The sequence below is a fragment of the Sinohyriopsis cumingii genome, chromosome 6 (genome assembly GCF_028554795.1).
Source record: "Sinohyriopsis cumingii isolate HCF-2022 chromosome 6, ASM2855479v2, whole genome shotgun sequence".
NCBI classification, from domain to species: domain Eukaryota; kingdom Metazoa; phylum Mollusca; class Bivalvia; order Unionida; family Unionidae; genus Sinohyriopsis; species Sinohyriopsis cumingii.
This window is the reverse complement of record NC_142966.1, coordinates 1,871,233-1,943,321: the sequence shown is the minus strand read 5'-3', so window position 1 is coordinate 1,943,321 and position 72,089 is coordinate 1,871,233. Positions and strand designations below refer to the sequence as shown.

The window sequence follows — 72,089 nt, the reverse complement described above, 5'->3', positions numbered from 1 at the left end:
AAAGAAGAAGAAAGTAAGAGGCAGAAACGTGATCTATCGCCTCGTACCAGGGCTGAAATCTTGGCACAAATTCATGCCAGTGATTTTGAAGAGGACATGAGTGAACCAGAATCAGAACCCTCTAAACCAAGTTCACCACCCTTAGTCAACCCTGAAAAGTACTATTCCATTCGAGAGACGGAAAAGCGCTCCTCTAGAAAATTTAGAACCACGGCTTACAAATACACGGTGAAGTTTAAAGATTTCAAGGCTGAAGTGCCGTTAGAGAAAGCAGAAGGGTTCATCATCGAGGTGTGGGATTCTTTGCTCACTTCACTCAAGCAGCAATGTCAACCCAAAGAAGACGATCGCTTGAGACTTTCCATACAACACGACGGTTTGAAATCCCCTGTTTGGATCGAGTTTAGCACCCCTGCAGAATTGACTGCTTCCAAAGTCATGGACAAGATTCAACACGTACAACAATCTAACGATCAGTTTGACATCACCGATGGTAAAGCCACACTGGACATGACCCACGTCTCTCCTCCTCAAGGGACAGGACGCAAAAAGATGTTATTGGTGGACGACCTTCGCAACACCAAAACGAGTCTCGTCCGAATTAACAACCCTCATGACCAGATGTGTTTAGCCCGTGCCATCGTGGTGGGACGAACCTATGCCAACAAGAACGACACGGTAGAATGGAAAAGAACCTGGGACACTATTCAACGTTCCGACCGAGCCAAACAACGAAACGAAGCAGAACTCCTGTTACAACAAGCCGGACTGCCCAAAGACACACCCTGTGGCATTCCTGAGATGCAAAAATTGCAAGATGCCCTAGCTCCACGCTACACCTTGAAAGTGCACCCTCAAGAAGTGCGCGGACCTCTGTTGTTTCGAGGCCAAGACTTTAAGGACGGAAAATACATTCACCTTTATCATCACGATGACCATTTCGATACCATTACCAGTATCACTGGATTCCTGAGATATGTTTATTATTGTGAGAAATGTGACCATGGTTATAATAATCGAGAGCAACACAAACATTGTGGATGGAAATGCTCAGGATGTTTGGCCTCTCCACCCTGTCTGAGCGAAGAACCAGTGCCTTGTTCCACTTGTCTGCGCACGTTTGTCAGCCCTACCTGTTACCAACAACATTTGAAGACGCAAGGTTCACAGCAGAAATGTGCTTGTCAACTGCTGAGATTGTGCTCTACGTGTGAACAAGTCATACGTACCAATAATACCAAGGCACACGTATGTTCAGGAAAGAAAAAATGTCACATTTGTCACCACATCGTGGACTTGGAACACCAATGTTACGTGCAAAAATACCAACCCCCACCAGAGAAAGAGGACGGTCACAAGAAGAAAGGCAATTTCATCTTTTTCGATTTCGAATGCATGCAAGAGACTGGCATTCACATTCCTAATTTCTGCGTGTCTCATCGAGCGTGCGAGAAGTGCATTCAAGAACCTATCTTCAGTCATTGCCCTCACTGCAGCAAGATTCCTGGAGGGCGTGAAAAAATCTTTCGGGGACCAAACACGTTAGCCGATTTTGCCCAATGGGTCTTAGACCCCGTCGACAAGACGTGGAGCCAAGAGGACATCGAACGTTACGGAGATTGTCATCGTCATGCCACGGTGATGGCTCACAATTTCTCCGGATACGATGGACAGTTTCTTTTGAGGTACTATACGGAACAAGGCACCGAACGTCCTAAAGTGACTTTGAACGGGGCCAAAATCATTTTCATGCAAGTGGGACAAGTACAGTTTAAAGATTCGATGAGCTATTTGGCCATGCCTTTGAGTCGAATGCCTAAAACGTTTGGAATGACAGAAATGGCTAAAGGGTACTTTCCACACTTTTTCAATACGGAAGCCAATCAACATGCCGTTCTACCCCATTTACCTGAGGCTCACTATTACGACCCCGACAACATGCGTACCGAACAACGAGAAGCTTTCTACGCTTGGTACCAGGCTCACGCCTCGGACCCTTTCGACTTTCAGGAAGAAATGCTGAAGTATTGTCGTTCCGACGTGGACATTTTACGGCGTTGCTGTGGAAAATTTCGAGAACTGTTCATGGAACACGGAGGGGTCGATCCTTTGAAAGAAGCTTGCACCATTGCCAAAGCGTGTTCCTTAGTGTATCGACAACGATTCATGCCTGAAAAGACCGTGGCTGTCATCAGTCCTCAAACGACCCACTTTGTCAAACGTCAATACTCGGTCAAAGCCCTACGTTGGTTACATTACTTGTGCGACAAGGAAGACAAGTGGATTCAGCATGCCCGCAACGGAGGGGGCGAAAAGACCATCGGAACGTATTCGGTCGATGGCTGGGACTTAGAAAACCCCAAGATCGTGTACGAGTTTAACGGTTGCTTATTTCACGGATGTCCCGTCTGTTACCCTGACCGTGGCACTAAAAATCAGTTTTTGCAACGGACCATGGAAGACTTGTACCAGGACACTTGTCAGCGACGCCTAAAGTTAGAACAGCAAGGATACCAAGTGGTGGAAATGTGGGAACACGAGTACGATCACCGTATGAAAACCGATCCCAAGTTTAAACGTGCCGTGGAAAGTTACCAGTTCGTGGACCCGCTGAATCCGAGGGATAGTTTGTACGGAGGAAGGACCAATGCCACCTGTTTGCTGTACCAAGCCGACGAAGAGAAAGGAGAAGAAATCAAATACTTGGACGTGTGTTCGCTGTATCCCTACGTGTGCAAATATTGTCGCTTTCCCGTAGGGCACCCGCAATTGCTGACGGAACACATCGACCTGAAAAACATTCGACAATACGAAGGCTTGATCAAGTGCAAAGTTTTGCCTCCCACGAACCTATACCATCCCGTCTTACCTCACCATTGTCAAGGCAAACTGATGTTTCCCTTGTGCCGTACTTGTGCCGAAACGTGCAACCAAGACCAGCCTTGTCAGCACAGCCAGGAAGAACGGGCCTTGACGGGAACCTGGGTCAGCGTGGAATTGTTCAAAGCTCTGGACATGGGATACCAACTGTTAGAAGTGTACGAAATTTGCCACTTTCCCAAGACACAACAGTATCGCAAGGGTGACCCCACGCAGAAAGGCATTTTCGCTGACTACGTGGATGCCTTTTTGAAACTGAAGCAAGAAGCTAGCGGCTATCCTTCCTGGTGTCACACTCCCGAAGACCAAATAAAATTCAAAGAGAAATATTACGAACAAGAAGGTATCACTTTAGACCACATCGAGAAAAACGAAGGCAGGCGATCGTTTGCCAAAGTGATGTTAAATTGCTTGTGGGGTAAAATGGCACAACGACCGTGTTTACCCAAGACGGAATATTTGACAGAACCTTCCCGCTACTTCCAGATGATTCACGACAAAACCAAATACATGAAACACGTGGACGTCGTTCGAGAGAATTTGATCTTGGTCAATTACGAAGAAGATCTGGACTTTGTACAAGACGACCCTTTTGGAAATGTCATCATTGCGGCTTACGTGACAGCCCATGCTCGCTTAAAATTGTACGAAGCTTTAGAACTGTTAGAAGAACGCGTCCTGTACTTTGACACGGACAGTTGCATCTACATCCATCACCCGATTCAACATCACCCTAGCATCGAAGGAGACCGTTTAGGAGCCTGGACAGACGAGCATCCCGACGACAAGATTCTAAGTTTTGTCAGTGGCGGTCCCAAAAATTACGGCTACCAATACCGGGACAAACAAGGAGAAGTGCACACGACGTGCAAAGTGAAAGGACTGACTCTGAATTATCGTACCAGTCGAGTGGTCAACTTTGGGGTAATGAAAGAAGCCTTGCAATCGGGAGAGGATGGAAACTTTAAAGTGACCACCTATCAACCTAACAAGATTGTACGTTTACCCACTCACCACATCGTCAGTCGACCCTTGGAAAAAGTCTATCAAATTGTATACCAGAAGCGAGTTCGACTTCCCAATCATTTCACCTTACCGTATGGACACGTTGGTATAAAACATTGGTTGTAAGAGGATAGCCACCCACCAGAAAGATGACTTCGCCACAGCAAGAATCGAGTGAGAAACCCGATGAGAACTCCAAGTTCAAACCCTACCATTTTCCAGTCTTCTTACCTGACTATTGTGATTGTGCCCGTCGATTGGACACGTTTCAGAAATGGCCTACGGATAGGGAAGGATTACCTTCTTCGCATGTTTTAGCTAGAACAGGATTTGTCTACTTGGGACCTGAGTCAGGATTGGGATACGAGGTACAGTGTTTCGCTTGCGGACTGAAGTTACGAATGGATCTATGTATCTATAAAGATTCAGCTATTCTGGAGCATACTCGATGGTCTCCGAATTGCCCTTACCTTTCTATGGCCTTTCCATCCATCACACTACGGTACAATGTTGACGGTACCTTAGAGACGGTACCTTCCAGAACAGGACATAAAAAACGTAAAAAAGGAAAGATGTACAAGTTGGAGACTGCATTGAGACTAGTATAAAAAAGGGCTATGGTCAAGATCGATAGTTCATTGTGACTACCAAGACCGAGCGAACAAGATGAATACTTTGAAAAAGACATCGTTCCAGTTTGGGGATTGTAAAAAAGTTGTATCTTCCTCTAGTGTGACTAATACTGGATGGATAAGACCCATGCATTGCGACGGAAAATGTCCGGAAGGAAACTGCGATTGTCCATGTGGTTACCATTGTAATTGCGTAACGGAGTTTGCAGACGAGTGCGATTGTGAGCCTTGCGATGGGACCGATGCTGCACGTTGTGACCTGAGTGATGCCGTAAAGCATCATGGGAACTTTGTTTTCACTGCCCCTGTCATGGAAAGTGATGCTGTGCGTGTCAAACCTGAGGGATGCGAAAGCGATGCCGCTCGTCCTCTTAGACATTTTACCGGGTTTAAAGGGGAATGTTCACCTTCACGTCTACCCCCCTACGGATGTCATCCAGCCCTGAGCAAACTCCTGTTCATGTCACCCAACCCTTATCGAAACGAACCTGTGAAAGACGAATATTCGTTTCCTGTGCGTTTGTCGGAATACTGCGACTTTGAAAATCGTCTTCAATCGTTCAAAGGAAAATGGCCAAAGTATCTGGGAGGACCGACCCCCGAAGAATTAGCCAGAGCCGGATTTTTCTACTTGGGCGAAGGAGATAAAGTCAAGTGCTTCAGTTGCGGTGTGTCACTTCACCACTGGGAACCGCAAGATTCGGCCTACGTTGAACATGCTCGATGGTCACCGAATTGTCATTACTTACCCTTAGTGGGACCGAGACATTGAAGAAACTTTTTACCATAATCATCTGTTCATGGATACTTTACAAGAGAACATTCGTGCTTTGCCTGTGGAGTTGAGAGAACGCATTTATCGAGAACTGGTCAAAATACAAGTGAAACGTAAAGAACAATTGCATCCGATACGTCACCGGTGTTTGAACCACTGGTACCTTCAGGCTATACAAGGACTGATTCAATTGAAAGTGTTCCATTGGACAGACATTGATCAACGACCTCCTGGTTATAAAAAGGAATGGTTTGGTATTGACGATTCTATCTACTACATTGTAAACGTACTGCATCGAATTCCAGAGGAAGAGTTAACGAATTACCAACATCTTTCACGCAATGTCAACTTGGTGAAAGAGGAAACTTCTGAACGAATTGTAATGTGTAGATTAGTGACTCAACGATTTAAATTCGACACTGAAGTGAAACCATGTTTGTGCAAAGAGTACATTTCTTGTGTCAGACCAAAGAGGATTTAGTATGACCTATTCATGGATACTTTACAAGAGAACATTCGTGCTTTGCCTGTGGAGTTGAGAGAAAGGATTTACCGAGAGCTGGTCAAAATACAAGTGAAACGTAAAGAACAATTGCATCCGATACGTCACCAGATCTTTAACCACTGGTACCTGAATGGTATAAGAGAACTGATTCGTCAGAAATTCTTTCAATGGTCAGACATTGTTCAAAACTTTGAGGTCGCTAATGATCGACATGTTCATGATTATGGTTACTTCGAGATTCACCTAGTGCAAGGCATTGAGGAAGACAAGTTAAAGGATTACCAACATATTTTACGTGGAATCTACTTAGAGGAAGAGGAAACACCGAAACGAACTCTGACGTTTCGGTTACAGTATGCAAGATTTAGATTCCCTACTGGAGAACGAAGATCTCTGGCTAGAAAGTACGTGTATTGCATCCGAAAAAAAGAGAATATAAAAAGAGGCTGTCATGCCAAGGTTTATGTCACATGTCATCCAACAGATTCCGTGGAAGGAACTCAATGACCATATTCAAACCGTGGATCATTACCATCAATTATTACAAGAACTGTATCCATTCAATTTTGGACGACAAGTGGTGTGTGTCTTAGTGACTTGTTTTCTGGGATTTCGTTTACCAGCCGATTCTTTGTGGACTCTTTACGATCAGTACTTACCACCTCCATGGCCTTAAATGGTCACGAAAAACTCCTTTTGTTCAAAGCCTTGCGTTTTCATCTGGATACTTCTCAACCTCAACAGGAAAAAAAGATTCGTCAACTTTTAGCGACCCAAGACGTGTATGACGATGTGTGTGTAGCTTGTGACTTACACCCTCATTGGACAGATGTTCGTGATTGGAAAAAGGGGGGTTTTGAGGCTTGGACCCAAGAAGTGGCCCAGTATGCACAAGAGTTGTTCAAGGAAAAAAGTTACTTTTCAACCCGTGTTAGTGACGGTGCCAGAAGAACCCGTCACCGAGAACAACCACTCGCTTCAGGACAGGACTGTCATGGACATGCCTGAAAGGTCATTCCGGGAGGACACTTGTGTGACAATACCTCATGTAGAGACTGTAAGAACATTACACACTGTCCCTAGGACATCTTGGTTACCCAAAACATGTTGTACAGACACTTGTTTATATTCCACTTTGATCGCTTTGCTGTGTTTTATATTCCTGTACATCACTATTTGGGTTGTATGTATTTTTGTCTTTCGTGTTCATATTTGAAACATTCAATAAACGTGTTCTGAAAAAAGTATATAAACTCTTGTCTTGTTTGTTTTTCGTGTCACAAGTGACATTTCTCATACCATGGCTACCTCTGCTGTCTCTGCTCCCTCTTCCTCTACTGTCAAAGTCATCGACGAACACTTAGATCGTGCCAGTTGGGAGGCTTTGTATCTTCGCCATCCCTTTAACATGCTCATTGCTGGACCTAGCGGTTCTGGCAAAACCGAATTCGTCAAACGTTTGATCGAACATAAACATCATTTGATCGATCGGCCCCCTCAACGGATCGTGTGGTGTTACAAAGAGTGGCAATCGGCGTACAACCTCTTGCGAGAAAGTCAAGGCGATTCCATCGTGTTTGTGGAAGGCATTCCTAAAGAAGACGATGGCATCGTCTCTGACTCCCGTCTAACCCATTTGGTCATTTTCGACGACATGTTAGGAGAAGACGAAGAAGAAATTAAATTGTGGTTCACGCGCAAAGGGCATCACCGTAATGCCAGTGTCGTTTACATCACCCAAAATTTGTTTCAACAAAGTAAAGCCCATCGCACCATCAGTCTCAATGCGCATTACGTGGTCTTGTTTAAAAGCCCTCGAGATAAATCGCAAGTGCAAGTCTTAGCCAAACAGTTAGGAACGCCTTGGCTGACTCAGGCGTACGACGATGCCACTCAAACTCCACACGCCTATTTACTCGTCGATTTGAAACCTACGACCCCCGAGGATTTGCGATTTCGTACCCACTTGTTTCACCACTGGTGCCAAGACGGAGGACCTGTCCTGTACACGTCTCCGTCCTCGACTTCATTTCACTCCCCATGAAAAAAATCTATAAAAACCTCAGACCCTTTTTCGTCTGTCTCACACAGTGTGAACATGACGTCCCTTCAGTCGCATCTTCCCGTCAAATTGATTCGTGCCTTGTATGGCATCAGTCGAGAAAAAGATCCACAAACACGAGCCCGTGTCTTAGAAGCTAGTCTCAAAGAAGTCTTACGATGGTTCACGGTGACGGCACGTCAATTACTCCAAGGAATCATTCAGATTCCTCATCAAACCCAACGCTTTTTCGATCGAAACAAAGTCGCTTTGGTCCAACTGGCCGATCCACGCATCGACACTCAAACCAAAAAACAAATCATTTTGAAACCTGGAGGGAGCGGTACTCTAGGAGGGGTCATCATTCGCTCACTCTTAAGATGGGATCCTAATGCCCCCAAAGTTATCCCTAAGACAAAAGTCCAACGAAGCCCCAAGAAGAAAAAGAAAAAGACCAAGTCCCCAAGAAGAACTTCTCCAGTGGCGGGACCCTCCTCTTACCAGACACCACCACCATCACCCCGGAAAAAGAAAAGAAGCCCCCAGAAAAAGAAACAGAGAAAAAGTCCTCAAAAAAAAAAGAAAAGTCCACAGAAGAAAACTAGTCGCAAGAGAGGCACTTCGGCCAGGACGCAACCTTACACTCGCAAGCCACGACCTGCCACAACGTCTCCGACAGCCTCACGTTTGTCCACTTCTCCGTTGATGTCACCAGGAACTGAAGAGTACTTGGAGACGTTGATCACACCAAGAACTTCTCCGTTGATGACCCCCAAAAGAACTTCCCCAGTGGCAGGACCTTCCAATTTAGCGGCAGTGGCTGCTGCTCACAAAGTACCTTCTCCCAAAATCAAAGTTCAAGAAAGATCGGGCATGTTACAAAGTTTACTGGATTTGTCCAAGCAAGAACTGGCTCGATTTAGTCCGTTACGTACCCCTGCACGACGTGTCATGCCTGTCCTCAAACTGATAAAACGTAAAGACAATCAGTGGCGACGCGTTCCAGTATAAAAAGACCTGTGACCAAGTCGGGGTATCAGTGAACTTGTAAAAGATGTCACCTCCAAAAAGCCACAAAAGAAAGAGACAAAGGCAGACGCGTCATCCGACAAAGCGCTTAGCCAAGCATCGACGTTACCCTAAAAAAAGACACAGTCGTTCCAAGAAAAAGAGGCGCCAACAAAGGGGAGGATTCCTTGGCGATTTTCGGAAAAACATTGTTACCTTTATGACAAAGCGATAGTCCCAAAAAAAGATAAAAGGGTGTGCGTTAAGTCATCGACGTTAGTGTCTGTTCGGTGAATGTCCCGGAACCCACAAGCAAAAAAATGTCACCCTCCAGAAAACCCCAAGGAAAAAAAAGGAAAGGACTGCCACCACGTTTAGCCAAACATGGGGACATGTTATCTGTCCTGTCCAAAGCTTCTCCACCCCTACGAAAAAAACTCATTCAAACGGCCTCCAAAGAGGTCATCGATACCGTGTGCGAATGTTGTTTGAACGTTTTGAAAGGCACGATCCCTTTGTCCAAACACCAGAAACAATGCTTAGGCAAACATCGTCACGTTCTTCGGAAAATGGTTCAAAAGAAAATTCCCATTCGTCAAAAAAAGAAGATGTTGGTCCAACGTGGAGGCATTTTACCTCTCTTGTTAGGCCCCATACTGAAAGGAGTCTTGGGAACCATGTTGGGAGGACTGATGGGAGCAAGATAAAAAGGCTTCGAAAGTCCCAAGATCTCAGAATTGACCCCTGACAACCCCATGGAAGGACGAAAACTAGCTTTAGTGCCTTACAAACGATGGATGGAATACCATCGGTGGCAAGAACAACGCACCCCGCATTTACCTCCCAATCCCAATTTGAGCGAGATGTCCCAGTTACAACACGAATTGCAGTCCTTGATGGATCGTCAAGATTTGTCCGAAACAGAAAAATCGCAAAAGTATGGTCAACTCTTGCAAAGACTGCAACTCTTTCACCAGAAAGCTTTAGACGAAACAGCTTTACCCACTCTAAAAGATTTTAAGACCTTGATGAAAAGTCCAGCACCATCATTACCACCACCACCACCACTACTGTCATCCCCAACCGTCACCAGAGATGCTACCCCACAAAGACCTGAGGAAGAAGAGACGCGCGAAGTGTTTCAAACACCGTCAGCAGCTCCCATTTCGAGTAAGATTGCAGGATCCTTGTTGACCCCGTCCCCCACACCCCAACGAGAAGAAATGAAAGCTTGGGTTAAAAAGATGATGTCCACGCCTTCTTCGACAGAAGTGAAAAAGAAAGAAGGGAAACCAGAAGTGAAAAAAGAAAAGAAAACCAAAGCCATTCCATTGCCACCTCCACCACTACCTTCGACTTCTACTCCCGTAGCCCATCGGACACGTAAATCCGTTTCCAAACCACCCTTTCGACCCACCCAAAGTAGCATCACCGAAGAGTGGGTGACTTATTAACACAAAAATGGAAAAAGTCTTAGCCAGCATTTACTACGATCCCTCGCATCCTGCAGGTTACGCAGGAGTTCAAAAATTGTATCGTGCTGCCAAAACGCGACTGAAAAGTCTCCGTTTACCTCAAGTGCAACGATGGTTACAAGAACAAGCTACCTACACTTTACACAAACCCATTCGACGCAAGTTTGCCAGAAGTCGCACCCGAGTGGAAGGCATCGATCATCAATGGCAAGCCGATTTAGCCGATGTCTCTCATTTGGCCAGCTACAATCGTGGTTACAAATATTTGTTTTGTGTCATCGACGTCTTTTCCAAATTTGCCTGGGTCGTGCCCTTGACTTCCAAATCCAGCAGAGAGTTAGTGCGAGCCCTGCAACGGGTGTTGAAACAAAGCGGTCGTCGCCCTCTTCGATGGCAAACGGACAAAGGCACCGAATTTCTGAACCAAGCTTTCCAAAAAGAATTAAAGAAACGTGACATTCATTTTTTTACCACCGAGAATCCCGAAACCAAAGCCAGCATCGTGGAACGTTTTCAACGCACTTTGAAAGAACGCATGTGGAAATATTTTACGCATCACCACACTCTGAAGTACATCGACATCTTACCGCACCTGGTACAAGCGTACAACCAATCTTACCATCGAAGCATCGGACGTGCCCCGCAAGACGTGACTCCCGACAACGAAGTGCTGGTGTTCGAGCGCCTGTTCGGTACGTCCCCGACGAGGGCTGTCCCCAAGAAAAGTGGAGAGTTGACCGTAGGAGATTGGGTGCGCATTGGCAAAACCAAACGCACTTTCGACAAAGGTTACTTACCTAACTGGACGACCGAATTGTTTCGCGTCACTGGACGAGTGCATGGCCGTCATCCTGCCGTCTATAAATTGGAAGACATGAACGGAGAAGTACTCAAAGGAACGTTTTATTTGCCCGAGTTACAACGTGTCACCAAAAAAGAAGACGACGTGTACGACATCGAAAGCATTCTCGAACGCAGAACCCGTAAAGTGGGCAAACGACGTGTCAAAGAAGTCAAAGTACGTTGGAAAGGATATCCACCCAGTTTCGATTCTTGGATCGACGCTTCGCAAGTCATCGACTATAAAAAGAAGAAGTGACCATCATGCCCTTTCACACAGCAACAGACGCAGCTACGTCGACCAGTCCTTCTTCCCCTAGTTCTTCTGTGCAAGATTTACAAAAACAACCCTTGTGGGTGTGGTGTGGAGAACGTGTGCCTAAAACGCAAATCGTCTTTTTCTGCCAAATCTTCGTGGTGTATTGTGTCATCGGGGCAGCCATCGCCAATTTGAGTTTGCAACAAGGAGACAAACAATTGTGGACCATTTTATTGAGCAGTTGCATCGGTTACCTGCTTCCCAATCCCTCCCTGAAATTCTCCTCGAACGGGAACGTTGTGTCCAGTGCCAGTGCCAGTCACCACTCCAACATCCACAACCAGAACCCCATTTTGGGCGGAGACACGCCTCTGACATCCACTAACCCCTCGGACAGCCACAGAACTCTAGAATTATGAGTCACCAAAACCAATTTTACTTAACTTTACCCAGTGACAGTTCCATGGAGGTGTTTCCCAACAACACGTTGTGCTGTTACACGGCCAAATTACCTCAAGCCATCCCCTTAGATCACGAAGCCCATTGGGAAGTGGCTTTAGTAGAAATGATTCACCCGACCCAAGTCCTCAATGTCCTTAACAATCAAAATACTTTTAAGGTGGAAGTTCATGACAAACCATTGCAAGATGAGTTGGATAAGACTAGTAGCACATATACCAATAAAACCTATGATGAGAAAACTAAAACGTGGACCTACAACTTTGTGATTCCCCCAGGCTATTATTTCAGTGGTCATCATTTGGTCAGCGCCATAGCCTCCAAGTTTAATGGTGTGTTTGGGGAAGCTTTTAAGAGTACCAATGTCAATGTCAAGAACAAAAGTGTCACCCTGGAGTACCACAAAGTAGCTCGTCGCTTCTTGATGAAATTTGAGCGAAGTAAAATCGTCTCCATTATATTTTGTCCCGAATTGTTTGACATGTTGGGCGGTGACATGGAGCTGAGGAAGATAGGAGAACAAAAAACATCACCCGAATTACCAGTCATTTACGACAACGTGACTTTTGGCCAGTATTTTCGTTTCCCGGTAGAACTGAACCAAGGACTGAATTTGATCTTTGTGTACTCCGATGTGGTGGAATACAACGTGGTGGGACACACCTCCGTACCGTTACTGCGTGTCATTCCTTTCAAAGTGGATTCTGCCACGAACGCTGACGAGGAAGGTGGAAACACTTATCACGTCCACCGCGAATTTGTACATCCTCACTATTTGCCTGTCAGCAAGTCGTATTTGGACACGGTCAACATTACTATAAAAGGAGATTTGGGACAAGATATTCCATTCACCAAAGGAAAAGTCACGGTGAAACTCCATTTTCGAAAACGGTTCTCTCACGACTCGTAAGTAAGTCATGTATCCAGTGTACCAAGGGGTGGCTCGACAGCGAGGACACGGTTTAGGAGACATGTTAAAATCGGCCTTTCGTTCGGTGGCCCCGGTGTTGAAACCGATGGTGACACGCGGATTGCACGCCTTGAAAGATGCGGCACTGACGCAAGGCAAAGAATTTCTCCAAAATGTCATCATCGACAAACAGAACCCTAAAGAAGCCTTCATGAGGGCAGGTAAAAATGTCTTGCTGCAAACGGGCAAAGACATTTTGGGTCGACGAGACACACCTATAAATGCCCTGCAGGCTACCGAGTCAAGCATTCAGCAAGGACAAGGCAGAAAGAGACGACGAAGAAGAAAACACCCTTTCACCAGACTTCAAGCGAGAAAGGCCAAGAAAAGAAGAACCGTTCGAGACTTAGACGTTTTCGATTATTGAAACACAAAACAAAAAATGATGCACCGAGAGTCTTGCGCTTGTTCCAAGACGGAACTGGATCTGTTTGCCATGCCCCCCACCATGATGACCATGCAAGAATCCCAATGGGTGGAATTTAATCCCATCTCCTCATTGACCGATTCCGCTCCCATCGAGTTTGAAATCAAAGGACAGCCCGAAGATTACATAGATTTGAATAGCAGTTACTTGTACTTGAAAGTCCAAGTTCTAGATAAGAATGGTGATGGAGTAAAAGACGATGACGAAATAGGTCCCGTCAACAATTTCATGCATTCCTTGTTCAGCTCAGTGGATTTGTACTTGAATAACAAACTAGTCAGCAGCAGCATGGATACATACCCTTACCGTGCCTACTTGGAAAATCTCTTGACGTACGGAATAGATGCCAAGGATAGTCATCTCAATGCCTGTGTGCTGTGGGTAGCTGACGAAGCGGGCAAGTTAGAAAAAACAGATTCATCCAATTCCGGCTTGGAGGCAAGAGCAGACAAAATCATAAACAAGAAAAGTTTAGAACTGATGGATCGTTTGCATTTGGACATGTGGTTGCAAGAGAAATATTTGCTGAACGGGGTGAATGTCCGCTTGAGACTGAATCGCAACAGTGCCGCTTTCCATTTGATAGCTAATAAAACTGCTGGCAATCCTAAAAGCATAATCCAAGAAGCCAAACTCTACGTACGACGCGTAGAAGTGTTACCCAAAGTGGCAAACGACATCAGTCAAACGTTGAGCAGAACGACAGCCAAGTATCCCATCCGACGTGTGGAAGTGAAAACGTTCACCATTTCAGCTGGACTGCAATCCATAACCGAAGATCATCTGTTCCAAGGACAGTTACCCAAACGTTTAATCCTTGGTATGGTCACGAATTCAGCCTTCAACGGAACCTTCGATCAAAATCCTTTCAACTTTCAACACTTTTTAGTGAAGAAAGTCGAAGTCAGTCGTGATGGCAAGACCTTGTGTACCCGACCTTTCGAACCTGACTTTGATCCAACAAAGATGAATTACTTGAGATCGTACTTGTCCCTGTACGAAGCCACCGGTCAGTTAGGAACCAACACCAGTCACGGCATTGAGTATGACGATTATGCAGGAGGCTATGCTTTGTGGGCTTTCGATTTCACTCCAGACCAAGGCAGCGACGAGGGACATTTCCACCCTATAAAATCTGGCCAGATTCGTGTGGAACTTCAGTTTGCAAAGCAACTGGACCATACAGTGAACGTCATCCTGTATGCAGAATTCGATAATACCATAGAAATCAACAGTTTGAGAGAAGTCATTCTAGATTATTAGAAAGCCATGGAAGACTGTTATCCCTCTTTACCTAGTGGAGAAACTTTGGAGATGGAATGTAAGGAGACCGTGGAAGGAGAAGAATCTCAAGACAAAGACGAAGAAGTTTTGATGAAGTCGAGATGGCCAGAACAAGAAGCCCATTTAGTCTCCTGTTTTGCCAAACACTTGGTGGACAAAATGACGGAATTGATCAAGAAAAATTGCTATGGATGTCAAAACGATCATCCCAGTCAAATTCAACACGATAAATGCCTGATGTTGAGTCAAGAAGAAAAATTGGACGAGTATCTGGACGAAGCTTGGAGTCTCATCTCGAACAAAGACGTGTTGCACCAGTGGTATAAAGACTTGCGTGAACATTCTTGTCCACCATTAACCACTCAAGAGATCCATCGTATCGAAGCTCTCCTGAATCAGAGTGAAGAAACAGAACGAATAACCGTTTATTCGTCAGACATTTTCAAGCAAAAAGTCAGGATCGAATTGACGACTTATTATTACCTGTAAAGAAAACAAACACAAAACAATGGATACCTGGGAACTTTATTACCTTTTGAACCACAGTTCGTATACGTCTTCTTGGAATCCCGTCGTCTGTGCTAAAGATGAACTCCCTCATCGCAAACCTAAAGACCATCAAGCTTACGTGATCAACACGGACGATAGTCATCTCCCAGGAACCCACTGGGTAGCCGTCTACTTTCCTCAAGAAGGATGTGTGGAATATTTCGATTCGTACGGATTGCCGCCTTTGGAAGACGATATCATCGACTTTATGAGAAGAAATGCTCAAACCACCCGATTCAATAACGTGAAATTACAAGGCACAGATTCCTTGGTGTGTGGACAATATTGTGTGTATTTTCTGCATCATCGCAGCCTGGGCTATTCCTTAGAACATTTAGTGACTCATTTCGATCCTCGTTCTTCTGCTAGAAACGATGTGAAAGTAGATCGATGGTTTTGTGACCATTATGCTTATCTTTTGTCTCAAGCTAGGAAACGTAGTGTCAATCAATGGCCTAATGATTTCCAACAGTGGAAATCACAATTTCATTCACAACGTTGTCAGCCTTGTTTAAAGTAGATTGCATTTAAAGAAAAAAAGTGTTTGTGATTTGAAAAAAAATGGTTTGATGTTATAGTGTTGGTTTATTATTAAAAATGTTGTTGTTAGTTAGTGTTAAGTGATTTTTTGAATAAAAAATGTTGTGTTTTGAAAAAAAATGCCTTTGTGGTTTGTTTAGCTATAAGAATGTTGAATTGATGCTCTTTCATTTCTTACTATCCCTCTCATGAACGTTGCGGCTCGAAAACCGTGTGGGGGATGTTTTCCTTCACGTCCGCGCTTTCACTTTAAGAACCGGGTTGTTCCCAGTCTAGCCATCCATTGTCGACTCATCCTCCTAAGAAGATGTGCTCCAAACTAGCTAAGCTCAACGAAGCCTACGTGAATCTGCATAGGGTCAGACACAGTCTGATACCGAAACCAGAAGAAATAGAGAATGTGAGAATGTTAAAAATCACTGAAGACCTGATAGAAGAGCTCTTCAGAGAAGAAATGAACAGGGAGAAAGAAGAATGGACAGAAAAGTACAGACTTCAGAGACAGCAGCAACAGCAGCAACAACAGCAACAGCAGCAGCAGCAACCTGAAGCTGACAGGGGCTTTGTCGATTGTCGTATCGACACCAAAGAATTCTTCTTCTCGTTCCGAAGAAGCAGACCTATCGCCAGAAAGTCTATCCTCAGAGGACATCGCATTCTTAGAAACTAAAAGAATGCCATAGCAAAAAAACAGCCCTTTTCAGGGCTACCCAATACTCTAGAAAAGAAATAACGATCGATTTGCCAATGTGTGAAGGTAGAGTAGTGTGAAAATAAACACTAACTCTTTTTTTAAAAAAATGTGAGCGTATGAGTTTGTGTGATTGTGTTTGTAAGTGATAAAGTAGGTTGGTGTGGATAGTAGATTAAAATGATGTTTGTTTTTTGGGCTGTTTGAGGTGTATATTAGGGTTAGATTGGATTGCTTTGCGTATGTGGATAGTCTATTGAAGTGATGGGTAGCATAAAAAAGTGAGCGAGTGTTTCTTTTAGGTCCGCGCGTTGTTGTTGTTTTTTTTTTGGTCATGATCTAGGTAAGATAAATTTTATGTTTTTAGGGGGATGTTTTCCTTCACGTCCGCGCTTTCAGTATAAATTGAAACTCGTTGGGCAGTCCAGCTACCCTTGTTGATTGATCAACACAGCCAGAAGAATGACTAGCAGAATAGTGAAACTGTTAGAACTCCAGATGCACCTGGAATATGCCAGGCGGATAGTAAACGAACTATCAGCGGAGGCTATAGTAGAAGAAGCAAGAATAAAGAAGGAAGAAGAGGAGAGAAGACAGAGGGAAGAAGAGGAAAAGAAAAGAGAAGAGAGGATGTCATTTAATATTCCTGAAACAGAGGATTGGGGTGCTGAAGCGAACCATCCTCCCTCTGCGCTCCCCAGAAGAAAGGTGAAAGAAGACTGGGGAAGAAGATGCGTGTGCGGCGCAAGGCCAGGAAGGTGCAACCATTAGATAGGTGCATCTGGAGTTTAAAAAAAACAGCCCTTTTTAGGGCTACCCAATACTCTAGAAAAGAAATAACTATTAATTTGCCAATGTGAGTAGGTAGAGTAGTGTGAAAATAAACACTAACTCTTTATTAATAGTAGAAGTGTATGTGTTTGTGTGTTAGTAAGAGCTCAGGTAAGTTTGTGTGAATAGTAGATTATGGGTTTCTTAGCAAAAATGTGGAGAGTATAGTTAGGGTTATATTATATGAAATGAGAAAGTAGGGGGATGTTTTCCTTCACGTCCGCGCGTTGTTGGGTCATGATCTAGGTAAGATCCATTTTATGTTTTTAGGGGATGTTTTCCTTCACGTTCGCGCTTTTCGTATAAGAACCCACAGTATTAGTTGTTCAAACCATTCTGCAAAGAATAAAAAGAAGATGGCATCAAACCACCTTAACAAAATGGAAAAATTGCAAAACGTGATGGACAATTTAGGAATGTTTGAGCAAATGTTGGTTAACCTAAACGAGGATCACTACTCATATAGTCCCCATAGAGTGAAGATGGAGATAAACAATTTACGAAAAATGAAGGTAATCATTAGTGATCTGTTGAAAGAAATAAAGGAGGAAAAGGAGGATGAAGAGGAAAGGATAAGGATGAGAGAATGGAATGAAAAAATTGAAAAAGAAGAGGAAAATGAGAAGAGGAAGAAAGAAGAGGAGGAAGAGAAGAAAGAAGAGAAGGAGAAAAAAAGAAGAGAAAGAGTGTTGGAGATAAAATAAGAAGTTGGTGGAGGAAAAGGAGAAATTAGAAGAAGAAGAAGAAAACCCAAAGGCCCTTTTCAGGGCCAGCCATATTTCTCGAAAAGAGATAGTCTTTTGAATTGCCTACCCCTTTTTTAAAAAATTTTTAAAAAAAATCCCATGTTAAATTCCCCTTGTCCGTAGAGTGACCCACGATTTATTGCCATGTTAAATTCCCCTTGTCCGTAGAGTGACCCACGATTTTCTCCATGTTAATTCCCCTTGTCCGTAGAGTGACCCACGATTTTTCTCCATGTTAAATTTCCCTTGTCCGTAGAGTGACCCAGGGGTCCCTGTAATGCTAATTCCCATTGTCCGTAGGGTGCCCCCCTTCACTACTTTCACCCCATGATGCATGATTGTATATATTTATCAATTTTATGTTTTTACTGACATAAAGGGGGCGCTCACCAGATAATATGTACTTTTGAGAGAGTGACGTATGTAAAGTGAAGTAGTTCGCATTTAAAACATGCACAATGGAGAGAATGTTGGCATACCTCTATGCTACATTAATGTAATGTGGATGATATTTCTTTTGGATATTGTACTTTTGGAAATTTTACATGATTTAAGCACACTGCTAACTAAAATGACTGCTCCCTTGTGTTAAAAAATCAGCCTGAATTAGTCTAAAGTACACTATACATATCAGCTATTAAAATAGGGAAAATGAATTTTGCCGGACTAGGCAATACCAGCTTCTGAAAGTGCAATGAATGAATTACCAAATATATATAAAATGTAAAAAAAAGTTATCGGCTCTTTTTTATACAATTTACCTCTGAAGTTCAGGAAGTGAAAATGACCAAGTAGAGCTAGTACTTTTTTTTGAAAGGTGCACATCTGAAGTAAGGCCAAGCTGTATACTCTATAACCCATAGTACACCCATCAATCATACACCAAAATAAAGGGAATTAAAGGTTCTTTGCATTATACCTAAGATATACAAGGTCTTTTTTAAATAGCCAGTATAACCAGTGAGGAAAGCCGGGGAAATTCTTTTTCATCAGAATATTTCTTTTGTTGTGGTAACCAAACTTGTTTCTGCGAAATATATGATACAATTGCTTCACTTACAACCAACGATAATAATACTTTTGAATCAAGCATATATCGTAATAATACTATTGGTGCCCACATTTTTTTTCTGAAAAGTGTTTGCCAAACCAGACAGCAAATCGCATGGAGATCTTCGGCAAACTTAAATGACTCGATACACGCAAATCCAGTCAAGTCAAAGTCTGGTAATGGTCCGTTTATCGATACTCTGATCATCTCTTGTGTGGGATGTCCAAATCTGTTAAAATATTCAGAACAATCTCCGTATCCAAGAAAACGTCTGGGATAACATGCAACCATATCGAGTGATATCATATTTTTATAATCGTATTTGGTATTCCATAATCCACCTTGTCCGTATTTGACACAACTTGATGTTATATCATCGAGAAAATCAAATCGAATCGGTTTCCACCAATTTTTCTCTCTAGCAAAATGAGCCGCAACAGATGGAACAGTAAAACAATTATTCAGTAATTGTTCAGTCCTGACATTGTCAGTGTATTCCAGCGATAAATATCGCTGCGCAAGATTTTTCATTTCGTCGTGGAGAGATTCTGTACGATGAATAACGCCATTAGGTCGTACAAATTGATCATAGTTTCCATCGGAACTTTGAAATAACCATACTGATACAGGATCGTTCTTACTTATTTCGTGAATAAAATCAAACATATCACCGTTATAGAACTTAACGGTTCGATCTTGTGGAAATTTTGTCACCGCAGAAGTACAAGCATGCGCATTGTGATCAACGGTATTTATCGGAGCTTCTTTCGATTTATATTTCGATTCGTGTAATACTTCTCCTATTATTGTTTTTACTATTATAGGGGATTTTAGTGTTGTTTTCTTTTCTTCTAACTTAGCAACATCGTTTATTGTAGCTCCTTTATTCTTGACTGATTCAGCCCACTTATTTATTTTTTCACGTCGTAGATCTGTTAGTTTATTTCGCATTTGTGAAGTGTTCTGTAATTCGCTCGGCTACACAATTTAGCCTTGACAGTTTCATTGGTTTGAGGTCGTTAACGCTTTGTTTGTCATTCAGCGGATATATTGCATATATAACCGCGGTCACAGGATACGCTCGTTCATAATACTGTTTATCAATACCAGTCAACATTCCCGGTTTGGAACTTTTATTTAACATTAAAAAAATTTATTATGAAGGGCAGGGTCACATTTGTCATGGATAATCCAAGTATCACCTTGTTCGGTATCTACTGTTACAATAAATTTTACTCTGGAAAAATATCTTTGATTGTCGAGATAATTAATAATCGTCGCCGCTCTTTTGTCGTTCATTGTAGCATCGAAAATATTTTTATTGTTAATAATTTTAAATGTAGACCACATATGAGATGCACCATCGTCACGAAATTCTTTCTTGGTGTCACCAATACTTTTAATTAGAGTTTTCCTCGGATCAACCAGAGCTCGCATCGGCAAGCCAGGGGTTCTTCTGTCAAGATCGAATCTGGATTTAGGAAACTTCGTTTCACAAGGCTCGATTTTAGATAATCTCTTAAACTCCTCCATATTATAATTAAGACAAATATATATTTCAGTTGAAATATAATTGTATATATAATGATTCAAAAAACAAAACGTAAATGCATTTGGTTAAAGATAGGTTCTATAACTCCACGTGACAAAGCTTCGGTACACGAATTCTGCAGACTTCATTTCCAAAGTGTACGGAGTGGGAGTTATGGACCAACACCGTGTCTATGATGTGGTGTTGGGGTTAGACGAGAAACGCAGTAGAGTGTTTAATGTGGTGGTAAAAAACACAGGGAGCTGAAACGATATTATGATTTTTTAAAATAACAACATTGACAGCGTTAAGGATGATAAAATCAATGATGATAAAGTTATAAGAAATATAAGAGCTTATGTCGCTAGATTTTAAAAATAATGATTCAGACAAATTTTTATTTAGACAATTAATATTATTATATAAAATGGAGCAAAATGGATTTGTGAGACATCCTATCATAAATAATTACGAAGCATCCCGTGATAGTGTAATTAAAAATTGTCGACTAAAAAAACCAGTTGGTACTGATGAAAATACTGGCTATCTTAGATTTACTGTTGGAGAAAAAAGATCTCTGTCATAAATTTGTATGCGAGTCATATTACGGAGTACTCGTGGACGGTCTTGTGATCGATCATATAATTACCCAGAAACTTGATAATCGTTTAAATAATTTACGCGTTATTGCACAAAGCCAGAACAGTATTTTGGGAAATACTGGCTAACAATCAAACATACAGGACTTGTCAAGTCTGTAAATACAGAAACTGGTGAAGAAATGACATTTCAATCAGTGAATTCAGCTGGAAAATATTTTGATATCTGTCAGCATTCGGTTCAGCAAGTGGCAGATAATATTACGAGATCTGCGTTTTGTAGAATATATTAACAGAAAATAAGTTTTCATTATTGTTGAAGAAAGATATCTACTAATTACTATTTATTCATTTATTTAATTTTTGGGTTACATTCTACATCGCTAAATCTGAAGTTTTTATAAATTTCAGCATTATTGAAAGGTGGTAACTCTGTCGAGGATACGTTATGCGATTAGAGTTACCTCCCTTTATTTTATTCACTTATAATTAAATTATATTTTTTTGGGTTGGTTTTCTGCTAATCTGTTGTTGCATATAACCAAATCGTTTTTTCAGAGCAATACAAAACACAAAATAACATTTTGGTATCTTACTTCAGAGTATAACTCTATTGTAACACAGAGAAATTCAACGTCATTGGACTAATATAATCCTTGACTATCAAAGGGAATAACTCTATCATGACTCTGTCATGACTAGTAGAAAGATTAAATTATCATCTTTTTGTATTTTCACTTTTAAATAAATTATTTCTTTTTGGGTTGTTTCTTTTTAGTTGTTAAGAAACATTATCTTTATTTTTTAATATCTGTCACGATTCTTGCTTCATCTAGAATTTGTCAGCGATATTAATTAATATAAAAGGAAAATACAAATATCAAATAAGCCCCGCCCATTGCGTGAGCTTGATTTGGATTTCTGAGTATTAGTTAGCTTATATATCATAGAACTTCTTATATCTTCTTAGGAGACGCCTGGTATTCTCCCCGTTATTGTTCGAAATTCATCGAACATGCTCACCTTCCCCCACACTCACCACGTGGTGGGTGCCCTTTTACACTCTCCCGGGATGATTTTGGGGTAGGGTGTGCTCGTGTTTGAACGTAGAGAAGGCCCGTATATGTATTGTGCAGTGAATAGAATTTAAGTTAGCTAACATTGTATATTGTGCCATCCATAGAATTAAATTAATGTTGTTTCGTCCATAGGATAAGAAAATATTGTGCTGTGATCGAATTGAATCAAATATGTTGTTTCGTCCTTAGATCTAAGATTCTATATATTTCGTACCCTCTGAACTTTCTAGAATGTGGTGGCAATCTTGGAATTCACATGCGTGTAGTTTCGTCCTTAGATCTAAGATTGTATATATTTCGTGCCCTCTGAACTTTCTAGAATGCGGTGGCAATCTAGGAGTTCATATGGGAGTTGTATTGTGTAAATATATTTTTATTTTAAATATATATATATGTTTATGTGATGAACTATGAAAATATTAATGCTATTATTTCTGCAATAAAAGAATTTAAACATGACGGCATAAAAATATCAGATGAACTTAATCCTGAAAAAAAATTATTTCTGATTTTTAATCATTACAAGAACGTAAATGTGAAGATAGATATGCACTACCAAGCCAATACAAGTTTATTAAAATCATCCAGCAAGCTATGTTTCAATCGCTGACTATGGTCAAACAAACAGAGGTGGACAAATTCGTATTTCTCTCAAGCACGATTGAAAAAATTAGATCAGAATTATCTCACGAATACGAAAGAAGATTAACACTCGTATAAGACAATTAAGAAAGATTATGTAAGATCGTGAAACGATCCAAAGTAACTCTGTTACTGGTGAAAGTGAAAATATTGACAAGGTCACTGCAAATGAAAGTTATGTTAACTGGGGTCCCTGTCGCTGAACACACGTAATATTTATTTTAATAATCTTTGATCTTAAAATATTTATTCAGATTTATTTTTATTTAGATTTATTTTTTATTCTGACTATAATATTGTTTCTGTTGATTTTCTTTGACAAAACCGAGATTTTTAGTCAAAATTCATCGTTCTTTCACTGATTTTAGTCGGTTTGTCAAAGAAAATCAGTCAAATTACGGATTTTCCTCTGATCAAACCACGAGCGATTCTCTAAACGATTCATTGATAAATCGATAAATTGTTCTATAACACCTAAAAAGTTTGTTTTTCATGTGTTTTTTGTCAGTTTTTTTTAATGATTTTCGAGTAAAATAAGAATTTATCGATTTATCGATAAATCGTTTAGAGAATCGCTGAGGTTTTCACCCTCAAGAATTACAAAAATCTGACAGATTTTCTTTAATAAGTTTATACATCATCAGAATAAAATAAATCTGATTTCACGTTAGGTTGAAAATAGTAAAGAAAATCTACGATTTTACATATACATTTATTTTAAGAAATTCTCTACCCAGGTCAATTAAGTGTCCGGATTGGTCAGTAAGTTTGAAATTATTCGCGATTATAGATTATATGTGCGTTGATAAACAGGATTGATCGGTTCTTGTACAATAAAATATCCAGGAGGTACTTGCGGTGTAAAGGTATATAAAATATATCCTTGTTGAGCCTGATTTGATTTTTCTCAGAAATCCATGGTTTTTCTTCTCGATATTAGGAGTTGTTATAAATTTGTTTTCGTTAGTGATAAAATCATCTCGTCGCGGTTCTGGTGGTCCATGATTTTCTGGCGCTACTTCAGGCCAACCTAAAACAGATCTTATCGATGATTGATAAATATCAACGGCATAATCTTACTTATATATTTCAATCGTGGATGATAAAGTTGGTTCATGGACAGTGATAGCTATTTTCGATTCTTTTCCAGCTATTGATTTGATTCTGCGTTGAAATTCATCATTGATTCGTTCGATTTGATAACTGCCAGTAGGAAAAGAGATAACTTGCCAATCGGGGGTTCCATCTGGTTTATTTTTATTTCCAAATACAAGCGACTTATTTGCATGTAATTCATCGAATGATTTTGATCTGATGTTTGGCCAACTGTAATATACTCGTAATTTTGCTAGTGCGATTTCTTTTACTGGAATTTCAGTTGGAAAATTAACATTAAATTCAGGATTAGTCGAACTTGCTGATATCATCGTGGTTTTCAACGAAGTTGTGTTCGTTACAATTTATTGAAGTAGTTCGCCTGACGATGTCATTATTACTATTATTACTATTATTATTATTATTATTATTATTTAAATTGGACACATTTGTACCTTTAATGGCAGCGCCATCATGGTAAATTTTAATCATTTCTGAAAACTCAAAATCAGAATTTATTCCATCATGAAGGCTCTTTGATAATAATGATAATACTTTGGAATCTGCTGTTGTCACTGTATGTAACTTTATTATATAATCATGCAATTTTCCATTTGTGCAAGTAGATATTTTTTTTTTGCAATGATATTGAGAACACCCGTAATTGTTGTTGTAGCTGAAATACAGATTGTTACAGCTACGGCGCCATCATTGTTATCGTTGATAACAACACGCCGGTTCCAGCAACAACAATAGATACTGAATAAACAATTACATCAACAATAACTACACGTCCGCCATATTTCTTTATTTTTATTTTGTATTGTTCGACGGTATCTTTTAATTTTGTTTGTCATTCACGTGCTTGATTATACCTAAATTTTTTAACGTCGATTGAAGTTTTCATTATATTTTACTTAGTAACCAATTGAGGTGTTTCAGCTACAAATTCTAGACACCACCAGTAAGATGTTGCGGTTAATTTCTTGTCAGCTGCTTCCAGTATAAATATTTCTTCGTTTCCTTTATTTAATATAATAGGCACAACTCCCGAAAACTTATCGGTTAAATGCCGCCAGGGATACGTAGTAAATATCTCAAATTTTACAGCGCTGAACACAGACAGCCTGTACACACTAGTGACTTCTGCGGTATGTTTGATTGTATTATTCTGCTGTGACCATGTTGAGAATCCCGAAGACACAGTGTATACTATATTGGTGATCTGTTTGTGAGGAATTTTAATCAGATTAATTTTGTTAATGATATCAGGAATTCCACTTACGACATCTTCTAGTGTTTTTTTTTAATCTTTTCAATGCTTGTCTTGACATCAAAGAGTTTCACGTCAGCGGTCAACGGAGTACCAAAGAATTCCTCTGCGATTTCATTAAGGTTTCTAAAGTTTCTACGGAGATTCGTAAACGTACTTACGTGAACATCATACTCGGCCCGCAGCGTGGATAATTTACCATCTACTGTGCTGTAGTTAACGTCTACATATGTTTTTTGTCGCGGCATCTTCATCGGATGTTGGATCTCTTAGAACAACTATTTCATTTCCGTTCATGCTGAGTTCGGCTGTCATTATATAACTAGTGTTCCGTAAACGATTAGCAACGCTTCTTGCAATTTCATTTGTAATAGTTGCGAATGATATATTTGAATCTCTGATTTTTCCATCAGTAAATATTGGAATGTCATCCGTGGCCGTACCAAGAACTCTGCGAATTATTTCATTTGATGTTGCTCGTTTTTAAAATCCCGTATTTATCCTGAAAAATAACAACTTCATCTTTATCAACTCCAGAGACGTTCATACTATCAGCGAGTTCATCTTTAGTCGCGTAATTTTACAAATCATTGTCATCCTTTTTTTTAAAAAAACCCTTGATAGAAGATCTTTCGTAAATATCAACCATTATAATTTTAAGATCTGTTTAAAACGACGCGGTTACTCGTGTAATCATGCACGACTTTATCAGTTACATTGGAAGACTTTGATATAGCGTTAAGTACATTAATTACTTCACGACCACATATTGGTGGATCAGTTAGTACTTGGGTTGGTAACGTCGAATACCAGATAGGCGTTGAAAACACCTGAGTTTTTATTGTGTTTATGTATTTTAAAAACTGAACTGGTGGAGGAAGCCCGTACAAATCGAAATAAACGATTCCACAATTACGTATGCCACCCAATGAGTACCAGGTCCTGGATTATCATCAATATTAATAATACCTGTTTCAAAATTGTTTGGTTGTTTTGGTAATTGGTCACGCATATAAACACCTCTAAAAAATTATATTTAATTTTTTAGCAGCTTCGAGTAAATCAAACTCTGACATTGGAAAGATCATCGAAGTGTTCCTAGAAGTCTCAGACCTTTTCCTTATCGATAAGGGGTTCCTGGTAATCTTAGACCTTTCCCTCTTTTTTAAATCCTTTTCCTGTTGCTTTCTTTAATGCCATTGCAGCAGCGGTTCTGACGGCACTTAACGCGGGATGCTTTTGCTACAACTGGAGCTGCAGCGGCTATTAACGCTGGTATAGCTGCAAGAAGTGGAAATATACCACCTGTTTTAAATGAGTCTTTAATCGCACCCGCAGAGATATTAAGTTCAAATCCTGTTTTTGATTGTTTAGCGCTATTGAAATGTTTAAATTGACGTTGTGATAATGATAATTTATTTTGACCACCTGTGATTTGATCTCGCTTTAGTGATATTTTCATTCCGCAGTTCTTTGCTGAATTTGATTGAAGTTTTTTAATCTGACAAGGAGTCAGACACTAACATGATGATATGACATAAGAAATATCGTGAGTGATCTAATTACACATCATTAAAACGATGTTACATATTTTCAACTGGGGCATCAATAACTCTCATTCGTCCACCAACGCTTTCAAGTAACATTGATTTGTCGCTGAGTATAACAGCAACTGCTCTATAATTAGGAACAGCTCCAGCGTCTCTATTTACTTGAGCTCGAAAGTGAATATCAACGACAGATTATCTAGATAAATCAAGATGTTCCAGCGAAAAGTAATAAATCGGATACAGATTTGTAAAATCTAGTTGTGATATTTGCAAACCAATATCTATATTTTGATCACGTCCCATAAAAGTCATTAACCGATGATATTCACGTGCTACATGACTTAATTCAAAATTTAATAATATATCTCCAGCTGGTTCTTGATGTCCATTTATCCTCAGTGAAACTTCAGAAACTCCAAGTTTGTCAAATATCATTAGACTTTCTTCTTGCGGGAATACTCGTTCAGTATTTTGAAAAACAATGAAAATGTGCCTTGGCTCAAAAACACCTTGCTAAGGTGCTATATACCACGTAAATAAACCATTAATGGTATTTGGAACACTGTCTGTAGTTGTTGTTAACCATGATAATAATGATTTACCGCCTGAATCCATAAAAGAGAGTAGTTTTTGCTCTTCTGCAATAGTTGGAGTCATTACCGGCGTCCACAACGACAGTTTTTTAGTAATACTTTACCAGCATCAACGCCAACACATTCTCGCCAGATAGCATCATCGTCAGTAGCCTTCTTACAAGTACAACCGTATGCTTGGCTCCGAAAATAACCTTTCTAACGTTTCTACAAAATCCAAAGAGGTGCGAAAGTGGATTCGCGCATGAAATTCTTCTATTACCTCTTAAAATTGATCGACATATTGCAAAACCTAAATTGAAGCGTGCATTAACGTTAATCATTACAGGTTGTGAATCAGCGTCATTGTTGTCGGTAGCGTTTCTTGGTCGTCCTATATTATACTGTCTGTTCAGAAGTGTCTTTAGCAAACACCATTGACAGGTCAGCTGATCTTGTATAATCATCAGATTATCTAGTTAGACCTATTATTGTTGTAGCAACATCGACGTCGTTTTGAATATTTTCAATAATTTTCCATCAATCATGTATGATGCACTGTAAAACAACGTCATTACATTCTGTATTATTATTTTTCAAAAGTTCCCCTTCTACTTCAATAAATGCTTCAGCGGGTAAGAAATATCTGCTTGTATCTTGAACTTGTAATTCAACTCGTCTACGTTGATTTGGTTGTCGTGCATCATAAGAATAAAATTGATAATCGCGTATACATTCATCTTTGAGAACTGGCGCATCCATATCAAACGCTGGGTCGGATATATGCTTGAACATTTTATTATATTTTTTATCGTCTAACACGAAGACCACTTCCTGAAATAAGACTTGAAGTTATATATATTTTTTTTGCTTCATCAGCCAACTCTGATAGTTTTTGATTTGCGGCTTGATTTATTATTTTACTGGTATTTGCAGGCATAACTTCAGTGCTGGGTAATTTTACTTGCTGCGGTTTTCGTCGAATCAATCGAGCTAGTCTTTCTTTGATTGCCGAGAACGCTTTACCGGCAACATTACCAATTGCACCAGGAATTATTTCACGAACAAAATCAATAGATTTCATTCTAATTGTTTTGCAATCGGTATTGCTTTTGGGGCTATCCTTCTAAATAGACCCTGAACAACATCACCAAGTCCATCACCGTAAATTGCTTTGTACGTTGGTAATCGCGAGTTTGTTACTCTGACCATGATCGGCCCACGTTGAGCATTATGCATAATCATCTTATTTGTTATTCATTTATCTAATCGCAGCGATCTTAATCGCTATAATAATCGTCAACGATTTCATCAATGAGAGATCGATAAACATTGATATCCATGATACCGCCTGTCAATAATCTTCGACAAATATCAGATATTTCATTAACGATTTCTGGAGAATTATTTTCAGCAAGTTTTCCTCCAATCACAATTTCTAGCCGTTCAACGTCCGAAAGAACATTGTTAGGACAGGTAATAAAACCACTTCCTTGAGTAGTCAAAGGAAAACCACTTCCAGTTGCTCCTTCTTCCTTACTTGTTGTTTCCGCGTTCTTCGTAAATAATTTTAATTCTTCTAATTTTTTAAGTAGCTCTTTAGACTTTTCAGCTTCTGACATTATTCTTCGCTGCGGTAAAGAAAATTGTTGTTTTCCTGCTTTTTCTTTAGGTTGCTGCTTTATTTATTTTTTTCTTTTAATATTTTTCCTATTTTTGCTTCTTCAAGTTGTTGCTTTATTTTTTTCTTCTTTTAGTATCCTTCCTTTCTTTACTTGTTCAGTGTACTTATATACTGTATTGTCAAAGATGTTAAAACTATTAATATCTTGCTCAGATCTGATTTGCGGAGTATCAGTAAAGATGCGATACATATCCCTAATCCAGTCGGCATATCTCATCGTTTTAACATATTCGGGTTTTACATATTTTTCTCTTTCATGAAATCCAAACGCGGCAATGTTAAGTAATTGGTCTGGGTCTTTGATAGCTGTAATACCTTCAGGTGTGAATTTATCCATGATGTTGACTCTGACTCTTGTCAGTTGTGGTTGAAGAGGTTGTGGTTGAAGAGGTTGCTAGGGTGGTGGAAGACGGCCAGCAATATTAGCAGGTAATGTCTCAAGAGATTTTTGAACCGCCTCAGTTGCTGTAACAATTTTCTTGGTTGGTTCGACGATTGGTTTAAATAACTGTTCTGTGCCTTCAGCAAATTCAACGTGTGCTTCTTGACGTTCTTGCAATTTTGTCTAACAGAATCACGAACAGGAAGAAATCTTCTGGTTGTTTCTTGTCTCTCTCGAGCTAATCTAGCAGTGTAAGATTCTTTAGCTGGTGGCATTATTGATATGATAATGATTTAATTATAGCAGCAGAGAGGGTGCGACCTCAAGTTGGTTCAATTTCGTAATACATTTACGCTTATCATTGATAAGTTTTCAGTTCGAGGAAAAAAGAAAACAAAAAAAAACAAAAACTAACCCAATTAGGGAAGCCTCGGCGTCGTTAGAATAATTTGATTTTTAAAGTTATTTACGCCATTTAATCTTTTTTTTTAAGAAGGTTTATTTCGGCATTTGGACCCTTCCAAAAAGTGGTCTGTTCGGCCTCTCTGCTGCTGCTGGAAAATCGTTGGCAGTCAGGGTTCCGCCCCTCGTCCTGCTGGAGGACATCACAGCGCTCCCCAAAGCACCTAGCTGGTGGGAGCACAGTAGTCCTACATGTAAGACCTTGACGCTGATATTTATGTTGTGGGCGTCAAGAACTTACAGCCTAACTAACGGCGTTGCGTAGCGTGTTTTGATGTTGACTAATACACATGTGCTCGACGCGAGCTTGATGTTGAGAAGAAAAGAAACACAATAATCTGAAGGGAAAAAATGACACAGTGACAAAAATACCTTAGATTACCCTCATGACCCGTTCTGACATAGGACCCTCTCTATCATAATATATGAGAGAAGGTACGTAACTTCAAAATACCTCGTTCCACCCATGACCCTCAATTTCCTTCTGCTATTTCCGTTTTTAAAGGCACTCGTCCATACTATATGACTTGTTTTACTCCTGAGATATTTTTCTATTCATCAAACTATCATTGACTTTTCTTCGTTGTACCAAACTGAAGTTACGGGTTATGAAACCTTAGACTTTCGAGAAAAATATAGTTAAATTATCTGCGTTTGCTGTGTTAAGTTATGCTCGAAGAAGAAAGCTTTTAAAGCCTAATCGTGTTAAATGTGTTAGTCGTAATACATGGTATAATTGGATGTTAGTCGTAATGCATGGTATAATTGGGTGTTAGTCGTAATACATGGTATAATTGGGTGCTAGTCGTAATACATGGTATAATTGGGTGTTAGTCGTAATACATGGTATAATTGGGTGTATTGTGTACACCAGGGACTTGACCAGGTAAATAATGACGATTTAAACTACATTACTTATAATGAGGGAATAAATAATTTTTTACAGAAGTTAGAAGATAAAACAAAAAAAACTGCCAAGGATACTGAGACAATCAGGACCAGAACTTCAACAGCCAGAACCTTCCTATCAACTTCCTCCACCGCAGCAACAAATAGAACGACAAATACTACAGTCACAGTATTCTCAGGATTGTAAATGTATTTATTCCTGAAGGTATCAGCGAGATTAGAAGTGATCTGATTAAAGCAATATAGAAGTGATCAGAACAAAGTAATATCTATTGCTGCATATGGATATGATCAACAAAAAAAAATATGTAAAACCTAAATTTGTTAAAAATCTAAAAGCTGAAAATTGAGTTTAAGGTATATATCTCGTTGCTAAAAATAAAGATTCTATCAGCGCGAATGATCCAGATTTCATTTAATTTCAACAAGTAAAAGATAAAATAGAGTCATCTGCTGCTAAAGAAAAGAATTTTATGACGTAGAACCTGACATACCTCCTGATTTTGTTGGAAGGGGTTTTTCTACTCAAGGAAGTGCTTTTATTGCTTGTCCTAACAATGTTCTTTCTGATGTTGAACGGCTAGAAATTCTGATTGGCGGAAGCGGAAAACGAGCTGGAAATAATTCTCCAGAAATTATTAATGAAGCAGCTGATATTTGTCGACGATTATTTACAGACTGTATTATGGACATCAATGTTTATCGGTCTCTCATCGATGAAATCGTTGATTATTACAGTGATTAAATAAATAAATAAATAATAAATAAGATGATCGTACATAATGCTCAACGTTGACCTGTACTGGTCAGGGTGACAAATTCGCGATTGCCTATTTATAAAGCAACTTATGGTGATGGACTCGGTGATGTTGTTCAGGGTCTATTTAGAAGGATAGCCCCAAAAGTAATACCGATTGCAAAACAACTAGGAATGAAATATATTGATTTTGTTCGTGAAAAGATTCATAAAAATTATCCAGGTAACATTAAACACCATCACATTTACGAATAACAATAACAAAACCTACCCAAACTTAATAATTAACAAGACCATGTATACTACTAGAAAAAAAAAGAGGAGAATAACTTTTTGGACTAACCCAAGATCAACTAGTATTTTTGTGCATATCGTCTCATGAAGGTGAGGCAGTTGGTCTATTTGATAATACTTACCCATTCATAATATGGACATTCTCACCTGCCTCATGTACAGTTACATCGCTGGTAGAGTGTGTACTTCCATTCCAGTAGTGACTAACATATGGACATTGTTAGCTCACCTCTACGAAATTGAGTTAAACTATTTTACCATCCACTCCCAATTCTGCGTCTGCATCGGTGTCGGCATATATAAAAGCATCTATACACTCTCACTGAATGTCAATCATTTTTACCCCAAGGTCCAAGGTAAGTTTGGAGTGGGATTCATCACAGCACCCATACCGGAGTGGGGTTAACTTATAAACTCGTAAATACATACATACATATGTATACATACATATGTATATATTAGTTGTGCGGTGCATTCTTTGCTCAGGTATTTTCCACATTATAAATACTGCTAACCTTTAATCATGAAATTTGGTGACGGGATACAGTATGATGAGTAGGTCACTTTGACAAATATTTCATGCTTCACTGAATACCCAGATGTTTTGGGATCTGGGATTGGGATATTTGCATTCTACTTTATCGTAAATAGGTCGACAAATGCATGACCCCAGCTGAATACGATCAAAGAGTTGATTAACCATGTTTATATCCATGATGTAACCATCTGAGAAAATCTGAAACTAGAAGTCAAAGGTCAGGGTTTTGGGAACTCGTTTGCCCCATGCCTTTTAATGGAGTTTACCGCAATAGATTTGTTAGAAAGGGTGTGAACATTTTTCCAGACTGCATTTCCTACAACGATTGAATGTCATACACCATGGCCTACATCTCCATGTGGTAGACGATCTATTAGCGCTATTGAAGGGGTCAAACCAGCTGACTTCTCAAAAAGGTGTCCGGTACTAGGTACTCCAGCCCACCATGCTGGCATCTGTGCAGATTATAATTTCTGGCAGTTTAACCTGAAAGGGAATACCTGTTGTAAGCCAAGTGAAATTTTCTAAGCGAGGTTTTCCCAGAAGAATAGATGTGATGTCCTATATTCCAAAATTGGGATCTGGAATCGCTTGGTCCCATGGGTAAATATTCGGTCGCCACTATGGTCTCATTAACATGTGAAACTGGACAATGGGATCTGTTGATGCATTTTGGAGACCCAGTGGACAAAGAGATAGAACCAAGATGTGATCATTCGAGAGAATGATACATCATGGAGAAGATTTGTAAGGAATGACGGAAACAGGTCATAGTGTAGGGGACATAAACACCATATCCTACTCAGTAAAATTTGGATATCAAATGAAGCTAGATTCCTTCCTATTGTCAAGGAAGCCATTAAAACCTGAAACACGGAACTTTATGTCTAGATACAAAATGTAACTCAAGCTTTTACAGAATGTCATCCAGGTTGATGGAAGTGAGAAGACTCAAACCCTTCTGCAGAACGTCGGTTTTCAGTGAGATTAGTTGAGCATTTGTAGCAAATGAAACTCTTGACAATGGGGAACTGGCACTTAACATGATCTGGAGTCACTTTGACATTTGCCAGATGTATTAGGACAGAATTTGTCAGTAAAATTATTAGGATTTAAATTTTCTCTAAATTGTATTTAAAGTAATTTTTCATTAAATTGCATTGAAAGTAATTTTTCATTAAATTGTATTAAAAGTAATTTTTCATTAAATTATATTGGCATAGTCGTTCACATTCCATGGTGAAATCGTCTCCCCACATGAGCATCCGGTAAGGGAAGAGTGAACATGGTATTATTTTCTGCTCGATGAAGGCTGTACAGAGAGGAACGAATCATCCTTATCTCTAAAGCTTGTTTGCAGCATTCAGAAACTGCATTCTCATCTGAGGAAAGGGCATGGACAACATGATCCTCAGTTGGCATATCCTAAAGAGGTATTTCCTGTTCCTCTGGTTTTACCCTTGAAAATCGAGGGTTGTGATCTAGATCATTGGGCCTGTTCTAGGATTTATTCTTTGGCAACATGTTTTTAAAACCCTTTTTAACTGAACATAAACTAGCAGGTTGGAACAAATGGCTGTGATATTATGTGGCTTCATGGTGGTCTTAACGGAAGGCAGACCACAGGTGCTCGACGCGAGCTTGATGTTAAGAAAAAAATAATAATCTAAAGGAAAAAAATCATACAGAGTGACAAAAATGCCTTAGATTACCCCCATGACCAGGTCTGACATAGGACCCTCTCTTATATATTATGATAGAGAGGGTCCTATGTCAGAACTGGTCATGGGGGTAATCTAAGGTATTTTTGTCACTCTGTATGATTTTTTTTCCTTTAGATTATTATTTTTTTCTTAACATCAAGCTCGCGTCGAGCACCTGTGAGGCAGACATGAACAACAAGTTATTGTAATGGGGGGGGGGGGGGGACTTGGACAGTAACTTCGGTTTTGTAAAATCTAATTTTCGTTTTGTTAAAGCAAAGTTTTGATTTTGAATTTCAGCGAGCTTTGTACCACCATATAGTTTTAGTTTTTGGTCACTTGATTCCACCTGTTTGGTATATATTTGTACGGGCCAGCTGTCTTGCAGTGGTGCTGTGGTATGATGTGACGAAGACGTACCTTACAAGTGAAGTAGTACAACAACCCAGCAGGAGCAAGCACATTTGGTCGTACAGCAAAATGCAGACCGGGTAATCGCAAAAGGATAGGGCTAGGTCTTTCGTCGACCAGAATACAAGCGCTACAAGGCTCGTTCAAGAAGCACTTAAATTTTGTTATCAAGACATTGCAAGAATACAGATAGTAACTAAGATTTATCTTCTCGCGATATTTCGCCTTATTCGTTTCTCTGTCGATTTTGAGAGAGTGACGACCCACGACCACGACTCAGTCGATGACGCAGACTATAACTCAGTTTAGACTCAGTGGGGTATCACTCCATTATAAAGACCTGTCCTAGTTAACCAGAGATAGTGAGACTCAGACTAGTGTAGCCGAGTGAGTTCCACTGAAGTCACTTCTTTCACATGCTGCACAGCGACTGATGCTAAGACGGACTAGGCAAGAGTGCGCTTAGATACGATGTCGTTGTTGTTGTTGTTGTTGTTGTGGGGTTTAACGCCATTTTTCAGCACACGATAGGCCATATATGGCGGCCAGTATTAATGGTGGAGGAAGAACCCGGGAAAACCCCGGAAAGAACCACTGACCCACGAGAAGCTACTGGCATGCTTTCTCACATATCTACATTGGCTGAATCTGAGACTCGAACCGCCGCAGACAGAGGTGAGATGGCAGTGATCCGTAACGGCGAACGCTTTAGACCACTCGGCCACTCGGGGCCCCTCAGATACGATGTCGTAGCCTCGACTTGATTTTGTCCACGAGGTAGGACTAAGGGTACTAATGTTAGTAATAGAGTGCGCTGTGCTGCTTATCAATGAGATTGTCTCTCAGACGTGACCAGTGCGATTTTTATATCCCATTACTGGATCCAAGCTTGTAAAAGAACACTTTTAAATGTTGGCCGTGATACTTCCAGCCATTCATTGCTGGGTGGAAAAAATGGTTATCCAATTCTGGTGCTGGGTATACAAGGCAGCTGAGGTTAATAAGTCTCAGCATTGACTGCTATCTGTGCCCTGAAACTGGAACTAGATACACCTGAAAAACAGATTGTCCTGCCCAGAAGTGAAACCTTTAGATCGAGGCTTGTCAAAGCTGGTTTTGCCCTTAGCAGGTTGATGGCTGATGCCAAAGTCTGGTACAGGATATCTTAAGAAAGATCACATTAGCTAGTACCAGGATGTGCCTCTGTATCCACTGCTGGTCCAGATGAATCACTTTACTGTTCAATATTTAATAACAATAACGAAAATTGTCAATGACAATTACTGTTCAATATTTAATAACAATAACGAAAATTGTCAATGACAATTACTGTTCAATATTTAATAACAATAACTAAAATTGTCAATGACAATTACTGTACAATATTTAATAACAATAACGAAAATTGTCAATGACAATTACTGTACAATATTTAATAACAATAACGAAAATTGTCAATGACAATTACTGTACAATATTTAATAACAATAACGAAAGTTTTCCATGACAATTACTGTAACAAATTTTCTGCACAATATTTAATAACAATAACTTTACAGAATACATAACTAGGTCAAGTACCAAGTTGTAGCTGAAGTGATGTAGACCCTAACATGATATGTATATCAAAGACAATTTGAGTGTGAATTGTTCATCTTTATAGAGTAAGAAGGCGAAAGCGGTATAAATGGATTATACTTCCCAGAATAATCTACTCAAAAATCACTAGAATGGGTTAAAGGGAGTATATTTGGTTTTGCAAGGTCTTGATTGTTCTTTCTAGTGCAAGCATAAGTGGCACCTGATGGTATCTGGCACCAATCCCTCTATCTATGCGAAGACCAACTTAACAAACTGCCATCTACGAAAGCAAACAACTTTAGTACGGTTAAAAACAAGATTGGAAGGGCTGGATATGTGAGCTAGTTGATGTACCCTTAATAAATTATGACTGGGCAACATATTTTTGAATAAATAAGCATGTAAGAATGAAACTTCTAACACAAAACAGGCAATAGTTTCAAGAAATTTTGACCGAAAAAGGTGAAAATCAATCTTGACTTGGGTATTGTCAATATTAAGCCGTACAAAAATAATTTGGATTCAGTCTTTTAAGTCCTTGATAAGCTAAAGTTATTAAGTGAAAAAAGTAATGATGCAAAAGCAAACGTCCAAGTCAAACTGGGACTAAAAAATAACCCAGGTGTTTATCCAGACTTTAAAATCGGCCAATGTGTATGTCAAGTCAGCACCATTTTCATTCCACTCTGTCTTTCAAGCATAATTCTGTGTGTGTGTGTGTGTGCGTGTGTGTGTGATTTGGATCGAACCCACGACTTCCCACATAATAATAATAATAATAATAATAATGAGAACTTTGTATAGCGCCTAATCTTTAGAAGCTATATGCGCTTTTCATCATTAAATAACACATATAAGACAAAAAACATATAATGATACGATTACAAAAACAAACACCATGAAGTTAGAAAACATAAATAAAAAATATGCTGAGAATACTTAAGGTAGGAAACATTATTAGGTCTTTAAGTTTGTTATTGCAGTCAAAATAAGTGAGTTTTGAGAGCACTCTTGAATGGGATCACTGTCTTTGTGTCTAAGTTCAGTGGGCAATTCATTCCACGTTGATGGGCCCTAGTATGCACAAGAAAACTGTCCATATGACATTGTTTTCATAGTGGGCATAATGAGTATACGATTGTCAGAAGAGGAGCGTAAGTATCTTGCTGGTGTGTACACATGGGTGAGGTCGGATAGATATGTTGGACTAGAGTCCATCAGTGAAACGTAGCACAGAGAACAAATTTTGTGTTTGATTCTGGATCGAATGGATAGCCAGTGTAGGGTACAGAGCAGCGGGGAGGTGTGCTCTGATCGTGGTACTCTAAGTATGATCCGAGCAGCTGTGTTTTGAACTTTTTGATGTTTCTGGAGCAGATATTGAGATGAACCAGACAGAACTGAGTTACAATAGTCCAGTCTTGAAAGTACTAATGAACACACAAGTGTTTTAGTGGCATCAACTGAAAGATATTTGCGAATTGAGCTGATGCGTCTCCGCTCAAGATATGCAGCCTTGCATAGTTCATGACATGTTGGTGCACTGTGAGAGTACTGTCCAGAGTAACACATAGGTTTCCGCTGATTGTGTGAATTTAATGTTGGTGTTGCTGATATTTATTGTTTGAGGTAAAGGATGTGAATGAGAAAGTCTTTGTGTTGTGATCAGAATGGCCTCAGTTTTATCATCTTTTATCTGCAGCTTGTTACATGTCATCCATGATTTCACATCAGAAATGCACCTCTCTACACCTTGGATGGCAGCATCAACTCCAGTTGGGTGGCTAGATTTGTATATTTGGGTGTCATCAGCGTACAATTGGTGAGACACTGGATGATGATCTATGACATTTGAGAGCGACTGAGTGTACAGAATGAACAGAACAGGTCCAAGAACAGACCCATTTGGAACACTACAACATGGATCAACTGGGCTGGAGTGTATTCCATTTGCAGATACAATTTGTGTCCTGTTGACCAAGTAGGACTTGAACCACATTAAGGCTGTATCATGAATGCCAAATACGAGCTGGAGACGGTGAAGTAATATATCATAGTCTATTGTGACAAATGCTGCAGACGAATCAAGTAGGGTGAGGACTGTAATCTTTCCGCTATCCAACGCAGAGAGAATGTCATTAACTACTTTTAGAAGAGTAGTTTCAGTACTGTGACAAGGGCGATATGCAGATTGTAGATTGCTAAAAAGACTGTTTGAATTCAGATGAGATACAAGCTGGGATAGAACAACCTTTTCTAAGATTTTTTATATGAATGGGAGATTAGAAACTGGGTGGTAGTTCTTTAAATTGTTATGGTCAAGTGTTGGTTTCTTCAGCAGAGGCTTTACAATGGCAGTTTTGAAAAATGATGGGAATTCCCCGGATGAGAGAGAGGTATTAATAACATCAGTTAGTGAAGGCAATACTGGATCTAAGCACTCAAGCAGCAGTGATGTTGGAAGTGGATCAAGTTCACATGACTTTGGTGCACTCTTCATCAGGATTGTATGTACGAAATATATAGAGACAGGTTCAAATGCTGCTAATGGTTGCTGTTCAAATTCTGTATCCCAACTGTATGGTGACGACGAGTCAATTGAAAGTGTGGTGTCAAGCTTATCTGTAGTGGTTTGTACTTTGTCACGGAAGAAATTTGCAAACATGTCAGGAAGGTCGACTGGAGAGAAGGTAGTTGGAAGTGGTGTAGATTTGTTCCTTGACATTAGCTTGTCAGTAATCTTGAAGAGCTCTTTGCAGCTGGAACTTTCCATGATCTTAGTAGTGTAGTGGCCTGATTTCGCTGCATGGACTATATTTGTGACATTCTTCTTAGCGGCTTCATCGATCTGCTTATGAATAGTGAGTCTGGTGGAAAGCCAAAGCCTCTCAGCTTTACGGCGGTCTCTTTTAGCAGTGCGAAGCTGGTCCCTAACACTGCTATTCCATGGACAACATTTTGAATTGATAGCTGGGGCATGTTTGTCCAGCAATGAACGCAGGCAGTTATCGAGTTGTTCTGCTGTAGGAGGTAATCAAGTTGTTAGGTTTGATTGGATGTCGTGCATTAGTTTGGTTCTATTTATCATACGAAGGTTTCTCTTAGTAGCAGATAAAGGTGGAGGCTTAGGGACTGATAGGTCAAGATGGCATATAATGCAGAGGTGATCTGATGCAAGGTCATGGGATACCAGGGAGGACCGTAGAATGTTATCATCAGGTCTATGAAGAATCCAGTCTAAAATGTGACCATGTTTATGGGTGGGTTGGTTAACTGACTGCTTGAGGCTGAAAACATTAATGTAATCTATGAGTTTTGATGTGTTTGGGTTTCCGGGACAGTCAAAGTTAAAGTTGAAATCTCCAAGAATAATCAGGTTGCCACCTATCGAATTTCCATACTCCAGGAGATTTGGAAACTGCTCTAAAAAGAGAGGTTCAGACAGCTCGTTTTTTCTACTAGGAGGAGGGCGGTATAGGCAGAAAAAATGGTCTGACCTTTGCTCCAGTGTGAGTGTAGTTTGGACTAGTTCAAACGATGTGTGGTCGAAACTGAATGTTGTGGTGCGGCGGACGATCTAACCACTGGGCCACCAGAGCGGTTTTCAAGCATAACTGTTTAGAAATGAAATTTATGATGGACAGACAAATTCCTCACTCAAACAGGGGCAAAAACTCCATCAAATTTTGACAATTAAAAATGAAAATGAAACTTGACCTAGATCTCAGTAATAAGCAATCACATTTTATTTGAGTTCATAAAATTAAACAAAAAATACAGCAGAAACAAACTTTAGTATGGACTCAAGGAAATGTATAAAAAGATTAAAACTCCAAAGTAGTACAGACTCAAGGAAATGTCTGGACAGATTAACAATTCAAAGTAGTACGGACTCAAGGAAATGTATGGACAGGTTAACAATTCAAAGACCACTTCATGCCAACACACAGGCCATCAAAAGTATTGTTTCAAAACTATTTCAAATGAAAAAAGAACCAACTCTAAATTCCAATAAAATGTATTTATTTTCATCATCAATGACATTTAAGGATTCACAATGAAAACTAATTATTCAGACAGACATCACACCAAATAATATTGTTGACTACTCACAATTTATCTAATCTTCTGTTCCACACAATGCTTTGTCCCAAGAATGATATTATGTCAGCTAGACCTGGTTTCATAAAACATTTCAATTTTAGTATGTGCCCAACTCAAATTATTATCACAATATAAACTTTGCAAACATATAACTGTAATAAATTCCAAATAACTAGCCTGTATTGTTCCAAATAACTAGGCTGAAGTTTCTGTATTGTTCCAAAATAACTAGGCTGAGTTTTCTGTATTGTTCCAATAAATAGGCTGAGGTTTCTGTATTGTTCCAAGTAACTAGGCTGAGTTTTCTGTAATAAGTTCCAAAAAACTAGCCTGTGTTTTCTGTATTGTTCAAATAACTAGGCTGAGTTTTCAGTATTAAGTTCCAAATAACTAGCCTGTGTTTTCTGTAATAAGTTCCAAATAACTAGCATGTGTTCTCTGTATTAAGTTCCAAATAACTAGCCTGTGTTTTCTGTAATAAGTTCCAAATAACTAGCCTGTGTTCTCTGTATTGTTCCAAATAACTAGGCTGAGTTTTCTGTAATAAGTTCCAAAAAACTAGCCTGTGTTCTCTGTATTGTTCCAAATAACTAGGCTGAGTTTTTAGTATTAAGTTCCAAATAACTAGCCTGTGTTTTCTGTATTAAGTTCCAAATAACTAGCCTGTGTTTTCTGTAATAAGTTCCAAATAACTAGCCTGTGTTCTCTGTATTGTTCCAAATAACTAGGCTGAGTTTTCAGTATTAAGTTCCAAATAACTAGCCTGTGTTTTCTGTATTAAGTTCCAAATAACTAGCCTGTGTTTTCTGTAATAAGTTCCAAATAACTAGCCTGTGTTTTCTGTAATAAGTTCCAAATAACTAGCCTGTGTTCTCTGTATTGTTCCAAATAACTTGGCTGAGTTTTCAGTATTGAGTTCCAAAAATACAAGGCTGAGGTTTATGTATTAAGTTCCAAAATAACTAGGCTGAGTTTTCTGTAATAATTTCCAAAATAACAAGGCGGAGTTTTCTGTATTAAGTTCCAAATAACAAGGCCAAGTTTTCTTGATTAAGTTTTTAAAAAGAAACAAGGCAGAATTTTCTGTTATATGTTTATGCTGATTATCCTATTGTAACTAATAAAAAATTAGCACACCAAATTTTAGCTGACATTTTACTAAGAGTTGGGATGTTTTATGAAATTGGGATCACGAATCCTGGCAAATCTGGGTACAGCTGTTAGTGACACTATAGAAAAATTTCAATGAATAGTAATCACATGGTAGAAACTTCTTCCCCAATCCATGAACTACAAGTACTAATAAAGTCATGAAACTTTACACCCATGAAAACAAATGAATTCACAGTACACAACATTCAAAAACCATTAAAAGCAGAGTTTAGCATTGCTGTTGTAAACAGTAGACCTTACTATTGTTGTTACAGATATAGTAGACCATACTTTGTTGCTACAGATAGCAGACATAACTTTGTTGCCACTGACAGAAGACCTAACTTTGTTGCTACAGACAGTAGACCTAACTTTGTTGCTACTGACAGAAGACCTAACTTTTTGTTGCTACAGACAGAAGACCTAACTTTGTTGCTACAGACAGTAGACCTAACTTTGTTGCTACTGACAGAAGACCGAACTTTGTCGCTACTGACAGAAGACCTAACTTTGTTGCTACAGACAGCAGACATAACTTTGTTGCCACTGACAGCAGACATAACTTTGTTGCTACTGACAGCAGACCTAACTTTGTTGCTACAGACAGCAGACATAATTTTGTTGCTATTGACAGCAGACATAACTTTGTTTCTATAGACAGCAGACATAAGTGATGCTGCTTTAGAAAGTACACCCTCACCTTACTTTTGCTGCCATAAACAGTAGGCCTTAACACTGCTTGTGTCAATCAAAAGTGATACCTTTGTTTCATAATTCATCAGCTATTGATGCTTAAAGCATTATACTAAACGTAACAGGAGTACCTAGAAGGGACTGATGCTCTACTGGCCAACAAGAATTCCCAGGAACTCAGAATAAAACAATCACTGATATATTTCATCAATAATAAGACTTAAAATCAGCCAATGTGTATGTCAAATCAGCACCATTTTCTTTTAGAACCAACTAGACATCATAAGAATTCTGGTGGAAACTCCATATCAATGTCCTTTTGTTTAGAAGTGGTGATGACATATTTATTTTCAATACGTATGGTGATCAAAGTGGATATCAGACTGGCACCATTTTCATTTTTGACAAACTAGACATTACTAAAAATCATTTAGTGAAAACATCATCTTCATATTCTGATCCATTCTGGGGGAGCAATCATAACAAGATTTTCAATAAGGTCTCTGTGGAATCATACTGGATGTTCAAGTGGCACCATTTTAAGTTAGGACCAAAAAGACCAGATGACTGTACAGTTTTGTGGCAATCCTCCAATTAGTGAAAAAAACTTGTGCTAATGGATGGATGAGCAATGGATAACAGACCATCTCATATGCTCTTCAGGTCTGTCACCAGTAAATCTAAAAAGCAGAATCTAACTTTAAAAATTTACATATGCCTACAATGAGCCCACATATCATGGGCATGAGATCTTAATGGGCCCGACGTAGATTACACTGTCAAAAGAACAAAACCGTATGTAATTTTGCATATGCTCTATCGATAAAATGCGAAAATATTTATTTCCATTAAATATTTGGAGAAGTGTTCCCATTTAAAATCTGCAATATAAAAGCATTAAAAAAATTATTTTGCCTATAATAATTGGACATGAAAAATATGTATAATTTTAGATATTTACAAAAGATTACATGCAAGATTACTTGACAATAACTGAAAGGAAGTTAGTCAAAGAAATGAATGTCTCCATTGTAAGGCCTCAATGTAAATATCCACTGCTCAACATCCTTTGTAAAACTGCCATTGTAAAATCATTTCACTTGTCAGATAGGGAGTGAAGAGCAGCCAATTTGTTATACAACTTACTCCAAATCAAGTGCCTGCTGGTGTCAATGCCGCGTCTCAGAGTGCTAGACAAAGGTTATGGGAACTTGTTATACGTTTAATGTTAGAACAGAAAATACATTAAACCTACTGTAGTGGTCATCTCTCAATGCAGGACACCTGATTATAAAGGCAACACTATAGGTCCTACTGGCAACCTCTATACATGATATCTGATTATAAAAGGCAACATTTAACTGTCCTTTGTGGCAATATTTCTATACAGAACACCTGTGTCATTTGTGACAGCCTCTACCTACAGGACACCTGATTACAATGAGCACATTTATGACTCCTTACTGTTAATCACTATATATAGGACACTTGACTATATAAGGTAATATTTATAACTTTATGAACACAGCATTATACAAGGCATCTGCTTATAAAGGGTAAAATTTATTGTTTGATTTTATTAAGTTTATGGACACGGTTACCACAATATGAAGGACGCCTTTGAATGAAAAACACGTGTCCTTAGAAACGGTGTGAAATTAACTTTGTTCCATATATGCAGTATTTTGATACTTCTAATATTTTCAATAACGTAAGTCCTACTATTTTCAATGTGGACTAGCACATGTCAATACTTCTTTTTTCCTTGCTAGCAGTATGAGAACTAGCAAAATGCAAATATCATTTTTAAGCCGTGCATAAAGATCAAATGCTTTGGTCCCTTGATTGTCTTTCAAAGATAAATGTCACTATAATTCAAACTGTACAGCTTCATCAATGCTTGATACAAGGATTCTCAATATATTTAACTGCTTCAAATTAAATAAGATTTTCTAAAAATGAGACTGCTTTTTTTGTTAAGCCAGCCTTTTATTTACATACAAAAAAATTTAACATCGAGCTAATTCCAAACAAGCTACACTAGCATTGATTTTGGGTGTGGATAGACATATGGATACTAAAAATTGATCCCTAGGCTGAACTTTCTTCAAGGAGTCTCAACAAAAGTTGCACATATTGTAAATAATTTGTAGTTATCGTGTTCTTGTAGGAAATCAGATAAATATCATTTTGAAGAAGCATTGTGTCATCTGGTTATGAGTGGTACTTAAATGTTTTGACAGTCCCATCTGGTTATAACAGTAGCTAAATGTTTTGGCAGTCTCATCTGGTTATACATGGTTGCTGAATGTCCTGACAGTCCCATCTGGTTATAAATGGTAGTTAAAAGTCCTGACAATCCCATCTCGTTATAAATCGTTGCTAAAAGTCCTGACAGTCCCATCTGGTTATAAATGGTAGCTAAATGTCCTGACAGTCACATCTGGTTATAAATGGTAGTTAAAAGTCCTGACAGTCCCATCTGGTTATAAATGGTTGCTAAATGTCCAGGCAGTCCCATCTGGTTATAAATGGCACCTAAATGCCAATGAAAATGTGTCAATCAAGGGACACTGACATCCAGTAATGGGAAGTGATGCAATAATATAGACCTTCTTTATATTTATGATATTTTGGTGTGTCCAGTGTTAAATGCACATTATATGACACTATCACTTCAGCATATAGTACTCTGGTTATTTATACTGAAATAGCACATAATACAGTCCATTCCAACACTAAATTTACTCTGGTAATTTATGCTGAAATACCACATACTACAATACATTCCAACACTAAATTAACTCATATTTACCACTAATTTTGAAGTACATGTGCACCTACTCCTTGGTATGTTGCTAACAGTCACAAAGTTGTTGTCTCATTTGTTTGCCACCAAACTGTTTTAGTATGACCAAAATTGTAAAGAAAACTTTTTCATGGTAAACAATAAAGAACCAATTATTTCCACCTCTATGTATAAATCGTGTATATCATTTGTGGGTGATCTCAAAATACTCTACCTGAAAACTGAATATTAGAAAAAGATGTTGAAAAAATATATTGTCCAAAGTTTGCTATGGCCATGATACATAAATGCATGTGTGCAAGGGGAGACAACACAATTGACAGAGGTACACAAATGCATGTAAAGCATGACATTAACCCTTTATAAGTTGAACAATATTGCGTATCCAATTTGTACTCATGTGAGATAACTTTTGGTGGGTTTTTTGGTTGCCATAAGCTTGAATTTAAATATCCAATGTACACTTTCATGTGAAAATAACATCATCTCCCCCTCCCCCATCATCAGTAGCATGTTCCAAACCGACATACTGAAAAAAATTCACATTTTCTTGCAAAGTCACACAAATTGATGCACATAAGATCAGAATAAAATTAGGGTGATTATATCATCTAACACAACAGAACACTAACATCCAGTACTGTTCACATATAATAAATGAATTAGTAAATAACAATTAGGTTACCAAGTTTTATCTTTACAGAGGGACCTCCCATAATTAGAATTCTGTATCAGGTTTTTACAACAAATTTACTATTAACAGAAACTGACAAAATATAAATTAATTGAATGACCGTACCTATCACTAACTGCAGGTAAGCATGCCTGGTTGATTCAGGATAGTAAGAAAAGAAAATGAAGATACCATTTAAATACAGCTACTATTAAGAAATCTTTACAACACTGTGATACTGCCTTTACAACATAGTGACACTGCCTTTACAACACAGCAATACTGCCTTTACAACATAGTGACACTGCCTTTACAACATAGTGACACTGCCCTTACAACCTAGTGACACTGCCTTCACAACATAGTGATAGTGCTTATAAAGCAAACTAAAATAGGATACATGAACACATATAATTCTATCGATACATGAAACCTGTACTAGTGACCTGATTATGCTACTTATGTTAAATTCAGTAGTTTGACACATATGCACACACTATGCATTATCTACATTGCAATATCTGATACCTAAATCTAAGTGAGGAACTTAAAACCAAAATACACTGAATAATATAAATGAACTCTAGATGACCCCTATTTTTATAACACCAGTAAATACATCTGCAATGAAAAGATGTCTTAAAAGACCTGTGGTCTGTAGTCAGAACATCCTGAATGAAATGGTCATTAATTACAATAATCAAAAATAATTAATTAGGTTTCTTTTTTAATGTTCAAACTTACTGGGATGAAGACATTTCCATTGTTTAGTACAACCCATGCAACAATAACATAGTAGATGAAAAATATGCTAGTATGCAATTAAACATTATGGGATACAAGCAACTTCACCATCACAAAGAATGAGACATTTTCTGGGGTTCAATTTCCTCATTTTCTGCCTGAAAGTGATTTTGTAGGGACAACATATTTGGGGTTCATACATTAATAATATGATGTATAGGACAAGTCTGAGAGTAAGCAAACTTGTTTGGATTTAAATTTATTTAGTTTCGAGATCCACAAAAAGAACAAAATTCACAATGCAGCAAATATTCTTCATTTTACAGTACACAAAAATGATGATATCCATGAAAAAACAAAATACAAATACTGCAGCCAATTAAAATCTATAGTTGATCAGTTTTAATGAACCAGTCAATGATATTTTAATTTCAAATAATCTCCAACACGTGTTAGTATTGTAACAAAATCCCAGTGAAATTTCTGGTACTTTGACTAGTATTCCAGGTCTACGATTGGTATTCTGTTGTAAAATTACCAGAATCCTGACTGATTTTGTGTTGTAAAATTACCAGAATATTGACTGGTGTTGTATTGTCAAATTACCAGAATCCTGACTGGTACTGTGTTGCAAAATTACCAGAATCTTGAATGGTACTGTGTTGTAAAATCACCAGAATCTTGACTGGTATTGTGTTGTCATGCAGCATGATGGATGATGCTTTTCACAAAGTTTGTACACATTAAACTTCTTTCCCTGAAGCTTTACATAACAAATGTTTGTTTAATCAGCACCCTTACAAAAGTTTTGTACACATTTGAATACACGTAATATGAATAGAACACTTTACTAGACTAGTTTTCATATGGCTCCAGAAATGAAGACGTGCTTCTAATGCTATTCATTGCTGGGTGGGAACTTGTGGTGCCAGACGTGAGATTAAATTAATCACCTTGGAACATATATTTCGTACCAACTGTGGACATTGTGGTTTGTTGCAAATGTAATCTACTGTCACCCTCAACTCAGTGAACAAAGTTCTGAAGTGAAAGAAAGAAAAAATTCAATCAATTCATGGACATCAATGCATCTAACATGATTCAAAACTTTTCTAACAAAATATAATTTCTATTCCTAAATGACTCCTATGTTTTGGAGGTCTGAGTAAGCAAAACACTGTCACAGTTATTTGTGGAATTCAATGCATCTCATCTGAAATAAGCATTAAGGTTGCAACAGAAACCAAATTAAGAACTCGAGTCTCAAAGTGATGTACTTGACTCAGACACAAGAACTCTGAATTCTGGTTACCAATGGTACTATCTAGCCAGGTCAGAGAAATTGCCTAAATACCCATGCCATCCCAGACAGTTCTGAAAATTGTAATACAAAATATTTGTACATTTCCAAAAAAAACAAATGCTAAGCTTGCCCATGTATTTAGTATATGCACAATATATTATGCAAACAAATTAGAAAAATCACCCAATTACAAACTGGTCATATCTAAGTCTTCCCCCATCTGGAATGTTTGAAAAGGATAGCATAGTAGATCATCTGGGCCATATCTGAGTCTCCCCCAATTGGAATGTGTTAAAAGGGTAGCATAGTAGATCATCTGGGCCATATCTGAGTCTTCCCCAATTGGAATGTGTTAAAAGGGTAGCATAGTAGATCATCTGGGCCATATCTGAATCTTCCCCCAACTGGAATGTGTCAAAAGGATAGCATAGTAGATCATCTGGGCCATATCTAAGTCTTTCCGCAATTGGAATGTGTGAAAAGGATAGCATAGTAGATCATCTGGGCCATATCTGAGTCTTCCCCAATTGGAATGTGTGAAAAGGATAGCATAGTAGATCATCTGGGCCATATCTGAGTCTTTCCCCAATCGGAATGTGTCAAAAGGATAGCATAGTAGATCATCTGGGCCATATCTAAGTCTTTCCCCAATTGGAATGTGTGAAAAGGATAGCACAGTAGATCATCTAGGCCATATCTGAGTCTCCCCCGAATTGGAATGTGTGAAAAGGATAGCATAGTAGATCATCTGGGCCATATCTGAGTCTTTCCCCAATTGGAATGTGTGAAAAGGATAGCATAGTAGATCATCTGGGCCATATCTGAGTCTTCCCCCAATTGGAATGTGTCAAATGGGTAGCATAGTACATCATCTGGGCCATATCTGAGTCTTCCCCCAATTGGAATGTGTGAAAAGTATCCCATAGTAGATCATCTGGGCCATATCTAAGTCTTTCTCGAATCGGAACGTGTCAAAAGGATAGAATAGTAGATCCTCAGGGCCATTAGGATTTTCAGATGATGGGAGCCATTTCTTTCTTTAAGTTGGGACTGGTATATTGGGAAAAAAATTTGCCATAGCCAGATCTGGGAAGTTCAAGCCGAGGTTAAGGTTGTGTCAGAGTTGGTGTTGTTCATAGTTAATTAGCATCTGATGCCAAGTCCAGCACTGCATATTCCTGGGCAGATCACCACAACCACTACTGTGATGTGTTATTATTTCCACCTCTAGTCCAAATGGGCTGCCATACCAAGAGGGTACTAGCCACAGAGGAGCTGATGAAAAGAACTGTTTTGGATGTGAAGGCAATGTCAGCAGCAGTATTAATGAAGTCCACACATCTTTGCTGTTGCATTTTCTTGCTCTCTCACTTGGCTTATTAATTTGTTTGGACATCATAAGTATATGTTGTAGGTGTGACCTGAAATGCATATGTAATATGGCTACCTTCCACCAACTTCAAATGCTTACAACCCATGTACTTTGTCCTGCTTATTGTGTTGATACCTGTAATTACAGACTGCAATCAAAGTGTATACAGGTCAACAAGTTATATTCACAAGAACTTATCTGGATGCAAATGACAGACACAAGTCTAAAATTGGGGCATCTAACACCAGGTAATTTGACATAATTCACAAGCCAGATCAAGTACTGAGATGAACTGAAGTACAGTATACCTTAGGCTAGACAAATAAAATGACACTGAAAGGTATATCATGAAACAAAGATAGACCAATAAAGTTAATTGTTCATTTATAACAGAACTGAGAAACATAGACACAAATACAGCCAGAGTATATATCCCTGTGAGAGAAACCTCAGAAAATTGTGAAAAGCACAAGTGAAAATATGTTTGTTTTACAGACAAAACTTACCTGATCACATTATATTTGGATAACTTTCTCTGTTAATTCCAAATCCAGCCCTTCAGAAAGACGAGAACATCTTCCCGTTTATAGATTATACAAAGGGAACCAACTCTTATGTACCTGTTTTCACAACAGCAAAACCTGGGGAATGGTGGGATAGATTATTTGTGATGTGATCAGGTAAGTATTACTGGAGAAACATAACTGACAAAAAAACATTACTTTCTGCATCAAAAACTTTACCTGATCACATTACATCTGGAGAATAAGTAAGGAGGAGGAGAAGGAGGAAGAAGAAATCCTAAGCATCCTATATCTACCTGTGTCTGCCAGTAGGAGCATGAATGACTGTTCTATTAATAGGATGAATTTCTTCTAATGTTAGTTTGGCACAGCAAAAGACAAATTTGTTTATACATATCCAAAGGAAATCTCTGCGGGATTCTGCACTTAATTATTGTCTCATCAGCAAAAGTTTCAGATGTGAATCCAGCAAAAGTGGCAAATTCATGATCAGCCCCAACTATATCCCCATAACATACAAACTGATCAGCCAGCCCCAACTATATCCCCTAAACATACAAACTGATCAGCCAGCCCCACCTATATCCCCATAACATACAAACTGATCAGCCAGCCCCAACTATATCCCCTAAACATACAAACTGATCAGCCAGCCCCAACTATATCCCCTAAACATACAAACTGATCAGCCAGCCCCAACTATATCCCCTAAACATACATACTAATCAGCCAGCCCCAACTATATCCCAAAGTTTGAAGACTGTCTTAAAGGTTGTTGGAGGAGTTGCGTCTCTAAAAGATTGATCAAATAAGCAACACTTTGCTTAATCAAAAGAAGGTTCAAATAATCTTCCCATGATCAAAGGTTGGATCAAATAATTCACACTTCCCTCGATCAAAACAGTGGATCAAATAATTCACATATCCCTCAATTCAAAGGATGCATGAAATAATCAACACTTCCCTCAATTCAAAGGATGGATTAAATAATCCACACTTCCTTTGATCAAAAGGGTGGATCAAATAATCCACATATCCCTGAATTCAAAGGATGGATCAAATAATGCATACTTCCCTTGATCAAAGGATGGATCAAACAATCCACACATCCCTCAAACGATGGATCAAATGCTCCACACTTCCTTAATCGAGATGGATAAAATAATCCACACTGCCCTCAAAGGATGGATCAACTAATCCACACTTCTCTCAACCAAAGGACAGATCAAAATAATCCACAACTTTTCAACAAAAATTATGGAGATAATACATACAAATATCTAACTCACATATCCTATACTCACCTGTTGTAAGGGTTTCTTCTGGAGGAATATCGCAGAGTGAGGAATCTATAGTACACAACTGGCAAAAGAATGCTGACCCTACCACTGAAAATACATGATAAAGAGCACTGTAAAAGACACTATAAACTGCAATAGTCCTAAAAAGACATTTAAAACCATATAAAATGTAATTACTAGTGCAAATGAAAGACTGATTAAGCAAGCCATACATAATTTAGAACCAGATGATCAGGACAAGGTCATCCATGTGCAGTGATTTCTGGCATCTTTCACTTCCTTGATTACATTATGACATATACATGGTAAAATGTTTGTAATCAATGTTAAATTCACTTCCTTGATTACATTATGACATATACATGGTAAAATGTTTGTAATCAATGTTAAATTCACTTCCTTGATTACATTATGACATATACATGGTAAAATGTTCGTAATCAATGTTAAATTCACTTCCTTGATTACATTATCACATATACATGGTAAAATGTTTGTAATCAATGTTAAATTCACTTCCTTGATTACATTATCACATATAAGTGGTAAAATGTTTGTAATCAATGTTAAATTCACTTCCTTGATTACATTATGACATATACATGGTAAAATGTTTGTAATCAATGTTAAATTCACTTCCTTGATTACATTATCACATATACATGGTAAAATGTTTTGTAATGTTAAATTGATGAAGACCAAAAAACAGTCTGACTCAGAAATAATGCATGTTTAAACTTTAAAAGCTGTTTCTATTTTGAGTCTCTTCCATAACATCTGAAACAGACATCGACCATGTCGGAAACCACAGGATGTACCATTTGACCAAGCATAACCACAGGATGTACCATTTGACCAAGCATAACCACGGGATGTACCATTTGACCAAGCATAACCACATGATGTACCATCTGACCAAGCATAACCACTGGATGTACCATTTGACCAAGCATAACCACATGATGTACCATTTGACCAAGCATAACCACAGGATGTACCATTTGACCAAGCATAACCACAGGATGTACCATTTGACCAAGCATAACCACAGGATGTACCATCAGACCAAACATAACTACTGAAATTCATATTATTCTGCATGTAACTCAATTAAATTTACACAATATCAATGTTGAATTTGCTTAGATGTTGGCATGAAGAAAAAAGAGGCTGTTTTAAATTTTGACAAAAAAGCCCTTACAAATTATATATCTTCGTACAAAAAATGAGTGAATTTTTTAAAACCTACTCTTTCCCCTTGCATATATTCTGAATGTAATCAAACTACTGGCTATATTTAATGGAGTCACTGTCAAAAATACACCAGCAGTCAGAAGATTTCTATGTATCTAGCAAAATTCACTGCAAATGTGAGTTGTTGCTGGGAGTGGTGGCAATGGTCACTCTTGATGAAAACACTTAACACAGTGTCCACAGTGCTACATACTAAATAATAGGCAAAGATTAATCACAATACATTTTCATTAATTAAAGCAAAAGAAAAATGGAGAGGATATGCTTATTAATTTTCTCTAAAATGTATCATAATCACATACAATATGTTGACACAGTGTGATACTGGACTGGTCTTCATCCCTCCTGCATAAGATAATATACAGACATGGAGCAGACTACAGGGTAACCAGCCTACTTGATCAATCCACTCACCTGAGCACTTGGATTGACTATACAATGTGTTTACTGCAAGCATCCAAAATGATCTATACAACATTTGTACCTTAAGGACTTAAAAGTTTCACAAACCTCCAAAATACTGATAAGAAATCAAAAGCGCAATTACAACCCGATAATGTATTCTTCCTTTGATCAAGTGACAGCTGAAAAATAGCAGTTTTAACTGCTGACTTTGATTAAAATTTGCAAAATTAAAGGGATTCACATTCTTTTTCCCAATTTCCTAATAGCATAGGAATCCTGAGTAATGTCTTGAAGTAATGCTGGCCTTAAGATACAATGGAGATTTGTCAAAGAAAGTACATGGACCAAGCTCTGGAAGAAAAGTACATGGACCAAGCTCTGGAAGAAAAGTACATGGACCAAGCTCTGGAAGAAAAGTACATGAACCAAGCCCTGGAAGAAAAGTGCATGGACCAAGCTCTGGAAGAAAAGTGCATGGACCAAGCTCTGGAAAAACAGTGCATGGACCAAGCTCTGGAAGAAAAGTACATGGACCAAGCTCTGGAAGAAAAGTACATGGACCAAGCTCTGGAAGAAAAGAATGCAAATAAAAGAAGCTCTTGGCATGCACACCAGCATGAAAGTTTAGCAAATATGTGGCATCAAAATACTATATGCCTAATTTTGATGCAATCAGTCAAGGAAGTATGAGCAAATGAAAATGATAACACTTCATACAGAAGTCTAGTGACATGTACATTCAGTTGGGAACTAAATGTCCCTAACTGTCCCACCAAGAAAGCAAACTTGATATCAAGACTTATCTACTAAATGTCCCAAATTGTCCCACCTAAAAAAGCAAACTTGATATCAAGACTGATCTACTAATTGTCCCATACTGTCCCACCTAGAAAGCAAACTTGATATCAAGACTGATCTATTAAATGTTACGAGTTGTCCCACCTAGAAAGCAAACTTGATATCGAGACTGATCTAATGACACATCCCAAACTGTCCCACCTAGAAAGCAAACTTGATATCGAGACTCATCTACTGACACTGGTGATAGGATCCAAAGTAAGAATTTAGATTAGCTTTTTTCATTTACCATCTGTGACAACATTTTCACAGCTTTAAAGAAATAAGTTGTTTTGGCTGATGACACCACATTTTTCTGAATGTATGTCTTGAAAAGTGCATTATATTTATGAATGTATGACACATCCATCTGTGAAAGTCTAATCCAGATCTGACCTTACATAATGCCCCTGTTAGTAGCACTTTCAAAATGGCATTCTAGTAAAAGCAGCACTATCTGCATGCAGTTATCATTACACACCCAATTACACGTAAATACAGAAATCTCTGCCCACTCACAAACGGGATAGATTCAACTTCCACAACTGTTGTATACCATCTGAGGACAATCTCTAAACACAATCCAAAGTTGAGTATATACCACATAGTACACCTGACAAAGTTTCTCAACTGCATTATAACCGCTTACCTGAACATCATAAATGTTACTCTTAGCCCCCAGCCTTGGTCAATAATGGTTTTATGTGACCCTTATACTCTAGCCTAGGTCAATATCAGTTTTAAGTAACCTTAACCTCCAGCCTTGGTCAATATCACCTTAAAGTTACACTTAGCCTCCAGCCTAGGTCAATATCACCTTAAAGTTACACTTAGCCTCCAGCCTAGGTCAATATCACCTTAAAGTTACACTTAGCCTCCAGCCTTGGTCAATATCAACTTAAAGTTACACTTAGCCTCCAGCCTAGGTCAATATCAACTTAAAGTTACACTTAGCCTCCAGCCTAGGTCAATATCACCTTAAAGTTACACTTAGCCTCCAGCCTAGGTCAATATCACCTTAAAGTTACACTTAGCCTCCAGCCTAGGTCAATATCACCTTAAAGTTACACTTAGCCTCCAGCCTAGGTCAATATCACCTTAAAGTTACACTTAGCCTCCAGACTTGATAAATATCACCTTAAAGTTACACTTAGCCTCCAGCCTTGGTCAATATCACCTTAAAGTTACACTTAGCCTCCAGACTTGGTCAATATCACCTTAAAGTTACACTTAGCCTCCAGCCTAGATCAATATCAACTTAAAGTTACACTTAGCCTCCAGCCTAGGTCAATATCACCTTAAAGTTACACTTAGCCTCCAGCCTAGGTCAATATCACCTTAAAGTTACACTTAGCCTCCAGCCTTGGTCAATATCACCTTAAAGTTACACTTAGCGTCCAGCCTTGATCAATATCACCTTAAAGTTACACTTAGCCTCCAGCCTTGGTCAATATCACCTTAAAGTTACACTTAGCCTCCAGACTTGGTCAATATCACCTTAAAGTTACATTTAGCCTCCAGCCTAGATCAATATCAACTTAAAGTTACACTTAGCCTCCAGCCTAGGTCAATATCACCTTAAAGTTACACTTAGCCTCCAGCCTAGGTCAATATCACCTTAAAGTTACACTTAGCCTCCAGCCTAGGTCAATATCACCTTAAAGTTACACTTAGCGTCCAGCCTTGATCAATATCACCTTAAAGTTACACTTAGCCTCCAGCCTTGGTCAATATCACCTTAAAGTTACACTTAGCCTCCAGACTTGGTCAATATCACCTTAAAGTTACACTTAGCCTCCAGCCTAGATCAATATCAACTTAAAGTTACACTTAGCCTCCAGCCTAGATCAATATCAACTTAAAAGTTACACTTAACCTCCAGCCTTGGTCAATATCACCTTAAAGTTACACTTAACCTCCAGCCTAGGTCAATATCACCTTAAAGTTACACTTAGCCTCCAGCCTTGGTCAATATCACCTTAAAGTTACACTTAGCCTCCAGCCTAGATCAATATCAACTTAAAGTTACACTTAGCCTCCAGCCTAGGTCAATATCACCTTAAAGTTACACTTAGCCTCCAGCCTTGGTCAATATCACCTTAAAGTTACATTTAGCCTCCAGCCTAGGTCAATATCAACTTAAAGTTACACTTAGCCTCCAGCCTTGGTCAATATCACCTTAAAGTTACACTTAGCCTCCAGCCTAGGTCAATATCAACTTAAAGTTACACTTAGCCTCCAGCCTAGGTCAATATCAACTTAAAGTTACACTTAGCCTCCAGCCTAGGTCAATATCACCTTAAAGTTACACTTAGCCTCCAGCCTAGGTCAATATCACCTTAAAGTTACACTTAGCCTCCAGCCTTGATCAATATCACCTTAAAGTTACACTTAGCCTCCAGCCTTGGTCAATATCACCTTAAAGTTACACTTAGCCTCCAGCCTAGGTCAATATCACCTTAAAGTTACACTTAGCCTCCAGCCTAGGTCAATATCACCTTAAAGTTACACTTAGCCTCCAGCCTTGGTCAATATCACCTTAAAGTTACGCTTAGCCTCCAGCCTAGGTCAATATCAACTTAAAGTTACGCTTAGCCTCCAGCCTAGGTCAATATCACCTTAAAGTTACACTTAGCCTCCAGCCTTGGTCAATATCACCTTAAAGTTACACTTAGCCTCCAGCCTAGGTCAATATCAACTTAAAGTTACACTTAGCCTCCAGCCTAGGTCAATATCACCTTAAAGTTACACTTAGCCTCCAGCCTAGGTCAATATCACCTTAAAGTTACACTTAGCCTCCAGCCTAGGTCAATATCAACTTAAAGTTACACTTAGCCTCCAGCCTAGGTCAATATCACCTTAAAGTTACACTTAGCCTCCAGCCTAAGTCAATATCAACTTAAAGTTACACTTAGCCTCCAGCCTAGGTCAATATCACCTTAAAGTTACACTTAGCCTCCAGCCTTGGTCAATATCACCTTAAAGTTACACTTAGCCTCCAGCCTAGGTCAATATCAACTTAAAGTTACACTTAGCCTCCAGCCTAGGTCAATATCACCTTAAAGTTACACTTAGCCTCCAGCCTTGGTCAATATCAACTTAAAGTTACACTTAGCCTCCAGTCTAGGTCAATATCACCTTAAAGTTACACTTAGCCTCCAGCCTTGGTCAATATCACCTTAAAGTTACACTTAGCCTCCAGCCTTGGTCAACATCACCTTAAAGTTACACTTAGCCTCCAGCCTTGGTCAACATCACCTTAAAGTTACACTTAGCCTCCAGCCTTGGTCAATATCACCTTAAAGTTACACTTAGCCTCCAGCCTAGGTCAATATCAACTTAAAGTTACACTTAGCCTCCAGCCTAGGTCAATATCACCGTAAAGTTACATTTAGCCTCCAGCCTAGGTCAATATCACCGTAAAGTTACACTTAGCCTCCAGCCTAGGTCAATATCAACATAAGGTTACACTTAGCCTCCAGTCCAGGTCAATATTAGTTTCATGTTACCCTTGACCTACAGACTAGGTCAATACTGGTTAAAGAACTACTCCATAAAACCTCCTATTGCAATGACCAAAATAACATAACTTACCTAAACATCATGAACATGAGTGCTGGCATAAGGAATATCTCAGAACATGCAACAAAACGGAGAATGCTGACTTGCTGGGCCTTCAATTTATTCACTAGATTCCTTATAAACATCATGGAATTGGGTCCTAATACCTAAAACAAGTACCAAAATTGTATGAACATATGAATACATACACATAATACATCATTACACAAAAGCATTCAAGCAAAATTATAGCTTCAGAATATCTTTGGAGATTTCAAAGTATGATTATCTTGTATTTTATTTACTTTTATATCTGGTAAATGACAAACACATCAGAGGCATATCACAATGGATGAAAAAAATCTTAAATGAGATACGGAATATTAAATGAAGTAACTCTGACAGCTTCCTTGATGCAGAGAAAAATATGTTTAACAGCACTAAATGTCTCTAAGATTTCTTCAATAAGACTTTTCAGATACCTACTCAAAAGTACCATAAACAATACTGCAAATTAATACAAAGATATTTACACACTCACTCAATGAAGAATTTAAATCTAAAGTGAAACAACTGTTTGGGGTCATAAAAATTTGCTAAAAGTTAAAGGGAGACAAATCTTTCTTTAGGTAGGAAAATCTGGCTATAGACACCCCGCCTTACTCACTACTACAAGTTACTAGCTGTAAGAAAAATAAATTCCCATTTATAATCCCTAAGAAACATGAATATTAATAAAATACCTTGTTACAGCAAACTGAAATTCAAGTATAATACAATACCTTGTTACAGCAAGCTGAAATTCAAGTATAATGGAAAAATTGTACTCACATCTAAAATATTTATGGTATAGTTACAGGCATGCAGAATCGCAAAGAGAAATACTGGAACCAATGCCACTGTTTGCAATTAAGGAAATAAAGAAAATATTTGGGGACACATAATCCTATAAAAATATACCAAAGGTCATTTAATACACAAGTCAAAATGGCACACACCTTAAAGTCCGGACTTCATAGAGAAAATATGATGATGTCTGTTTATATTCTTGTCTATTTATAATACTTTACAAAGAGATTGATCTGTTTATATGCTTGTTTATGTATTATACCTTACAATGCGATTGGTCTGTTTATATTCTTTACAATTAATTAATGTATGTTAGAATTAAACATGAAGTAGAAGGCAGCAAATTTGGCTGTCTATTATTTAATCCAGTGTCTAAATGGCTTACCATTTAAACTTTACAAACATTATTTCATTTATATCATCAACACTAACTCATTTTCATTATTACATGCTTATCATCATCATCAATGGGAAAGTGTTTGCAAGAAAATTCCAGGAAACAACCAAAACATAGATGCTCATTTCATCAGGCATATGGAAAAGCTAGTTTTAATCAGCAAAAATCATACCTGAGAGTTCTTTCTTTTCAAGTCTCAGTTATAGCCATTGCCAATTTCACAGCATACCAATATACACTAATTCATTTTTTTATATAAATGCTAACAAATGAAATATTCCGTCGCTTTACTTAAAATGTGCCAATGGGGGTATGTGAGAAAGCTGCCATTAGCTTCCCATGGGTTGGTGGTTCTTAGTGGTATTTTCCCAGGGTTTTCCCCCACCAGTCATACTGCATACACCTCTCCCTCAATAACTCGCACACAACGGGATCCACAAATATACACTGCACTATAAGCCAGGCACGAGTTATGGAGGGACCTCCATAAAAGGAACAAAATTCATTTTGATATCAAGAAAACGTGGGGGGGGGGGCAGCGGCGTTAGGGAACTGGGCTGTTTATTGACTGAATCCTCATTTTACAATCACGTCGATAATAATTTTTAATAATGCACTTTTTCTAATGAAGTTGTTCATTATTCTGTTTAAATAATATTTATTTTCAAAATGTCCAACATATGAAAGTTGTTGTCGTTGTTGTAGGGTTTAACGCCATTTTTCAGCACACGATAGGTTATACATGGCGGCCAGTATTAATGGTGGAGGAAGAACCCAGGAAAACCCCGAAAAGAACCATCGACCCATGAGAAGCTACAGGCAAGCTTTCTCACATACCCACATTAGCCGAATCCAAAACTCAAACCCACACAGAGGTGAGATGGCAGTGATCCGTAATGGAGAGTGCTGTAGACCACTTGGGGCCCCCCAACATATGAAAGATTGTTCCAACTGATTTCAACAACCATCATGTGTACACGAAAAATCTGTGTATTACATCACTGCTTTTTGTTTTCTTGATGAGTCTGGTTCCCGTAGTGGTGTTTAATATTATACTGCCAAATCAGGAGGCCACAGAGCAGGGACCTAGACTAACTGTTGATACACCACCAAACAAAATTCCTTTTTTGTCAAAAACATGCGACATTTATTTCGTAAGACAGTCGTCCACATCAAAACTAAATTTTTTGTATTGTTATTAGTACAATATTGATGTTGTGATTTCATTGGAAGTAATAATGAAACTTTTTATCATCCTTGAGGATATCTTTATGTGCCAGTTCAAAAAATTCTTTGAAACTCACTTGCCCACAATGGTCCATATCTGTGAAACCAAGCTCTTTATTTTACAAAGTATTCATTTCACTTGGCTGCCTTATCTTTGATCACAGTTATGAAAAAGTCAATTAATTTAAGGTAGTTTATGTTACATACACAATAACATTTATAAGTGTCTGATTGATCAGATGAAGTGAGTTCACCCGACATATGACCAGGGCTACTAGATTTTAAGTTTGTAGGATTTTCATGCCTTTTAACTTTTCTTTTATTGCACCTCCTTTATTTGATTCAAAAGACATAATTAACGTGATAATACAAAGGAGGCCAGCTTTTAATTCAGTACAACAATATAACAAATACTTCCAGAAGTCAGTTATCAAAACACTGTCGCCACTTAATTATGATCTCAGAGAAATGCTCGTGGACATAGCTGTTACAGTAGATTGACACATTTTATGTTTAATCACAAGAGGACACATTGCATTTATGATGACTAAACTTAAAAGGAACTAAAAGATAGAACTAGAATACAAATTTCAGTTGACAAAAAAATTATTTAATTTGTATTTACATTGCGTAAGTGACATTTTCATTGATCAAAATTTCCTTAAATATCTTTGAATGCCATGTACTAGGAATGTCATTTGTAAAAAAAAAATATAAAAAATGGTATAACCAATTTTTAAATTTGATATTTCAGTGTTGAATAAAATTTACAGGTCCTATCTACCATTTTCGATGATAAAACGAGCAATACATCAAAGTTTCCATTGCCAATTTTGATCTTCAAGTTCAACAAATCGGGATCAATTTTTGGGGTAATTTCTGGTTTCAAAAATGGGATCCATGCCCAATCCCGCGTTATAAGCGGGTTAGTGAGATATCAGGGCACGAGTCATCGAGGGAGTGGTGTATCTCTAGATGATCCATACAGTTCATTGCATATCTCTAGATGATCCACGCAATGCATTGCATATCTCTAGATGATCCACACAATGCACTGCATATTTCTAGATGATCCACACAATGCGTTGCATATTTCTAGATGATCCACACAATGCATTGCATATCTCTAGATGATCCATACAATGCACTGCATATCTCTAGATGATCCATACAATGCACTGCATATTTCTAGATGAGCCACATAATGTATTGCATATTTCTAGATGATCCAGACAATGCATTTCATATCTCTAGATGACCCATACAATGGATTGCTCATCTCTAGATGATCCATTCAGTGCATTGCATATCTCTAAATGATCCACATATTGCATTGCATATCTCTAGATGATCCACACACATTGCATAGCTCTAGATGATCCACACAGCTAATTGCATATCTCTAGATGATCCATACAATGCATTGCATATCTTTAGATGATCCACACAATGCACTGCATAGCTCTAGATGATCCACACAGCTAATTGCATATCTCTAGATGATCCATACAATGCATTGCATATCTTTAGATGATCCACACAATGCACTGCAGATCTCTAGATGATCCACACAATGCACTGCATATCTCTAGATCCACACAATGCATTGCATATCTCTAGATGATCCATACATTGCACTGTATATCTCAAGATGATCCACACAACTAACTGCATATCTCTAGATGATCCACACATTGCATTGCATATCTCTAGATGATCCATGCAATTCATTGTGTATCTCTAGATGATCCACACAATGCATTGCATATCTCTAGATGATCCACACAGCTAATTGCATATCTCTAAATGATCCACACAATGCACTGCATATCTCTAAATGATACACACAATGCATTGCATATCTCTAGATGATCCATGCAATGCATTGCATATCTCTAGATGATCCACACAATGCATTGCATATCTCTAGATGATCCACACAGCTAATTGCATACCTCTAGATGATCCACACAATGCACTGCATATCTCTAAATGATACACACAATGCATTGCATATCTCTAGATGATCCATGCAATTCATTGCATATCTCAAAATGATCCACACAATGCACTGCATATCTCTAGATGATCCATACAATGCATTGCATATCTCTAGATGATCCACACAGCTAATTACATATCTCTAGATGATCCACACAGCTAACTGCATATCTCTAGATGATCCACACAATGCATTGCATATCTCTAGATGATCCATACAATGCACTGTATTATCTCTTGATGATCCATGCAATGCAATGCATATCTCTAGATGATCCACAGAGTTAGCTGCATATCTCTAGATGATCCATACAATGCACTGCATTATCTCTTGATGATCCATGCAATGCACTGCATATCTCTAAATGATCAACACAGCTAACTGCATATCTAGATGATCCATACAATGCAATGAACTATCTCTTGATGATCCATGCAATGCATTGCATATCTTTAGATAAGATCAGTTGTTCCCAATTGTTTTTGGGACACCACCCCTTGGTTATCCTCAGCACCCCCTAACATACCCGGTAACAAGCATTACTCAGCATCAAGGGGATGGTACTGACCACTTTGGGAACCACTGCTGTAGATGATCCATACAGTTCATTGCATATATCAAGATGATCCATAGAATGCATTACATATCTCTAGATGATCCATTCAGTTCATTGCATATATCTATATATCTAGATGATCCATACAATGATATCTCTAGATGATCTATACAGTTCATTGCATATCTCTAAATCATCCATACAAAACTAATTCAAAGGATACTTGTGATCGGGTAGCTGTTCATAAAGATCAGGGAGAAAAAGAGATAGTGACAGCTGTCCTCCAGGAAAAGTTGACTAAAGAATTCCCGACTGAAGTGAAAATTTGGCAACCTCTGGTGTAACCGGAGTGCACTGGTTGCTGCATTACTGATAAGTGCTCTCTGGTAGTAGCTAAAAGGATTTCCTCTGAAACAAATATTCTGAAATTTTTAAATTGTCTCTGGATAAGTGAAATGAAACTTTAGTTTTGTATATCAAGGCTTTTGTACAACCCAGTGTTTAACCTGTTTCAGTTATTATGACTCTACATCCTAAGTAACAGAAATAAGCAAAAACCAACAAATAATTTATTTCCCTAGAATACAAAATGAAAGTTTAAAAAGAACTTACAGTATTGTGAATTAAATCCCAAATAGTCCTGAACATTGTATCGTAAGTCCAAATGTATAAAATTCCAAATGAATTCCAGATAATGTGTTGATGTACCTATAGTCTCAAAGTGCTAATGTGCCAATAGCCTGGATTGTGGTGATATGCTAAGAGTATTTTGATGTAACAAAATATTATAATCCAAAAATGTTCTTGTCTGAATTCATTATAATTCAACATTAATGTTTTTGTCCAAGAACATTATTGATGAGCACCTTGTATTTACAGTGAATAATATTTGAAATAAATAACTCCATCCAATGAAATACTAAACACAACAAGACTGATTCTGCTAAAGATGTTAATGCAAAATGAGTAATTTCTCAAGTAAACAACATTATATTATAAAAAGCTAAGATAAAACATCAGAACTAGGATGAGGGTCAACTGTTCATTTCTAGAACACTATGTTGTCAACAATACAACATCTATTACTAAAATTATTAAAAAACGAACACGGGAAACATCAGGTAGACTGGGTTATTCCAAAGTCCAAGGCTCAGAAGATTAAGATAAACATGTTTACATTAATAATGATCTGAATATCTAATCCACAATCACTGAGAAATATCAAGCTAGATATTCTGCTGTTTACAAAATCAATGTCTCTAGTCAGGTACACAGTGTACATGATTTTGTACTAAGGTCACATAAAAAATACAAATGTATATAACATAATAAGTAAGAAAAGTCAACAAATAATACAAATTAAATATACATAACACAGTATGCTTAGCAGTAAAACCACAGGTTCTGTCTTTCAAAAAGTTTACCACAAAACAACACTGTCAGCAATGAAAATGATGCTGTTGGTGGAAAACATTAATAATGTCAATAATGATGATGTTGCTGCTAGTGGAAAACATTAACATTGACTGATTCTACTTTTTAAACCATGGTAACTACTTCTCCCACTCAGTTCGCATGTTCATAGTTCTGCCAAATTTTTTATCAGCATCATTCATCATAGTCAAGATGGAAGTCAGCAGTAAATACACATTCTTATTTTGAGTTCTCTTTGTTGCTCCACATAAGCTCTCACTTTCATCTATTTTTTCGTTGTAGTGTCCATTTCCCCAGAAATGAAAACAGATTTCACAGAGACATTTTATGAGTCGAAACACTCTACTGATACTTTTGTCTAAATCACATGCAGTGAAGCAGCTGTTATTATTATTATTATTGCTATTATTATTGTTATTATCATTATTGCTATTATTATTATTGCTATTTAATCATTGGACTAGATTGTCCAATCTGAACTCTGAGAGCTTTGATTACTTTCATGATTGATATACATGTTATCACCAATTTAAACAATATTAAAACAACAAAGGGCAGCATTTATCTGCCAAACAATCACAGGTCCTTGAATGCGTGTTTCAAAAGAACATCAGTTTTTTGAGGTCATCACATCAGAGAAGGATCAACTGTTAATCAGTCATACTGGCTTCATGTCTTTTTACACAAGTCTAACTGTTAGCTATTCCCCAAATTTGGTCATGGCTGACCAAAATTATCCAAAGGGAAGCATCACATAGAAACAGTGCATCCTCTGAGAATTTAACAAACTCAGTTTCCTGACAGCCCTGTGTATAGCAACAATAATGGGTTATCACGGAATAAACAGCTCAATCACAGTGACCTAAACACAAAACATAACCAGAGTGACCTTAACACAAAATATAGCTAGATAGAGAGATATATGTACAGATTAAAGGTTTCAAAATTTTAGAAAGTTATTAGGCACTAGTCGATCCTAATGATCTGTTACCCAGGTACCAGATTAAAGGGAAAGAACCTAAACTGCTTTGTTGTAAGTTCATACATGCCAAATCTCAGCCCCATAAAGGTAAAAGCATAATTATTACTAATATAAGTGGCATAAAAGTTTAATCTGAGCATGAAAAGGGCAAACTATATATAACATGCCATAATTATAAAAAAAACATATGAAAAACATACATTTATTTTTTCTACTTACCTGGATCTGCTGTTAGTTATAATTCTTGACACAAATTGGCAAAATCAATGTGGATTACAAGAATACAGACACAAAACAATCAATGTGGATTAGTACAAGAATACAGACACAAAACAAACTGATAAAATATTTACATACACAACACTGACTTTGAATCTGTGACACAGGGTTTCAAATTCAAGAAACCCATATGTTTTGTTTGGAAATGTGTCATGTACAGTTACTATAAATAGAAGATTAGCAAACTATTCAATGTTGCTGTTGTTGTTGTAGGGTTTAACGCCATTTTTCAGTACAAGATAGGCTATACATGGCAGCCAGTATAAATGGTTGGCGGAGGAAGAACCTGAGAAAACCCTGGAAAGAACCACTGACCCATGAGAAGCTACTGGCAAGCTTTCTCACATACCCACACTGGCTGAACCCACACAGAGGTGAGACAGCAGTGATCCATAACCATGAGTGTTTAAGACCACTCAACCACTATGGGTCCCACTATTCTATGTACACATCCAAATGGTCACACACATCAGAAGCATAAGATCAGCAGACAAAGGTCTACACTGGATAAATGCACAGCAGACACACAACATGAGCCTTGAACTGTACTCATGTCTTACTTGTTCCTGATGTTACCTGATAAAATCTTTGATCTAAACTTGGAAACATTTTTTTTACATGAACTAAACGGATACCAATGGCTCATTTTATTACCTGAGTTATTATCAACAAGATGATACCAGAGTACCCGGATACCAGTTAACATCGTTAGTACAGATTAACTGACAAAAGGAACACCACATGTCCCTTCTACATTTCTTGAAAAGGAAAGAATTTTTTTTAATGCATCTTCAAGCTAAAACACTCACTGGATGAATTGATCTTATCACGAAAGATCTTTAACTTCTCCCACTTCAACAGCATATTAATTTCTGTTACAAATTTGGAATGAAAGACTCAGCATGGCAGCACTAATGACATCTAAATTCAGCTTGGCCGAGATCCCAAAAGTGGTACATATATGACAAAAATTGAATACAAGTAAACAACATTTTTTATGCACTGGTTGCATATCTTTGAGCTTACATTTAAAATAATGAATATAAAACTGACCTGAGAGATTAATATTTTGAATTAAACATGACGAGAAATACAACACACTGAAATATAATTTGGTATCCTCCTGCACAACTTACAAGTAGATATAATTCTACAGAATATCACAGCATTTTTAAGCTTTCAGTGAAACTTGACATAAAGGTGTAACTTGACATAAAATGAACATATATACTTGGACACTGTTATCTGCGGAACATACACAAGATTAACTTTTTCCTACTTAAAAATCTGAAAACACTTTATTATTTAATCTGATCTGTGGTCAGGTATACACATGTGAAATATCTACATGTTATTTAACCATATTTTGTTTAAAAACGACATATAACACAGACACCAAATCCCAACTAACATCATAAATAATCTATCAATATTCAAATAAATTAAAACATATTTTGTTGGAAAATCCTTAACTTTGTAAAAAAGAAAAATGTAAATGGAAGTAAAATAAATAAATGGCTAGAGAGAAAATACGTATGTATGTCAAATGGTTCTGCACATAACATGAGGTAACATATAGATAATGAATGTTCCTGTCTTAGTTATTAGCATAACCAAAACAATAATCCAGAAGATACAGTCAAAGCAGCATAGTACTTGCTGCACTTGGATAAATTTTGCTGCATTAAATACAAGTACAAATGCCTTTATTAAATGATAGTACTTGCTGCATTAAGTACAAGTACAAAAGCCTTTACTAAATCATAGTACTTGCTGTATTAAGTACAAGTACAAAAGCCTTTACTAAATCATAGTACTTGCTGCATTAAGTACAAGTACAAAAGCCTTTACTAAATCATCGTACTTGCTGCATTAAGTACAAGTACAAAAGCCTTTTCTAAATCATAAGTTAAATGAAGCTCTTATAATGCCAAAACAGTAATATGGTATGTTGGTCAAGAAACACAGCAGCCATGAAATCCCATTTTTACAGATTCAACCAAGTCTACATAAATGTACAGTGCAAAAACATCCCTTAATCAGAATCACTCATTCTATGTTACCTTTGATTCAGATGAAACTTCTGAACAAAATTGGTACTCCTCTAATCATAGTCACATTTGGTTCCGCATATAACAACTTTGGAACTCCATGGACATGAATAAAGTGCAAGTGCTTGTTGTCGATATCTGTGCATGTCTGAATGGTGTAAGGTAGTGTCATAAGCCCCAGTCATGATATTTAGAGCACCATTTGAGCACCATAATAAAAGGTTCCCATGTGAACCAATAGATTCTGCATATAACGTTGCAGAATGAATTTCAGTACATTTAAATTATGACTCATAGTTCAAAATATGAAATTTTATTACCATCTGTATCTGTGCAAAAACAAGGTTATGTTTTATTATCTATCGGTTATTATTTTCTTCCCAGTGTCTTTGTTGTAATTATACAGGGCAATAAATAGTACATGGTTTGGTGGACATGACAAGTTATATGCACGATTAATATTTCCGGGTTAAAGTTTGTAAAATTTTAAATGTTTTCCTGGAGTTTGATTACATGTTCCTTTGTTTTTAATAAGTTCATAATGATATATTTTGCAACTCTTAACTTTGCTAAAATTACAAGAGCTGTTTCAAGGAAAGTGATGATCATGATGCAACAAAATGGCATATAAATATTCCCCAAATTTTTGGATTATTTCACTCTCATCAACGGATGCAAATATTATAATAGCTGATTGTGCATGCAAGAGGTATTTTAGTTATTACTGCATTTATACGTCTGCATCTGGCTGCTCTAAGATAAACTTTTATCATAATTTTTTAACTCTAAAGTCAGTCAAGAGCAGAGGTACCCATGATCTCGGCCAAGAACTTATACATTTCATATAATCTGGTCCTTAATTTTGTTTAAGATATTCTTGTTCAAGTAACCATATAATGCAACCAAAAAAAGCAGTCAGACACCTAAGTTAATAAAGTGTGCATTTAATTAGGTTTTATAAGCAATCAATACTATGTCACCAGTCAGCTCTTACCTGTGATGGACAGGAGGGCAGAAGAATTGTAAGGTCACTTACTTAAATTAGAACTTTAATTTTAAAAAATATAACAGAAAGGGACATAAATATGTTTACCTTAAATTAGTGAATATAACACATTTAACTTCAAGAATTACCTGCAGTTTTTCTATTTTGTGTAAAAGATATATTAGATTAACTGTGGATGTGAATAACCAACAGGTTTTCATAAAAAGTAAAAAAACAACCAAAATCTATGTTGGCTTCTTATCATTTTAAACAGTATAAAATACTAGGGCATGGTGAATCATCCTGTCTGTTTACCAGTGGAGTAGTTTCAACCAAGCTGGGTCAATTCATAATTGGTTTTTTCACCATGAGCTGTCTCAAACATCTCAACATTCCATGATGATGCCACGTGGTCTCTTTGTTAAATGCAGGACCTATATGTTACTGGTAATTAAAAATCAATAAAATAGTCACCTACCAGCAAATAATCACTAGATAGTATGAACTATACACCTTCTTATATTGCAATATACAATAAAAACACTGGTTACTATTTGCAATCAATTCTGGAAATGTTAAATTTTTCTGGAAGTAGACTTGTCTTCAACAGCAAATCAGACCCATCTATGGCAGTTTAAGATTTAGTAAATACAACAACACTGCCACTCTTCCTAAACAGTAAGTTATTAAACTGAAGATGCTGATTTTATTACATTGATCTTGTCTTCCTGTAGTAAACATAACAACATTGCCACTCTTCATAAAGAGTAAGTTTTTAAATTGAAGATGCTGGTTTTATTACGTTGATCTTGTCTTCCTGTAGTAAACATAACAACATTGCCACTCTTTATAAATAGTAAGTTTTTAAATTGAAGATGCTGATTTTATTACATTGATCTTGTCTTCCTGTAGTAAACATAACAACATTGCCACTCTTTATAAATAGTAAGTTTTTAAACTGAAGATGCTGATTTTATTGTGTTGATCTTGTCTTCCTGTCAATATATCACCTTTAAACTTCAAAAAATGAAATGTAAAACATAAATGTATAATCAACATTAGACTCGTTTACTATTTTGAACTTGGTGTATTGCTTGAAAAAGGCAACAAGTCTCTTAAAATATTAATAAAAGTAAAAATCAAATTGTATAACACACGGACATATATACCCTGTAAGGGGGGTATAACACATGGACATATATACCCTGTAAGGGGGGTATAACACATGGACATATATACCCTGTAAGGGGGGTATAACACATGGACATATATACCCTGTAAGGGGGGTATAACACATGGACATATATACCCTGTAAGGGGGGTATAACACATGGACATATATACCCTGTAAGGGGGGTATAACACACGGACATATATACCCTGTAAGGAGGGTATAACACATGGACATATATACCCTGTAAGGTGGGTATAACACATGGACATATATACCCTGTAAGGGGGGTATAACACACGGACATATATACCCTGTAAGGGGGGTATAACACACGGACATATATACCCTGTAAGGGGGGTATAACACATGGACATATATACCCTGTAAGGGGGGTATAACACATGGACATATATACCCTGTAAGGGGGGTATAACACATGGACATATATACCCTGTAAGGGGGGTATAACACATGGATATATATACCCTGTAAGGGGGGTATAACACACGGACATATATACCCTGTAAGGGAGGTATAACACACGGACATATATACCCTGTAAGGGGGGGTATAACACACGGATATATATACCCTGTAAGGGGGGTATAACACACGGATATATATACCCTGTAAGGGGGGTATAACACATGGATATATATACCCTCTAAGGGGGGTATAACACATGGAAATATATACCCTGTAAGGGGGGTATAACACATGGACATATATACCCTGTAAGGGGGTTATAAAACACGGACATGTATACCCTGTATGGGGGGGGGGGATATTGTAGAAAAACCCTGGATAACCTGAGTGTTATAATCATTAATTTATGGTATAAGTACTACTGGTGGTAATACAAGTATCATGATATTTACCCAAAGACTGGAAGTAGAAACAAGATGCAACAAAGTACAGTAAAGACTCTGGTCATCCACAGTGCAGCCTCCACCTTGTTTGAAAGCATGAAACCCTGCAAGTGACAAGAAATCCGTTTGAAAGTGGCCAATCTGATAGTACAGTCATCATGTGCATACCAGAACAAGCAAGAGAGAATTTCTAATATGTAATTAAAAATATGTTATAAATTACATAAATTTCTGATTTAATATGTAATTAAAAATATGTTTATAAATTACATAAATTTTTTATCTAATATGCAATTAAAAATGTTTTATACATTAAATAATTTCTTATCTAATATGTAATTTAAATAAAAATGTCTTAAAACTTATGGAAATTTCTTATTTAATAAGTAATTTTAAACAAGTGTTTTCCATCCTGAAAATAGCTAGCTACTGCACCACTCACCAAATGTCAAGGGGAACTTTCACACCTTATTTTCCTTGGCTTCTCTGAAGAACAACAGTGTAGCCTTCAAATGTGCTGTCCTATTCACAAAATAATTACAATGGTATGGACTAATTGCTATTTAATCATGCTGGCTTCATGCCTGTTTATGCAAGTCTACCTTAAGCTTTCTGCTGATTGATCGTGGATAACCATAGTATGAAAAAGGGGAGTGTTACTTGGAGTAATGGTGTATTCTTTGAGAATTTCACACATATACGACATGAAAGTTTGGGTCCCAGAGACCCCTGGAATGACAGTTGTGTCAGAGGAGTGTGTGTGTGTGTGTGTGTGTGTGTGTGTGTGAAAATTCTATCTGACAGATGAAAGTAATGAAATACTGGTAAGCAAATAAGATCTAAATTGCAATAATTTCTTCAGATCCATTTTCAGCTTCATGTTGGCAACCACTTACCAACTCACACATATACATACACCTACAGTTAAACAGAAAGTGGAATTAAGTTCACATACCAGGACTGTATTATTTCTCCTTTCACCACTTCCAGATCCATTATTTGGGGACCCTGTCTGATCTGAACTGTCTGCCATCTGGAAAATAATATGTAAACTGCTAAAAAATCAAACTTCCTAAAATGGCACAAAAAGGCTTAAATACCCGAAACAATGAAAAAGTGAATTTATTATTAAAGATGAATGTTCACAAAACATTTATGTATTACCATATGTACGATATTTCTATCTGAATATGAGGTCAAGATTTTGCAAAAAGTGACCAAAGACCAATATTAAAATGGTGGACTGTGCATGGGTTTGAATGCTTCCTGTGAATTAATCTGAAAAGATATCATGGCGAGTTCCTTTTTAAATTCAGCACGCTTGAATTATGCAGAAAACAGTCCATATTTTCATTATTCTAAAATTCTGAGAGAATAAAAAATCATCCCCGGTTGCTAGTAACACTAACCCCTCCAATATAGTGTCGACAAAAACTCTTGATTTAAACAAAAAAAAAAAATTCTTTTTCCATCTTATATGTGACTATTATTATTCCCATTAATGGAATAATATTAACCATATATTTAAAAACCTCGAAGTTTCAGTCCAGAACTACAGTATACCTCAACTCAAAATTCAAATGTATTTCCCTTCCCCGTGCTGTGCCTTACTACGCTAGCTAATACCTAAAATAGTGAGATGGATCAAAGCTTCACACTGTCTTCTTTAGAAAAAAACAACAACGCAAACTCTAATAAACAATTAATAAAGGACAGTCGCTGTTTTGGTTTTTTATAAAGTACTCTGCCAAAGTTCAAAGGATTCTCAACCTGATCTATACTTCACACATCGGTCGTACTGAATAAAATTTCTTTTGTGAAGATCATTTCTCAAATGCAGTCGTGAGTTGCGTCCCTTGGCTCAAGATTTTAAAACGCAGTCACATCAATATGTCTTTTTATGTTTTAATTTTAAATCTGCATTTAATTTATCAATGTTGTAGCTACATCTTGGCAAACCCATACATTTTAAGCAGTGAATATTTATTCACTATGAAGTGTCATTATGTCCCATTTCTGTGTGGCATGAGTGTATATTTAATACAAAGTATTCAATTAACTGTATTAAGCTACAGTTTTGTTATTAGTCAAAAACATTTCAGTAAAAAGTGCACAATTAAAATTGATAGTTCACACACAATCACGCGCATACACACACACACACACACACACACACAGCATATCACTACGTTACCATATAGCGATACATAATGGATACATCGAACACAAGGCGTTTTCGATTATCAATACCATGTGACTGCACCGTTCAAGTGCATGATTTGGGTAAACCAGTGGTAAGCCTAGCACAATTATTATCATGCAATGTCAGTGCAGTTATAGCTTCCTACCATTGTGATTAATGATCACACCATAATTTGTAAATTATATTATACAGAGGCTGCTTTCTCTGTGTGAGAATGTATTTCATGGAGAATAATTTCTTTGTGTAAGAATATTTTTTATTGATTGTGGCTATATTTTTGTTCAATAGTGTTATCAATATTTAATTTGCATTTTTTTTT

General features: G+C 37.8%; 1 protein-coding gene across 3 annotated transcripts; it reads right to left on the bottom strand.

Moving 5' to 3' along the window:
* Positions 1-40,036: 40,036 nt before the first annotated feature.
* Positions 40,037-71,362, bottom strand: LOC149796268 (transmembrane protein 33-like). Of its 3 annotated transcripts, none has more exons than XM_089960907.1 (8): positions 71,338-71,362; positions 70,523-70,600; positions 69,577-69,671; positions 62,017-62,201; positions 57,594-57,661; positions 56,796-56,929; positions 50,709-50,792; positions 40,037-47,246 (listed from the first exon to the last, which is right to left on the bottom strand). In XM_089960907.1, exons 2-8 carry the CDS (start codon positions 70,598-70,600, stop codon positions 47,108-47,110), a joined length of 783 nt encoding a protein of 260 aa, XP_089817033.1. In that variant the 5' UTR covers positions 71,338-71,362; the 3' UTR covers positions 40,037-47,107. The 3 variants fall into 3 exon arrangements, with proteins under 3 accessions (XP_089817033.1, XP_089817032.1, XP_089817031.1); XM_089960906.1 differs by having other exon boundaries at positions 71,131-71,357; XM_089960905.1 differs by having other exon boundaries at positions 71,194-71,357.
* Positions 71,363-72,089: the final 727 nt, after the last annotated feature.

Excerpts from the sequence above, each read along its gene's own strand:
- LOC149796268 (XM_089960907.1), bottom strand. The coding sequence starts at position 70,600 with ATGGCAGACAGTTCAGATCAGACAGGGTCCCCAAATAATGGATCTGGA. Across the intron at positions 69,672-70,522 it reads GGAGAAATAATACAGTCCTG|GGTTTCATGCTTTCAAACAA; the intron begins GTATGTGAACTT and ends TGTCACTTGCAG. Across the intron at positions 57,662-62,016 it reads GAACAGCTACCCGATCACAA|TGGCATTGGTTCCAGTATTT; the intron begins GTATCCTTTGAA and ends AATTGCAAACAG.